The sequence below is a fragment of the Bombina bombina genome, chromosome 6, assembly GCF_027579735.1.
Source record: "Bombina bombina isolate aBomBom1 chromosome 6, aBomBom1.pri, whole genome shotgun sequence".
NCBI classification, from domain to species: Eukaryota; Metazoa; Chordata; class Amphibia; order Anura; family Bombinatoridae; genus Bombina; species Bombina bombina.
Window position 1 is genome coordinate 625,234,214 of NC_069504.1, and position 72,089 is coordinate 625,306,302.

Sequence of the window (72,089 nt, forward strand, 5' to 3'; positions counted from 1 at the left end):
TATTCTACCTACTATATATTTTAATTGGCCATACCGGTAGCTAGTCTTCTGCCGAGTTTCCTTTAGTTCATATGCGGCCACTCCATACGCTAATCCTTCTAAATCTTGTGATTAAGGTTGGTAAGGTCCAAGAGTGGCCTTTGATATCTAAGGAGGAATACACTACAGATGCTAATGTAAAAATGAGGTCCAAGAAACCACCTTATTGCTATGTTTTATATTTCCACTTAAGCCTAAATTGTTATTTGCTCTTCACTTGGCACGCCCCCCTCTTCCTCTTCCCCTTCTTAATCTAGAGCGGCTCTCGCCCGCTGTATTCCCTCTCACCATATAACTATAGAGCTAACTCCTCCCTGGCCTTAAGCTTATTTAAATAGATTCCCCAAGTTACTTTTTATATAGCAAAGGGAGGACCGTTTTTGTTTATATTATATCTTTGATTCTCTATTATAAAACTGAAGTCTCCTTACAGATAGCCCAAACTTCATAATAACTTTTGAGATATATGAGTTCCATTTGCTTGCTCTATACTGTATTTTCTGCTATACCTTTTAATTATACTGTGTACACACGTATCTGTAATTGTTTTTGCTTTAAAAAAAAATAAAAAAATAAAAAATAGGAAGGCGTAGAAGAGAAGGAATATAGGAGATAGGTAAAGTGAGAAAGAAAGGCTATAAGTTAATGAGTAACTTTTGTATAAGTAGAGTTCAAGTAAACAACAAAACAGCAGTACATACAGCAATAACAAGTACTGCCAAACAATGTGATAACAACAAAGGGGGGTAGCATCAGTATAACCCGCTAGAACATTAGATAGTATTGCTTTAAGTGAAAGTAATAAGTGTGAGCACGATAATTTGCTATGAGTAGGTGTGAATGGTTTCCAGTGTAGGTATATGACTTGAATACTTCTAAGCCATGGTGTGATGGTGGGTAGAGCTAAGATAGTGTAGGTCCTGAAGGGTGTATATGGTGGGATATTGTGTTGTGTTGTGAGAGTATTTAAATGAGAGTGGTGATAGTAAGTAATGCGTGTTTGTGTACAAGTGCACAAAAGTATAATTCGACATTGGTGAGCCAGATTGCATCAAAAACATTGCAGAGAGCTTAATAACTTATCTGAGAAAGTCAGTTGACCAGCTTCAGGAGGTGATCAAAGAAAAAGAAGTAATAGGTATATTCATGATGGCTTGTCAACTGAAGGAAATGGGGTTTGACTCGTGTCCTCCAACAAGTAGGATAAAGAAGGAGTAATTCTGATGTTGAGTCCCATGCTGCTGTTAAATGTGGGGATGTCAGAGAGCTTGTGAAAAGTCGCTGAAGTGTTGTCCTTAGTAGCAACTATACAAGTGGGGAAGCCCCATCTGTACAGGATGTTCTGGTCTCTCAGTGTAGTTGTAATAAACTTGAGGTCTTTTCTCTTTTGCAGAGTGGTGGGGCTCAAATCTGAGAAAATTTGGATCTCTATGCCAGCATGTGTTAGTGGTTGCTTAGATTGTGCTCCCCTCAGGATATCCTCTTTGTCCTTAAATGACAAAAACTTGATGATGACATCCCTGGGGGTGCTTTGTTGGGGGGCCTAGGGTGGAGGGCCCTATGAGCGTGTTCAGTTGGTACCTCTGGTGAAGAAGGGGTATTTTTAGTACTGCAAAACAGGTCCTGTAGATACCCCTGAAGGGCAGACGGGGAAACAGATTCAGGAATACCCCTGATCCACCGATTGTTTCTTCTGCTGCGATTCTCTAGGTCCTCAATTCTATCCATTAGGTTCTGAACCACTTCAGTATGTAGTTGCATGTTGTCAGAGTGTTGTTGCAAATCAGCTTGCAGGACCTCTTGTTTTTCTTCAATTTGTGTCACTCTATGCTCTACAGCTGAAACATCTTTACGTAATTCGCCGAACAGGTTTTTGACCTCAAGCTTGACATCCTTTATATCCTCCTTAGAAGATAGTAGTTTAAGATCTTCTTTGGTAACATGGTTAAGAATGATTAGCAGGATCCACACTGTGGATTTGGGCTGAAATAGCTTGAGTACCATTCTGACCGTCCTTTAACGAGGAAGCGGGAAGGTCTACAGGTTTCAAGTACTGAGTAGGTTTCAAGTAATGAGTAGTGACTCATTGTTGAAGATCTCAGCTCCTTAGGATGCTTAGGATGCTTAGGTGTTCTTTTATTTGGCATTATCAGGTGCTCCTCAAGCTGATTTAGGAAAGAGCTGATAACCTCCAGGACACAGTGGTATGAGAGGCCTAAATCATGGTATCTCTAGGGAAGCTGTGAAGAAAGTGGTGGTATGAAGGTGCGGAGAGTGGATCTCAGTGAGGCAAAAGGGAAGCAACCCAAAGGGCCTCAGTAGTGTATAGTTAGCAGCAATGTATGCTGTTTCAGTGAGGAGCTTTTCCGTTGTCCTAATTATGGGCAAGTAAGTGTGCCCTTAACAATGCAGTTTTACTTTTAGGGATAGGATTCTAATCATATTTTTATGATGGGTAAGTGCAAATAAGAATATGCTATTGGGTTTGCACGAGAGTAGGGTGTTTCTTGCCACTTTTTTTTCTTCATTGACTTCTATGGGGGAATGTGTTAATGCGCACGGGATAGTCTAACTTTGGCTTTTTGCACTTGTCGGTTAGCACAATTAACACTCAAGTGGAAGCGTTACTTTGTTCTCCACTCATAATCTGGCCTTTAAAGGGATAGTAAACACCAAAAATGTTATTGTTTAAAAAGATAGATAATCCCTTTATTTACCATTCCCCAGTTTTGCATAACCAACACTGTTATAGAAATACACTTTTACCTCTGTGATTACCTTGTATCTAAGCTTCTGCTGACTGCCTCCCTACCTCAGATCTTTTGGCAGACTTGCATTTCAGGCAATTAGTGCTGACTCTTAAAGGGACAGTTAAGTAAAAAAAACTTTCATGATTTAAATAGGGCATGTCATTTTAAACAACTTTCCATTTTACTTTTATTACCAATTTTGATTTGTTCTCTTGGTATTCTTAGTTGAAAGCTAAATCTAGGAGGTTCATATGCTAATTTCTTAGAACTTGAAGGCCACCTCTAATCTAAAAGCATGTTGACAGTTTTTCACCACTAGAGGACGTTAGTTCATGTGTTTCATATAGATAACATTGAGATCAGGCACGTGAAGCTCCTAGGAGCAAGAACTGATTGGCTAAAAACGCAAGTCTGTCAAAAGAACTGAAATAAGGGGGCAGTTTGCAGAGGCTTAGATACAAGGTAATCACAGAGGTAAAAAGTATATTATTATAACTGTGTTGGTTATGCAAAATTGGAGAATTAGGTAATGTCATGAGATGCAGGACATATGCAGGACACATCAATGATGGTACAACTCTATTTTATTACAGAGCATAGCAATACACATCCAGACAGGTTGATTGTACTAAACTAACTGCGACACAGACACCGGACCTAAGCCCCGCCCACATGCTAGTGACATCACATCCTGCTCTCATCACATCTTCCCCTTTTTCAAAGGCAAAGCATACATTCGCATATATTAAATAACAAGGTACACCAACAGGGTATACAACAACATTTTGTTTTAGAACATTATAAAAACAAATAGATTAGAAAACATGAACAAATAAATTACATCCTGACTTGGACATCGGGGTAGACTACCCTAGTCCACAGTGACCATGGGATTATTCTGCCCATACTTCCGGTCACTGTTCTAGCTAAAGTCAGTCCCTGTATCGGGCCGGAAGCCTCACCACTCTTCCGCTTGATGTAACTTTGCATGAACTGTCCTCTGATACAGAAGATGGTGAACAAGAGTCTGCTGGAAGCAAAGATATATCCCCGCTATGATCTTGCTGAGGGGAAGGCACCTCTCTTAGAACAGGGGATCCCACCGGCGGTGGTACTGAGGTATCCTGTTCCAGACTCTCAGGTACAGGCTGAAGATGTCTTCGGTTACGGCGTGTAACCGTCCCTCCCTCTGTAAGGACTGTGTAAGACCTTGGTTCTGGAGAGCGGCCCACTACCGTAGCAGGTGTCTTCCATTTCTTCTCATCATCCAGTTTAATTCTGACACTTTGGCCCGCTTTCAGTTCCTGTAAAGGCCTGACAGAATGTCTCCTGTCGTAGAAGAAACGATAACCCTTTTTGGCCTCTTCATCCCTCCTAAGGACTTCGTCCCGAGGAACAGGGCCAGGCGGCTTGAAGACACCCACTGAGGGTAAAGTGGTGCGAATCTGGCGTCCTAGCATCAGCTGTGCCGGGCTAAACCCGGTGGCTTGAATGGGCGTCGCCCTGTATGACAAGAGGGCTAGGTACGGTTCAGATTGCTTTAGAATGAATTTTGTTGTTTGAACTGCCCTTTCAGCCATTCCGTTGGCCTGCGGATAATGTGGACTTGATGTGGAATGTACAAAATCATATTCCCTGCTGAAAGCACTGAACTCTGTAGAAGCGAACTGCATGCCATTATCACTCACCAGCTCCATAGGAATGCCCCAGCGGGCGAACAAGCTCTTCAGGCGAATGATAACGGCCTGACTTGTGATATCATTCAGGGGTGCTATTTCCAAATACCTGGAATAGTAGTCGATAACAACAAGAAACTTTTTCCCGTGCAGTTCGCACAAATCAGCAGCTATTTTCTGCCACGGCCCCGCAGGCAGCGGAGTAGACATTAAGGGCTCCCTTCTCTGAGTAGGCCGGCGTTCCCGGCAAAAGGCACATTTAGACACGTGATTTGCAATGTCGGAGCTGATCCCAGGCCACCACACAGCTGTAGCTGCTCTTTCTCTGCACTTGGTAATGCCTAAGTGGCCATCGTGAATCCTGTTTAACATCTCCTTCCTCATGCTGACAGGAATTACAATACGGTCTTGGAACAGCACCAACCCCTCCAGCTCCGTGAGCTGCGACCTCTCTGGCTGGTAAGCATTTAAAGACATCCAGGCTGCCCGGCTCTCGGGCCAGCCATCTCTTATGTACCTTATAACTTCTTGCAGATCTGTGTCCAAATATGTCTCTTTCTTTATCTCTTCCAGTTTCCTTGAAGAAATGGACTTAGAGGCCAGAACTGAATCAACATACACTTTTACATCCGACTCTGTGGAGGATTCTTCAGCAGCAGCCAGCGGGAGCCTGGACAGTGTATCTGCCACAACCAGCTGCTTCCCCGGCACATGCACTGCCTGAACATTGAACCTGAGTAGTCTCATTAAAAGTCTCTGGCATCTCAAGGGTGTTTTGTCGATGTCATAAGAATTGATAAGAGGGACTAGCGGTTTGTGGTCAGTTTCCAGACTAAATTTCTCCAAACCCACTAGATAACGCTGAAAGCGCTCACAGGCCCAAACTGCAGCCAGGCACTCTTTCTCAATTTGAGCGTATTTTGACTCCGCAGCCGTCAGTGTGCGGGAACAGTAGGCGATGGGCTGTAGTTTGTTGTCATTCAGCTGCAGGAGTGCAGCCCCCAACCCATAACTGCTTGCATCAGCACTAACCACAGTCTTTTTTGAAGGGTCGTAGAACCCCAGCACTGGGGCAGACCCCAGCAGGGACTTAGCATGCAAGAACGCTTTTTCTTGTGAGGGTCCCCAGACCCAGGCAACATCTTTCTTAAGCAACTCTGTGATAGGGTGCAAAACTGTAGATAAATCTGGAAGAAACTTGCCCACGTAATTTACAAGGCCCAATATCTGTCTCAGCTCATGTACATCAGAAGGGCTTTTCATCTGTTCGATAGCCCGAATTTTCTCGGGGTCCGGCTTGATGCCATCCCCGTTGATGATATGCCCAAAGTAGCATAATTCAGTTTTCCTAAAATGACATTTTTCTTTATTCAGCTTCAGCCCAGACTCTTTGATAGCCTGCAGCACACAACTCAAATGCTGATCATGCTCCTCCACTGTAGACCCATACACTAGAATGTCGTCCATGACGACTGCTGTGCCCACGTGGCCACTCAGGAGAGAACTCATTTCCCTCTGAAAGATCTCAGGAGCGGAGGATATCCCAAAGGGAAGTCTGCAGAAACAGAACCGACCTACCGGAGTGATAAAGGTAGTCAGTTTGCGGCACTTTGGATCCAGGGGGATCTGCCAAAAGCCGCTAGAAGCGTCTAATGTGGAAAAGAACTTCGCCCCAGCCAACTTCGGGGCTATATCTTCCAGTGTCGGCAGCACAAATCTCTCCCTCTTCACTGCCTCATTCAACCTTTTCAGGTCCACACAGATGCGCACCTTTCCGTTTTTCTTTGCAACTGGAACAATGGGGGCACACCAATCAGTTGCTTCAACAACCTCTTCAATAACCCCCATAGACTTCATGCGCATGAGCTCTTTCTCCACTTGAGGCATGAGCGGGAACGGAATTCTACGAGGAGTAGAAATACTGTACGGGACTGCGTCACTTTTAAGTGCTATACGGACAGGTTTGCAGCTCAGTAGGCCCAACTCGCCAAACATATCTTCAGAGATCTCATTCACTCTGGCCACGAGGCCCAAGTCACAGGCTGCTTTTCTGCTCAATAAACTGTTAACACACTGACCTCGGATCACATGCACCCACATGGTGAACTTCCTTTGTTTGTACTCACAGCTGGCAAGAAATTTCCCCACACAATCAATGCGGCCACCAGGACTATGAACCTTTGTAGTAACCTTCGCCAGCTGGGGCTGTCGAGGCAGTTTCATAAATTCAGCAAAAGACATTACAGTGATATCAGCTCCTGTGTCAATCTTAAAATCAACATTGGCTCCCATTACAGTAAAGGTAACTTTCCAATCTTCCTCTGAGCTTGTCCGTTCCACCACAGACCCCACAAAAGACACTTCCTGACCCTCCTGGTCACTGTCCACCTGCATCTCCTTAATGTATTCAGTTTTACACACCACTTCAAAATGGCCTATTCTGTTACATTTTCTGCATCTTTTATCTCTGGCCGGGCATATAGCACTCTGATCATGAGCCCGGTAGCACCGTGTGCATCGGCCATGTTGCGCCCATCCACTTCTAGGCCTTTCCAGTACTTTAGATCTACCGCTCACACTGTGCCTTTCACTAGTAATTTTCCTAGACTGTTGCACTTCATCCACAATACTCTCAGACCTCAGATCAGCACTTTGCTTTTTCACCAGTTCACTCTGGCGGGCCATCCTAATAGCCCCGTCTAACGTTAAATCAGGCTCTAACTGCAGCTTCAGGGAGACTTCAGCATCTGCAATTCCAATAACTATTCTGTCTCTGATTTGCTCTTCTTTAGCAACACCAAACTCACAGAATTCAGCTAATTCATACAGGCTGCGCACAAATGACTCCACAGATTCTCCCACACGCTGATTACGTTTGTGAAAACAAGCTCTCTCATGAATCACATTTCTTTTGGGCACAAAGTGGGCACTGAGTTTATCCATAACTATATCAAAGTTAACTTCGTCCCCTTCTTGGAAAGTAAAAGCATTGAACACTGGCTCTACATCTTTCCCCATAGAATATAAAAGAGAATTAACTTGTACTTCACCACTCTCCTTGTTCAGTTTGGATGCAATCCTGAAGCGCTGAAACCGCTGACGCCATATGGGCCAAGCTGCAGGCTGAGAAAAGTCAAAAGGCTCAGGTGGGGTAAACTTTGACATTGCAATCGATCAGAAACAGAAGCGCAGTCCAGAACTTCTGACACCATGTCATGAGATGCAGGACATATGCAGGACACAGCAATGATGGTACAACTCTATTTTATTACAGAGCATAGCAATACACATCCAGACAGGTTGATTGTACTAAACTAACTGCGACACAGACACCGGACCTAAGCCCCGCCCACATGCTAGTGACATCACATCCTGCTCTCATCACAGGTAATAAAGGGATTATCTACCTTTTTAAACAACAAAAATTCTGGTGTTTACTGTCCCTTTAAATAACTTCACGTGGGGGAGGATACACGACACAAGGGTAACGCTATGTAATGTATATGCCCCGAATGAACAGCAGCACTCATTCTTTAAACAGATCTCATATTACCTAACTCAATGGTCCCAGACTAGAACAATTTTAGCTTTAGACTTTAATATTTCACTCTCGCCACAGGTTAGAGTCTTGACAAATAAACTCTCAAAGAAACTACTTAGACAAAACTCGATAGCCAAATCAATCAGAGAATCATTATCCTCACACAATCTAGTCGACACTTGGGAGACACTCTATGGGAACACGACTGAACATACATTTTATTTGCATGCACACAAGTAGTATACCAGACTAGATTATATCACACTTAGCCAGATGATGATCCCTAATATAATAAATGCTTCTATATTTCCATGCGTATGGTCAGACCACCCGGTGGTCCAAGTTGAGCTAAGGGGATTACTTAATTTTCAAAGGCAGAGATCTTGGACTTTCGACCCCCATATCCTGAATGATCCACATATACAGGGCCAGATGAACAAATTGCCTAGAGAATATTGGGAGTTCAATAGGGGCACCACTGTAAATCAACTATTCTCCTGGGCGGCACACAAACCTTAATTGAGAGGGTTGTTTATTCAAGAAAAATCCAGGATTAGGAAGCTTTCACACAAAACTATAGATCAACTCCAAGGGCAAATTCAGAAACTAGAAACACTACACAAACAAACCTTGTCGGCAACGACTTTCACACTACTACAGACTAAGAGAAAACTTCTAGCAAAGATTTTAAATGATTCGGCCACTAGGGCTATCCAAAGATTAAAAACCTCCTACTTTGTTTTCTCAAACAAACCTGATAAATATTTAGCCAATAAACTAAAGGAGAGAGTAAAAATGTATTCCATACAGGCCATTCAGAATAATGTGGGTATTAAAACTGCAAATCCACAAGAGATTGCAGAGACGTTTGCATCCTATTATGAATCACTATATGATGGTAAGAAGGTTATTAATTCACCCCAGGTACTAATTAAGACTACAGAGTTTTTAAATCAAGCCCAAGTTAGGGTAATCTCAAGCACAGACAGGGATAGTTTGAATGCGGAAATAACTTCTCAGGAAATCCTTGCGGTTTTGAAGGATCTTAAAATAGGTAAAGCGGCAGGGCCTGACGGCTTGACAAGTGAATATTATAAATCCTTTAAAAAGGAGCTGACCCCGCATTTAAAGAAATTCTGTAACGATATTATGAAAGGAGAGGTGATCCCTTCAGATTTACTGAGAGCTAAGATTATAATTATCCCCAAGCAAGGGAAAGACCCGACACAATGTAAGAACTACAGACCGATATCATTAATTAACCAGGATATAAAGATACTGACAAAAGTTTTAGCCAACAGACTCAGGACAGTTCTCCCAAACATAATTCACCCTGACCAGGTGGGGTTCATTCGGGGACGGGAGGCTCCAGACAATGTTAGGAGAACCATAGACTTGACGGAACATTTAAGAATTAAGGAAACGCCTTCTCTGCTCCTATCGCTGGACGCGGAGAAGGCGTTTGATAGAATTGACTGGTCATATATGTTAGAAGTCCTGAAGAAGTACGGGTTTGAGGGCGAATTCCTGCAGGCGATTAAAGGAATTTACTCATCACCGATGTCAACAATTAGTGCCGCGGGATACCAATCTAGAACTATACCAAATTTTGAATGGTACTAGGCAGGGTTGCCCCCTGTCCCCACTGTTATTTGCCCTTTGTATCGAACCGCTTGCGTCATGTATTAGGAGATCGGATGATATCAGTGGAGTTAAAATAGGGAAAAGAGAATATAAATTATCATTGTTTGCAGACGACATTCTGTTAACGCTCACTAAACTCTTAAAAGACTTTTCGGAAATTTCAGGTTATAAGATTAATGTAGATAAGTGTGAGGCCTTACCAATATCAATCCCCCCACAGACGAAAAAGTTACTAGAAATGAACTTTGATATTTCATGGGCCAAGAAATCCCTCATATATTTAGGTGTTAATCTAGCAGATTCTTACCATAAGATTTATCAATTAAATTATAACCCACTATATCAGAAAATTAGATTTACAAAAATGGAAGAAAGGTAACTTCTCATGGTATGGCCGTTTATCATCTATAAAAATGAACATACTCCCCAGCATATTGTACTTATTTCGTGCCTTACCAATCAAAGTTCCCCATCAAGACCTCCAGAAACTGCAAGCTGATCTCCACTCCTTCTTGAGAGGGGATAGGGGGGCAAGAATCGCGTCACAAATTTTGGCTCAACATAGACAGTAGGGTGGGGTAGGAGTGCCAAATTTAGCAGCTTACTATCAAGCGTCTAGGATTGCCCAAACATCACTCCTTAGTAAGCAGTCGAGTATGGTAGCATGGACTAAAATAGAGAGAGACCTGGCAGGACAGACAAAGTCAGACGGTATACTATGGGATTCGGGTACAGAAGGTAGACCTCAAGTAGGCATACCCCCCACCATTCTAGATTCACAAAGGGGTTGGAAAACAGCCATAAAAATCCCAAAGGCTCTTACCTGTTTACTCATCGGTTAGGCCCATAAGGTATCTTTTGCCGAAAGATTTACATAGCTACATAGATAAATGGGCGAATAAGGGACTTTATAGGGTAGCTGACCTAATGGTACAAGGAAGCATAGCAACATATAATCACTTACAAGACATTCTACTGCCAGAAAAGCTGCACTGGTTTGCATATTTACAGATCTCTTCAGCCCTAAACAATTACACTAAATCTCACAAACAGCAAATTAGCACAAGTTTGGAAAGAGTTTGCAAGGCAGAGAGTAGGGAAAAAGGGACGATCTCTAAGCTGTACATTGACATTCAAGCTGATAAGCGTAATGCCAAATCTAACATTATTCTGAGATGGGAAGAGGACCTGGGCTTTACACTCCCAATAGAGGAATGGTATAAGGTATTCTATGACTCTGGCAGGGGCTTGATCAGCGCTGATTTAAAGGAAAACACCATGAAAACAATTTTTAGGTGGTATTTAACCCCGATCAACACATCTCACTTTTCCAATAGCAAGAGCAATTTATGCTACAGAGGGTACAGAGAGAGAGGTACATATATACATATGTGGTGGGAATGCATGATTATCAGGGACACGTGGGTCAAGCTAAATGACTTACTTAGTTACCTTTTAGAAGAACAAATAACTCTGTCCATGGACCAAGCGCTTTTAAACAGAGACCTACCGAGACGTATACCGTCACTTAATAAATTTTGTAAAATTTTATGCACAATTACTAGAATGTGCTTAGCTAAATACTGGAAAGTGGGTAAACCAGCTTGGAAGGAAGTTACAGATAAAATTCAGGATATATACTCTCTCTCAGAAGGGGATTCACGAATACAAGGTAATGTAGCACAATTTCAGAAAATTTGGTATTACTGGATCTTAAAAGGGAATAGTCTGAAGAGATAGACAAGGGTAGAGGACCATGGTTCACCCAAGATAAGTGATAACATTGTAGTAAAAAGGGACGTTTTTTGAAGTACTGGACTAAGTTTTGCCTTAGCCATGTACTAACCCAGAGCCCAACAGATATTATTAATGAGCTTCTGTAAACGATAAAATAACCACACAGACAGCTATTTTATTTTTCTGTTTATATTTGTTTTTATTAGTTTTGACCATGTTATTGTTACCGTTATTTGTTTATTTAGTTATTATCAGAAAAAAGGGTGTAAAACCACTTCTAGGAAGCCTAAAAGGACAATACTCATTATCAACCTTGCAGTTTTTCCGAGCAAGGTTACTAGTGGGGATAGAGGCCTAGTGGATAGTTAAATCTGTTTGGGCTCACAAAGATGTAACCACTGTCATTGAAATTGGACTTGGATAAACACTTTAAGCTCAGATGGCACATTATGACATGTAATTTGTAAACTGATATGTAACCTGCTTTACTAATGTTTACCTATGCTGACTGTGTAAGGACGAGACGAGGTCTATATGTATTTGCTCCTGGATTTGAAATAAAATTCTTTTAAAATAAATAACTTCACGTGTGTGAGCACAGTGTTATCTATATCAAACACATGAACTAACACCCTCTAGCTGTGAAAAACTGTCAAATGCATTCAGATTAGAGTTGGCCTTCAAGGATTTATAAATTAGCATATGAGCCTACCAAGTTTTAGCTTTCAACTAAGAATATCAAAAGAACAAAGCAAATTTGATGATAAAAGTAATTTAGAAAGTTGCCAGAAGATATCAATAGCAACCGCAATTGGAAGAATGTACTATAGTAGCATTCAACAGCACAAAGTGAAAAGAAATTACCACTGCTACCATAGGACATATAGCCCAAAGAAATGGGGGATTAAAACTTAACATTTAATAGTGATGTTAAAAAGGGGGATATACAAGTTAAAAAAGTCAGTGTGAAAGTGAGTGAGTGGAGAATAGAAAATATTTATATTATAAAAAACCAAAGTATGTTCTCCAGGGGGTACCAAACAAACTAAATAGAGGTAAGATATCAATATATATTGCTAGGGTCATTATCTGACTACAGCCAATGTTAGTATTGTAATAACCCCTATTGGTAGTTTGTGGATAAATGTGGGGTATCCTACAATGGTAGAATGCCCCCGTATTGCGTATATATGATAACTCCTTCAAGGAGATCCGTGCGGGAAAAGTTATCACCTGGTGAATGCCAGGGTTATAAATAGCCCAGGTTTGATACAATTGTATTCAATTATATTGGGGTACTCTTATTGGCTATTGCGTGGTTCACCTCTGGGTACCGTCTTGGAGTGGCCCCAGGTGTTAGATAAAGAATTTTCTACTTGGTCTGAGTCAAATGTTAGTGGTAGTGTTTATACCTTATTTCAGTTTCCTGATGTTGGGCTACTGGTGTACGTCCCACACATCTGCACATATACACTCTATTTAAATAGAGATTAGATTTCAAGACTTTTCAGCTGTTGTGCCCCTTTAAATTGAAATTCGTCCTCTATCTTAAGAGTGACCCTCTATATCAAAATTCCCTTAGTTGGTACCTTGATATATCAGGCACAACATTATCAAATTATGAGGGTCTTAGGGGCCTTACTATAATACCGTTGTATGGCAACTAGGATTAAGTAAACGGGATTATGTTCTTATGAAGTTTGTAGCTATTGTATATTAGGTATCTTATGTGCACTATAAGGACACCGTTTATGAGGTACAATACATTTATTTATAATGGTCTGATTGTTTGTGTAAGATCACATTATATTATACTCGGCAAATAAACAATATAAACATTATCCAGGTACGCGGTCAGCTGACCTGTTATTGAGTTATCACATGCACCCTTAGGTGAATATATATGATCTAACAGTAGTAAGATAAAAGTAAGGTAGTTGTGAGGTAGTTTGTGCTTGTACAAGTTACACTGAAAGTTCCGGTTATACATCTTAATTTGGATTGCACTGATATGTTTCAGACCTGAGTGGTTGAATAAGTAGACTAAACTGACATTCGAGTCTGTCCTAGTTCCCTGCTGTAATACTGGCACATGTATCTGTAATAGGAAAACCACAAAGATACCGTGTCCCCACATTAACTAGAGTACCCGATCAAGTTACTAATAATAGTGAGTAATATTGGTTCAGAGGGCACTCGTATTATAGATAGGAGTAATGAACCGTTGTTGAGGTTACACAGCTGTGCTGGGAATCTAAATAGTAAGTCAATATACTTAATTTAATATTGGTTTCTATCCTAGCTGCAGCTTCACTACTAACAGGCGTGTCCCCAATTGAGTGACCGCTGTTACACCGGGTCCCCACGATAACTTAAATATCTGATCGGATCGAACGCGTATAGGAATAATCAACCTGATTGGAGTATGAATTAGTTAAAAATGTAAAGTGGATCAAAAATAGAGTACGTGGTTATAATAGTGAACTTCTAAGAAGATGCTAGAGGGACAATGTGAGGGACAAGAGGTGTGTAATCAACAGAATTAAGGGACAGGTACATAAATATAGAAAATAAAAAATATAACGCCATTTTCTATTGATTTTTTTGGAATAATTCCAGTGATAAAAGTGAACAGAGTAGTATTGAAAAAAATCACGATCTATTTGTATAAAAGATAATAATACGAGAGGCATATATTCTATAGACCTTATTTGTAGTGTAACCTCAACAACGGTTCATTACTCCTATCTATAATACGAGTGCCCTCTGAACCAATATTACTCACTATTATTAGTAACTTGATCGGGTACTCTAGTTAGTGTGGGGACACGGTATCTTTGTGGTTTTCCTATTACAGATACATGTGCCAGTATTACAGCAGGGAACTAGGACAGACTTGAATGTCAGTTTAGTCTACTTATTTAACCACTCAGGTCTGAAACATATCAGTGCAATCCAAATTAAGGTGCACTCGGTATCCTTGTGGTTTTCTTATTACCGACTTATGTGGTAGTATTACAGCTGGGCTCTAGGACAGACTCGAATGTCAGTTCAGCCTACTTATTTAACTACTCAGGTCTTAAGCATATCAGTGCAATTAAAATAAAGGTTTGTAACTGGAACTTTCAGTGTAACTTGCACAAGCACAAACTACCTCACAACTACCTTACTTTTATCTTACTACTGTTAGATCATATATATTCACCTAAGGGTGCATGTGATAACTCAATAACAGGTCAGCTGACCGCGTACCTGGATAATGTTTATATTGTTTAATTGCCGAGTATAATATAATGTGATCTTACACAAACAATCAGACCATTATAAATAAATTTATTGTACCTCATAAACGTTGTCCTTATAGTGCACATAAGATACCTAATATACAATAGCTACAAACTTCATAAGAACATAATCCCGTTTACTGAATCCTAGTTGCCATACAACGGTATTATAGTAAGGCCCCTAAGACCCTCATAATTTGATAATGTTGTGCCTGATATATCAAGGTACCAACTAAGGGAATTTTAATATAGAGGGTCACTCTTAAGATAGAGGACGAATTTCATTTAAAGGGGCACAACAGCTCAAGTCTAGAAATCTAATCGCTATTTAAATAGAGTGTATATGTGCAGATGTGTGGGACGTACACCAGTAGCCCAACATCAGGAAACTGAAATAAGGAATAAACACTACCACTAACATTTGACTCAGACCAAGTAGAAAATTCTTTATATAACACCTGCGGCCACTCCGAGACGGTACCCAGAGGTGAACCACACAATAGCCAGTAAGAGTACCCCAATATATTTTAATACAATTGTATCAAACCTGGGCTATTTATAACCCTGGCATTCACCAGGTGATAACTTTTCCCGCACGGATCTCTTAGAAGGAGTTACCATATATACGCAATACGGGGGCATTCTACCATTATATACCCCACATTTATCCACAAACTACCAATAGGGGTTATTACAATACTAACGTTGGCTGTAGTCAGATAATGACCCTGGCAATATATATTGATATCTTACCTCTATTTAGTTTGTTTGGTACCCCCTGGAGAACATACTTTGGTTTTTTAGAATATAAATATTTTCTATTCCTGAGACATTTTTTGTCTCAGGTCTCCACTCACTCACTTTCACACTGACTGTGATTTTTTAACTTGTATATCCCCCTTTTTAACATCACTATTAAATGTTAAGTTTTAATCCCCCATTTCTTTGGTCTATATGTCCTATGGTACCAGTGGTAATTTGTTTTCACTTTGTGCTTTTGAGTGCTACTATAGTACATTCTTCCAATTGCATTTGCAATTGATATCTTCTGGTCTGTTTCTTTCAATGTACAGCACCTAAGTCCCATTGTATATCCTCATTTATTTAATTCTCTCTCCTATTATAGAAGAGATAGAAATATAACTAGGGACACCGCACCTGTAGTGCCGTCATGTTTTTCTTTTCTGCTTCACTAAATTAGAAAGTTATTTAACATGACATGACCTATCTAAATCATGACAATTTAATTTGAACTTTACTATCCCTTTGATCAGAATTGCATTAAGCAGATGTATTACCGCTACATAACAATTCGAGCGACATATGGAAACAATACTTTTAATTTTAAATATTCTATTAACAGCAACATTAACAAATTAACTGTAAGAATAAAAACAAACAGGATTTTGATCTCTAATTGTATGTTTCTTCTCCCCATGAGATATTACATGCAAAAGGTTCCTCATAATGAAGCCCAAGTTACCTGCATCCAGGGGAAGAAGAAAAAAGGGTGAGTTTACAAAGAACAGCTTGACTCCTCCCCCCTCCCATAGTTGTATAATTATTATATACAGTACAGGCATACTAAAACAACTCTCAACACGTATGCGTTTTATAACACCTTACAACAATAATATACTGTATATGTTTGAACAGGCTATTTATACTGGTTTGTTTGTAAGATAGAATGTACAACTTGTGCCTTTTCATTTACAATCATTTTATCATCAGACTTAAAGGGACATCAAACCCAACATTTTTATTTCCTGATTCAGATAGAGAACACAATTTTAACTAACTTTCCAATTTACTTCTATTATTTAATTTGCTTCCTACTCTTGTTATCCTTTGCTGAAAGGCTTATCTAGGCAAGCTCAGGAGCAGCAGAGAACCTAGGTTCTAGCTGTTGATTGGTGCCTGCATATATATATTGATTGTGATTGGCTTACCCATGTGTTCAGTTAGAAACCAGTAGTGCATTGCTACTCCTTCAACAAATGAGTCCAAGAGAAAGAAACAGATTAGATAATAGAAGTAAATTAGAAAGTTGTTTGAAATTATTTTCTCTATCTGAATCATGAAAGAAAATGTTTGGGTTTCATGTGCCTTTAAGGAGTTATTTAAACTGAACTGTTTGAAATGATGCGTATACAGTTTCCATATTGCAGCCTGTGACTATTAGGTTTGCATACCAAAAAATAGAAAATAAACACTTATGGCCTGATCAAAAACTTGCCGGAATGGCACGAAATCTCACAAACTCTTAGGGGGCTTTTTATAGTTTATTACAATTAATATGTCTCTCTTTCACATCCAGAACCCTGCATAGCTAGATAAGCAGTTCCTGAGCTAAAATGTGCCTTTATAAAATAGTTTTAGTTACCTCACAATACTGATGGGACATCTTATATCATTTCGCCAGAGCAGAGGGCTTTAGATCCCCCGCCCCTTAGTGAGAGAGTGATAAGAGAAAGGAGCAAACTTGTGAGTATAAGAAATGTGAGTGAGCGAAAACAAGAATGAGTAGCAGGAAAAGAAATCTATACAGAGGGTGGAATAAAAAACTATTGAAACTAGCATAGGTTTACAGATCAGATGAGCAGTTAGACCTAATGCAGCTTCACATTAGGATTGATTACAAGTGACGTGCTAAATATTTTTTCTGCTTGCACATTAACTGCTCACAACGTAACATTTTAATGCGCCTGGGTTAGTGTGGGTATTACGAGTTTAAAGTAAAATGTTAGCGTGAGAGGGAAAGTCTGATGGGTGCTAACTTCAAGACTTTGGATAACGCAACTATGCTAACTTCTTCTCCCTATAGACTTCTGTGGGGCGCTGTTAATAAAAGCGAACAGTTATTGCTCGTGCAATAACATGACACTATGTTAAACCAACTGCACTAGACCTGGAGGTAGTTATGAAAACTTTACATTCCAATGTTCTTCACATAGAAGAAAATGTTCTTCTATATATGCATATATTTTTGTAAAATATATATATCTATAGCTACAGTGGGGCAAAAAAGTTTTTAGTCAGCCACCAATTGTGCAAGTTCTCCCACTTAAGAAGATGAGAGAGGCCTGTAATTTTCATAATAGGTATACCTCAACTATGAGAGACAAAATGTGGAAACAAATCCAGACAATCACATTGTCTGATTTGGAAATAATTTATTTGCATATTATGGTGGAAAATAAGTATTTGGTCACCTACAAACAAGCAAGATTTCTGGCTCTCACAGACCTGTATCTTCTTCTTTAAGGGTCTCCTCTCTCCTCCACTCATTACCTGTATTAATGGCACCTGTTTGAACTTGTTATCAGTATAAAAGACACCTGTCCACAACCTCAAACAGTCACACTCTGAACTCCACTATGGTAAAGACCAAAGAGCTGTCGAAGGACACCAGAAACAAAATTGTAGACCTGCACCAGACTGGGAAGACTGAATCTGCAATAGGCAAGCAGCTTGGTGTGAAGAAATCAACTGTGGGAGCAATAATTAGAAAATGGAAGACATACAAGACCACTGATAATCTCCCTCGATCTGGGGCTCCACGCAAGATCTCACCCCGTGGAGTCAAAATGATCACAAGAACGGTGAGCAAACATCCCAGAACCACACCGGGGGACCTAGTGAATGACCTGTAGAGAGCTGGGACCAATGTTACAAAGGCTACCATCAGTAACACACTACGCCGCCAGGGACTCAGATCCTGCAGTGCCAGACGTGTCCCCCTGCTTAAACCAGTACATGTCCGGGTCCGTCTGAAGTATGCTAGAGAGCATTTGGATGATCCAGAAGCGGATTGGGAGAATGTCATATGGTCAGATGAAACCAAAGTAGAACTGTTTGGTAGAAACACAACTTGTCGTGTTTGGAGGAGAGAGAATGCTGAGTTGCAACCAAAGAACACTATACCTACTGTGCTGTGAAGCATGGGGGTAGCAACATCATGCTTTGGGGCTGTTTCTCTGCAAAGGGAACAGGATGACTGATGCATGTACATGAAAGAATGAATGGGGCCATGTATCGTGAGATTTTGAGTGCAAACCTTCTTCCATCAGCAAGGGCATTGAAGATGAAACATGGCTGAGTCTTTCAGCATGACAATGATCCTAAACACACTGCCGGGCAATGAAGGAGTGGCTTTGTAAGAAGCATTTCAAGGTCCTGGAGTGGCCTAGCCAGTCTCCAGATCTCAACCCCATAGAAAACCTTTGGAGGGAGTTGAAAGTCCGTGTTGCCCAGCGACAGCCCCAAAACATCACTGCTCTAGAGGAGATCTGCATGCAGGAATGGGCCAACATACCAGCAACAGTGTGTGACAACCTTGTGAAGACTTACAGAAAACGTTTGACCTCTGTCATTGCCAACAAAGGATATATAACAAAGTATTGAGATGAACTTTTGATATTGACCAAATACTTATTTTCCACCATCATTTGCAAATAAATTCTTTCCAAATCAGACAATGTGATTGTCTGGATTTGTTTCCACATTTTGTCTCTCATAGTTGAGGTATACCTATGATGAAAATTACAGGCCTCTCTCATCTTCTTAAGTGGGAGAACTTGCACAATTGGTGGCTGACTAAATACTTTTTTGCCCCACTGTATATGTCTATATGAATATATACAAATATAGATACACATATATATTGATATATATTGTGTATATATATAATGCCAAACCCCTTAAGCCTCATCCAATGAATGCGCTCTTCTAGCCGTATTAGTATGCTCAGGTGGTAGAGGTGTTAGGAGTTCATTTCCTGTGTCGGGAGTACGGCTACGCACCGATTGTAGGTAAGAGCTGCAGTTTGCCATTGTGTCCGTTCATTGCCATGTAGCTATATAGTTGTTAAAACTCAAGTTGTTTATGCGATGCATTTTAGATGGTGTTGTTTGGTGGTTCATCAACTCTCATGTGCAGCTCTGGCTAATGTTTAATGTATTCCCTACTATTAAATAAATGGTGCGGCTCTGTCTCTATCATGTAATTTGCACAGTGTCGTATATAACTATTTTACAGATTGGCCCAGTTACTGATATTTAGCTTGTACCTATATCTTCATGGGCTCTGGTTTTCTTTATTTCTTTATTTTATAATAGAGTTTGGTTGTTTCACCTGTTCCCAATGGCTATTAAACTCTACCTGACTCAACATATAAATTATATTCACGCTTTGTATGTAAGGTTACATATTTGCTGGATATGTTGTTTGTTAGGTTTTTCTGATGTTGTACCTTGGATAGTTACTATGGGTCTGTAGCTAATGTCTTTTCATTGTAACATTGATTTGACTTATGGCTGTAAGAGTTACATGGCTATAGTTTGACTTAATACTCTGTTTTAACACATGAACTGTTCCTTTCAAGATCGCTCACATAATAGATCTCACACTTAGTTGTATCTATTAATAATGTGTTATAGACATTGTGTATTGTTGTAATATGGAGTGATCTCGCTTAAGGCACTGAATGGGCACACTATATCATATATATAATTTGTTACTTTAATAATCTTTTGATATGTATTTGCTCCACTGGTAGAACATGTATGATTGATATCCATTATATTGTTTAGTCTTGGACATAGTATTAAGCTTATGCTTGTTGTGCCATGCAATAGGGGCTCTTTTTGACCTATGTGTCATGCATCTGGGTGTTTCTATCTATATTATTTAATTAGCTCCATATGAGTTAGGCTCTATTAGTGTGATATATATCGCTGTGATTGTGTTGGTAGCATGGCCACTCTGTTGTTAGTAAATTTTCTCTTTCTTCTACACATTTTACAGATTCATTTTGTCTTGAAGAAGGCTCAGATGTGAGCCGAAACATCGACCCTCTTTTTGATGATTCAATAAAACATTTTTTTGTGTTTTTCTAAAAATACTTGAGAGTGCCCTTCACTTCCAAATAATGCTATATATGACTCTTTGAGGATTGCACCCAGGTGGTCGAAACAGTACCTAGGATGGAGTGCTGGGACACCTGCTAGCTATACATATATATACATATATATAAATATTTAAAAGAAAAAGAAAATTTTGTGACAGCATAAACTTTGCTAGAAGTAAGCTTTTTTGCATGCATCAGGTTGCGTGCATACTACAAGTTGAAAATAAAAACATTGCACGTGTGCGAAACTCAACGCTAGTGATGTCGCGAATAGTTCGCCGGCGAATAGTTCCCGGCGAACATAGCATGTTCGCGTTTGCCGCAGCGGGCGAACATATGCAATGTTCGATCCGCCCCCTATTCGTCATCATTGAGTAAACTTTGACTCTCTACCTCACAGTCAGCAGACACATTACAGCCAATCAGCAGCAGACACTCCCTCCCAGACTCTCCCACCTCCTGGACAGCATCCATTTTAGATTGATTTGGAAGCTGCATTCTTAGTGAGAGGAGGGACAGTGTAGCTGCTGCTGATTAAAAAGGGAAATTGATAGCTAGGCTAGTGTATTCAGTGTCCACTACAGTCCTGAAGGACTCATCTGATCTCTGCTGTAAGGACAGCACCCCAAAAAGCCCTTTTTAGGGCTAGAACATCAGTCTGTTTTTGGGTTTTTTCCTGTGTAATCTAATTGCAGTTGCCTGCCTGCCAAGCCACTTGCCCAGTCCCACCACTCATATCTGGTGTAACAGTAGTGTCAATTATAAAAAAAAAAACTTTTTTGACTGTGAAACATCAGTCTGCTAGTGTAATCTAATTGCAGTTGCCTGCCTGCCAGTGTGTTTGCCAGGCCCACTTGCCCAGTGCCACCACTTATATCTGGTGTAACAGTAGTGTAAATTTAAAAAAAAACTTTTTTGACTGTGAAACATCAGTCTGCTAGTGTAATCTAATTGCAGTTGCCTGCCTGCCAGCGTGCGTGCCAGGCTCACAGCATATACTGTGCCCACTTGCCCAGTGCCCCCACTTATATCTGGTGTAACAGTAGTGTAAATTTAAAAAAAAAACTTTTTTGACTGTGAAACATCAGTCTGCTTGTGTAATCTAATTGCAGTTGCCTGCCTGCCAGCGTGTGTGCCAGGCTCACAGCGTATACTGTGCCCACTTGCCCAGTGCCACCACTCATATCTTGTTTAATAGTAGTGTAAGTGTATTTTTAAAAAAATTAAAACTTTTTGGACTGTGAAACATCAGTCTGCTTTTTTGTGTCAGGCTCACAGCGTATACTGTGCCCACTTGCCCAATGCCACCACTCATATCTTGTTTAATAGTAGTGTAAGTGTACATTTAAAAAAATAAAAACTTTTTGGACTTTGAAACATCAGTCTGCTTTTTTGTGTCAGGCTCACAGCGTATACTGTGCCCACTTGCCCAGTGGCACCACTGATATCTTGTTTAATAGTAGTGTAAGTGTACATTTAAAAAAAAAAAACGTTTTGGACTGTGAAACATCAGTCTGCTTTTTTGTGTCAGGCTCACATCGTATACTGTGCCCACTTGCCCAGTGCCAAAACTCATATCTTGTTTAATAGTAGTGTAAGTGTACATTTAAAAAAAAAATTTTTGGACTGTGAAACATCAGTCTGCTTTTTTGTGTCAGGCTCACAGCGTATACTGTGCCCACTTGCCCAGTGCCACCACTCATATCTTGTTTAATAGTAGTGTAAGTGTACATTTAAAAAAAAAAAAGTTTTTGGACTGTGAAACATCAGTCTGCTTTTTTGTGTGAGGCTCACAGCGTATACTGTGCCCACTTGCCCAGTGCCACCACTCATATCTTGTTTAATAGTAGTGTAAGTGTACATTTTTAAAAAAAAAAAACTTTTTGGACTGTGAAACTTCAGTCTGCTTTTTTGTGTCAGGCTCACAGCGTATACTGTGCCCACTTGCCCAGTGCTACCACTCATATCTTGTTTAATAGTAGTGTAAGTGTACATTTAAAAATATAAAAACTTTTTGGACTGTGAAACATCAGTCTGCTTTTTTGTGTTAGGCTCACAGCGTATACTGTGCCCACTTGCCCAGTGCCACCACTCATATCTTGTTTAATAGTAGTGTAAGTGTACATTTAAAAAAAATGACAGGCAGAGGCAGGCCACCCCGCAGGTGTCGTCGTGGTCGTGGTGCTGTGATTCCCTTTGGCCCTAGAATAATGCCCAGTGTTCAGAGGCCACGTACCATGAACTCGAAAAGTTCTGAGGACATAGTTGACTTTTTAACTCAGGACACCCAATCTTCTATAGCTTCCGCTCCGAACCTTGATGCAACATCCTCCTCCAGCTTATCTTCGGGCAGCACCTCTCAAGTTACCACTCGCCCGCCTGCCACCACCACCAACACTAGCACCACAGCCGCTTCACTTGATCTGTCAGAGGAGTTATTTACACATCAGTTGGAAGAAATGAGTGATGTGCAACCATTATTGCCAGAGGAAGTAGATAACAGGGATATGTCTCAGTCAGGCAGTATTACAAACATGGACGTACGGTGTGATTATGATGATGTTGTACCCGCTGCGGGAGTTTGGCCTGTCACTGTGAAGCGGGCATAACCCTTACACTACCTGATCGATACAACATCATACCTGATGTTTTAAAGCACGTTATTCCAAACAATTTAGGAATGTTAGGTGATTTATGCCCTTTATGGATTAAAACCAGACTCTGCATCAACTATGTAATTTTCCATGGGAGTTTTGCCATGGATCCCCCTCCGGCACACCACAGTCCAGGTGTTAGTCCCCTTGAAACAACTTTCCCATCACTATTGTGGCCAGAAAGAGTCCCTGTGGGTTTTAAAATTTGCCTGCCCATTGAAGTCAATGGGGGTTCGCCCGGTTCGCCGGTTTGCAAACTTTTGCGGGAGTTCGCGTTCTCAGTTCCCGAACCCAAATTTTTAGGTTTGCGACATCACTACTCAACGCACGCTAACAAAATATTGTCACCACTTTAACATATTGGGGGGTAGTTATCAACGTGTCTACTTTTCCTGCCTTTGCCAGCCGAATACGCCCGCCTAAGCTCGCCTCACATCACCGCCGCGGACCTGCAAAAATTTGCCTAAGTTATCAAAAAAAGCTTTCAAAAACCGCGCACCAAGGACGGGGCGATGAGCAGCGGACTGTGATAGTTATCACTCATCCGATCTCGCTGCTCTTCGGCTTTTTTACAGCTTTCTTGCTAGCCTGTCACTAAGCACCCACACTAACTACACTGTTCTACGCCCTATACCGGCGCCCCCGGAGCCTCCCGCAACTAAATAAAGTTACTAACCCCTAAACCGTCACTCCTAGACCCCGCTGCAACTCTTATAAATGTATTAACCCCTAAACCGCCGCTCCTAGACCCCGCCGCAACTCTTATAAATGTATTAACCCCTAAACCGCCGCTCCCGGACACCGCTGCCACCTACATTATACCTAGTAACCCCTATCCTGCCCCCCCTATACCGTCGCCCTCAATAATAAAGTTATTAACCCCTATCCTGCTGATCCCGCACCTCGCCGCAACTAAATAAATAGTTTAACCCCTAAACCGCCACTCCCTGACCCTGCCGCAACCTATATTAAATTTATTAACCCCTATCCTGCCCCCCCTACACCGTCGCCACCTATAATAAATTTATTAACCCCTATCCTGCCCCACACTACACCGCCGCCACTGTAATAAAATTATTAACCCCTAAACCTAAGTCTAACACTAACCCTAACACCCCCCTAACTTAAATATTAATTAAATAAATCTAAATAATATTTCTATTATGAACTAAATTAATCCTATTTAAAACTAAATACTTACCTTTAAAATAAACCCTAATATAGCTACAATATAAATAATAATTATATTGTAGCTATCTTAGGATTTATTTTTATTTTACAGGCATCTTTCAATTTATTTTAACAAGGTACAATAGCTATTAAATAGTTATTAACTATTTAATAGCTTACCTAGCTAAAATAAAGAGAAATTTACCTGTAAAATAAATCCTAACCTAAGTAACAATTAAACCTAACACTACACTATCATTAAATGAATTAAATAAATTAACTACAAATAACTACAATTAAATACAATTACATAAACTAACTAAAGTACAAAAAAAAAGCTAAGTTACAAAAAATAAAAAAAATAAGTTACAAACATTTTAAAAATATTACAACAATTTTAAGCTAATTACACCTAATCTAAGCCCCCTAATAAAATAACAAAGCCCCCCCTAAAATAAAAAAATGCCCTACCCTATTCTAAATTAAAAAAGTTCAAAGCTCTTTTACCTTACCAGCCCTTAAAAGGGCATTTTGTGGGGGCATGCCCCAAAGAATTCAGCTCTTTTGCCTGTAAAAGAAAAATACAACCCCCCCCAACATTAAAACCCACCACCCACATACCCCTAATCTAACCCAAACCCCCCTTAAAATAACCTAACACTAATCCCCTGAAGATCATCCTACCTTTAGTCGTCTTCACTCAGCCGAGCAGCGATGGAACTGAAGAGGAGATCCGGAGCGGCAGAAGTGATCATCCAAGGGGCGCTGAAGAAGTCTTCCATCCGGGCAATGTCATCTTCCAAGAGGCGCTGAAGAAGTCTTCTATCCGGGCGATGTCATCTTCCAAGCGGGGTCTTCAATCTTCATCCCGCCGACGCGGAACATCCTTCTTTACCGACGGACTAACGACGAATGAAGGCTCCTTTAAGGGACGTCATCCAAGATGTCGTCCCTTCAATTCCGATTGGCTGATAGGATTCTATCAGCCAATCGGAATTAAGGTAGGAAAAATCTGATTGGCTGATTGAATCAGCCAATCAGATTCAAGTTCAATCCGATTGGCTGATCCAATCAGCCAATCAGATTGAGCTTGCATTCTATTGGCTGATCGGTTCCATCGCTGCTCGGCTGAGTGAAGACGACTAAAGGTAGGATGATCTTCAGGGGATTAGTGTTAGGTTATTTTAAGGGGGGTTTGGGTTAGATTAGGGGTATGTAGGTGGTGGGTTTTAATGTTGGGGGGGGTTGTATTTTTCTTTTACAGGCAAAAGAGCTGAATTCTTTGGGGCATGCCCCCACAAAAGGCCCTTTTAAGGGCTGGTACGGTAAAAGAGCTTTGAACTTTTTTAATTTAGACTAGGGTAGGGCATTTTTTTATTTTGGGGGGCTTTGTTATTTTATTAGGGGGCTTAGATTAGATGTAATTAGCTTCAAATTGTTGTAATATTTTTGAAATGTTTGTAACTTATTTTTTTTATTTTTTGTAACTTAGCTTTTTTTTTTTGTACTTTAGTTAGTTTATGTAATTGTATGTAATTGTAGTTATTTGTAGTTAATTTATTTAATTTATTTAATGATAGTGTAGTGTTAGGTTTAATTGTAACTTAGGTTAGGATTTATTTTACAGGTAATTTTGTATTTCTTTTAGCTAGGTAGTTATTAAATAGTTAATAACTATTTAATAACTATTCTAACTAGCTAAAATAAATACAAAGTTACCTGTAAAATAAATATAATTCCTAAAATAGCTACAATGTAATTATTAATTACATTGTAGCTATCTTAGGGTTTATTTTACAGGTAAGTATTTAGTTTTAAATAGAAATAATGTATTAAAGTATAATGTAGTGTTAGGTGTAATTGTAACTTAGGTTAGTTTTTAGTTTACAGGTACATTTCTCTTTATTTTAGCTAGGTAAGCTATTAAATAGTTAATAACTATTTAATAGCTATTGTACCTAGTTAAAATAAATTGAAAGTTACCTGTAAAATAAAAATAAACCCTAAGATAGCTACAATATAATTATTATTTATATTGTAGCTATATTAGGGTTTATTTTAAAGGTAAGTATTTAGTTTTAAATAGGATTAATTTAGTTCATAATAGAAATATTATTTAGATTTATTTAATTAATATTTGTTAGGGGGGTGTTAGGGTTAGTGTTAGACTTAGGTTTAGGGGTTAATAAATTTATTACAGTGGCGGCGGTGTAGTGGGGGGCAGGATAGGGGTTAATAAATGTATTATAGGTGGCGACGGTGTAGGGGGGGCAGATTAGGGGTTAATAAATTTAATATAGGTTGTGGCAGGGTCCGGGAGCGGCGGTTTAGGGGTTAATACATTTATTATAGTTGCGGCGGGGTCAGGGAGTGGCGGTTTAGGGGTTAATATGTATAGAGTAGCTTGCGGTGGACTCCGGGAGCGGCGGTTTAGGGGTTAATACATATATTATAGTTGCGGTGGGCTCCGGAAGCGGCAGTTTAGGGGTTAATATGTATAGAGTAGCTTGCGGTGGGCTCCGGGGTACATGTTAGGGTGTTAGGTATAGACAGCTCCCATAGGAATCAATGGGATGTCTGTCAGCAGCAAACTTGTACTTTCGCTATTGTCAGACTCCCATTGATTCCTATGGGATCCGCCGCCTCCAGGGGATTGAAAACCAGTTACGCTGGGCCGGAAAAGTGCCGAGCGTACCTGCTAGTTTTTTGATAACTAGCAAAAGTAGTCAGATTGTGCCGCACTTGTGTGCGGAACATCTGGAGTGACGTAAGAATCGATCTGTGTCGGACTGAGTCCGGCGGATCGAAGCTTACGTCATAAAATTCTACTTTTGCAGGTCTCTAGCCTTTGATAACTAAGGCGAATAATCCTCGCCACAAATACGCTGCGGAATTCCAGCATATTTGAGGTTGACGGCTTGATAACTAGGCCCCATTCTCTCCATAGAAGTCAATGGAGAATGCAGAAGAAAAAACCTAACACCTATATTTTGTGCGCTAACCTGACCGGAGTAATGAATATTTTGCATTCTATATCTATAAACTGTAGGTATAGATAACAATTTTACATTAACATTATTATATATATATATATATATATATATATATATATATATATATATATATATTTATTTATTTATTTATTTATTTTAATAATAAAAAGTACATTTTTATGTAAAATTTGTGCATCGCATTTTTTAGGTCTAATGCAGTGTAGGGTTAGCGCACATGAAGAATTGCTAACCTCAGCTTGTTTATGAAATATTACATATAAAATATTAAAAAATATTAATAAAAAGTATTACAAATTATTAAGTAAATGTATTAATAGATGTAAATTGTAGAGTTTCATGCTGCTTTAATGGACTGGAATGCTGATTACTATTCAGAATTCTGTAAATATATCTGGAGTATGATTCTAGCATTTGTAGAACATTTTTAATGGGTGGGCTAACTGTCAAACTTGAATATGCCTTATGTTATAATTTATTTATGTTTTCTAATAGAGAAGAGAAACCTTTAGAAAAAGCAGAATACAATGAGAATCAACTTGGCTGGCTTCTTACTTGGCTGGGGAACCCTCAATTAGACTTTAGAAAAGTTAAAGGGACAGTCAACACTAACATTGTTTAAAAATATAGATAATGCCTTTACTACCCATTCCTCAGCTTTGCACAACCAAAATTGTTATATTAAAAAAAAAAAGTCATGTGATCAAGGGGCTGTCAAAAGAGGCTTAGATACAAGGTAATCAAAGAGGTAAAAAAGTAATTAATATAGCAGTATTGGTTATGCAAAACTGGGTAATGGGTAATAAAGGAATTATCTATCTTTTAAAATAATAAAAATTCTGGTGTAGCTTTACGAATGAGTGTTGGCAGGTTGCTAAATGGGAGATAATTGGGTTTTAATGGAGGTTGGTAATGGGTTAAGTACATAGGGAGTTTAAAATTGTGAGTATATGTAGAGTGAGTGATTTTGTTGGGTGAGTTATATGTGGTGGTGGTGGTGAGAGTTGAATGGGTGGGTAAGGTAGTAGTGATAGGGTACAGAGTTAGTGGGGGTTAGGCTCAATGTGTGTTTTTGAGGATTACTTTCAGCTGTCACTACAACAATGGGTCTGCAACTGTAACATATACCACATATACAGTTTAATAATAATAGTCAAATGATCCCATACAAAGTAACAGCTGATAATATTATTTGGTAGATGCCACAGTACTTGACTTGCAGAAATTTTGAGTGACTCACCTGGGGTTGCTGACCCACTGGTGTCCCTGTGTTGAACTTTCTCACTTGTAAGATCATTTAAGTAGTTCCTACTAATATTCTAGTAGGTGTATAATACAAAAATGAGAAAATTACTTCTAACACAAACATAATTTAGAACAAAAAAATAGCATGTGTATAATAACCTACGTTTTCATGTTCTCTGTCTCTCTTCAGTCCATTATTGCATGTTATAAATCAAGTAACAGAAATGTCTTGCATATTTATGGACTGTTCATTTTAAAAGGATAGAAACCTTTTTATGAACTGCATTTTCTCAATTCCATGTATACCTGCCCTTGGACTTCCTTGACATTCAAAGTAATGGCTGCAAATACTAATATTTTATGGAGTTGATTACTGTTTCAGTTTATATTTTTTAACATACCATATACATTGATTATCTTGCACAAAACAGCTTTGGGTGGCCCGGAGCGATGCTGTTCATGAATTTTAATAACAGGGAAATGGAAGACTTAATCAAATAGCTCTTTGTGATTATATTTTCTAACTGCTGCCATCTAAAAGCACTTTAAAAGCCTTATCTCTGCCATGCAGCCCACAGCTTTGCTTTTGTAGAGAGAGAACAGGCTGTATTCATACTCTCTGAGAAAACTCATTTAAGAAAGCAAAATCTCCAGTTTTCAGTCTTTGAGGCTGGTGAAATATTTCATGGAAGTGGCTGTCTGTTTACTTTGTTACACAGCTTTTTCATATTTATGAAAAAAAACAACAAAACATGAGTGTGGCTATTTCAGCTTTGTCTTCTTGGTTTTGAGCAGAGTTCGTATATTTCCTAAACCACAAAACAATCTAAGTATATACACATTAATATAATACTACATCTTTTATTACTGCAATAATAAGTAATAGAAATATGTAAATATTTTGCATTATGAGTCATAAATACAATTGTGATGCTTCTCATCAAAGCAGGTATGAATTACATTTTCTCGTGTGAGCAATCACATGCCTATACACACACAATATCAATTTGCATTGTAGAACATGATGATCACTTTGGATATTTTTGTAATTATAGATATATGCCATTGGCATTATCCTCACATATGCTGGTACTGCAAATGCTTAGTGAAATATTTTTTTTTTCTCAGTAAACTATGGGCTCATTTCTACTGAGGCGTAATTAGGTTTGTACATTGGTTATAAACCAATAAATATGCTGTCGGAAGCAATTTCATGTATTCACTGCTTCCAATGAGACCTTCTGAAATCCTATTGGCTGTTTAAAACAGCCAATAGGATGAGAGCTACTGAAATCCTATTGGCTGGTTTGAAGAATAAAATGAAACGGCTACCTTGCATTCAACTTCAGTGTGGATGAAGATATCGCCGCCTGGATGAAGACTTCTCGCTGCCTGGATGGAGATGGATGGAGATGGATGTCCGGACTTCAGGAACCGTTAGTAGATTTTATGAGGTTGGTGTTAAGTTTTTTTTTCATTTTTCGGGTGTTTTTTTTTTTTAGATTAGGGCTTTGGGCTTTTGGAAAAGAGCAGAATTCCCTTTTAAGGGCTATGCTCATACAAATGCCCCTTTAGGGGCAATAGGTAGCTTAGGGTTTTTTTAGAATTAGTTTTTTATTTTGGGGGGTTGTTTGGGTGGTGGGTTTTACTGTTGGGGGGACTTTGTATTTTTTTTTTTACAGATAAACGAGCTGTTTAACTTAGGGCAATGCCCTACAAAAGGCCCTTTGAAGGGCTATTGGTAGTTTATTGTAGGCTAGGGGGTGTTTTTATTTTGGGTGGCTTTTTTATTTTTATAGGGCTATTAGATTAGGTGTAATTGTTTTTATTTTTTGTAATCTTAGTGTTTTTTATTTTTCGTAATTTAGTGTTTATTATTTTTTGTAATTTTAGATTTTTTTATTTTTTTCGTAGTGTTAGGTTTTTTTAAATTTGTAATTTAGATTTTTTTATTGGTAGTATTTTTTTATTTTATTTGAATAGTAATGTTAGGTTAATTTATAGTTTAATGTTAAGTTTATTTTTATTTCACAGGTAAGTTTTTATTTATTTTAAGAGAATTATATTGTAATTTTAATTTTAAGTTAGGGGGTGTTAGGTTTAGGGGTTAATAGTTTAATTTAGTGTTTTGCGATGTGGGGGGCTGGCAGTTTAGGGGTTAATTGCTTTATTTAGTAGCGATGATGTGGGTTGCCGGAGGTTTAGCGGTTAATAGGTTTATTTAGTAGCGGCGATGTGGGAGGCCGGAGGTTTTGGGGTTGATAGCTTTATTATAGTGTTGGTAACATCTTGGGAGCGGCAGAGTAGGGGTTAATAGCTTTATTATAGTGTTAGCAATGCGGAAGGGGGCAGTTTAAGGGTTAATAGGTAGTTTATGGGTGTTAGTGTACTTTGTAACATTTTAGTTATGAGTTTTGTGAAACATTTTTATTTTGCAAAATCCATAACTACTGGTCTCAGATGGCGGTATGGATTGTGTCGGTATAGGCTGTTATGCAAGCATTTTAGCCGGACTGCACAACCTGTGATAAAGGCGCTATGAAAATCCCACACAAAAACTTAATTTTTTTGAGTGCAGAATGGACATTGAGTTACAGGCTAAAATGCTTGCGTTACAGCTATATGCGTTCCTGGCCATTACGCTGGAATTGCCATTTTGTCAGCGTTAAAAGCCATACCACAACACTTGTTATGTTATTTCATTTCATTTGCTTACAGCTCTTTTCAAATGAGTTCTGATATTTTAATAGCTTAAAGGTACCAGAAACTGAAGCTCCGCCTCTTCATACTCGGTGCTGTCATCTTCGAGTGCAAGTATTCTCACACCCTGATACAGAAGCAGTGTGTCTTTACACATGAATGAGGTTGTCAACTTTTTGACAACTGTATAAAGTGCTTGAGGTTAGGGTGCATGAAACAAGCATGAGCTGTACATTGTTGCAGTGGCTGCATTGCTATATATTATTGTTGAGTGCTTTTTTAAACATATTTTGTGTAACTGTAACACTGTGTAAAAAAATTGCAAAAATGTAAAGCTCACATGATGGGGCATATTTATCAATGTGCATGCGGACATGTTACGGATTTGTGTATCATGTCCGCCGCACATCGATAAACTGCTGGTGCAATGCCGCCACCTGCAGATAGCAGGGGTGTCAATCAACCCAATCGTATTCAATCAGACGGCCTCAGAGCAGGCAGACAAGTTATGAAGTTATGGAGTCTTTAGGGGCATCAAGCTTCATATGGAGCTTGATAAATATGCCCCGATGTATTATGCACACGAACTCCAAGCAAATAACACAGGAGTCAAAAAGCAGACAGTGTTACTAATCTGTGAGTGTGCATTGCTTCTGTCCCATCCTGGTACAATAATTGAGCTCTAAGATGGCGGCACCCAGTATGTAGAGAAGGAGCTTCAGAATCTGACACCTTTAAAAGGACAGTCAACACAAAAATTGTTATTGTTTAAACATATATAATGCCTTTACTACCCATTCCCCAGCTTTGCACAAACAACAATGTTATAGTAATATACTTTATAACATTTAAATACTCTAAATGTCTCCCTGTTCCTACGCTATTAAAGACAGCCTCTTATTACATGATTTTTTATTAGCTTTTCACAACAGGGGAGTGCTAGTTCATGTGAGCCATATAGTTAACATATATATATATATATATATATATATATATATATATTTATATTTATATTTAGATATAGTATATATGTACATATATTAATTTATTTATATGTGTAAATATGTATTTACAGTCATATACAGTATACACATATAAAAACATTACTATATATGTACACACATATAGACATATATATATATATATATATATATATATATATATATACGTGCATTATAGACCTTTGTCATTAAGTAGATGAAACCATGATAAAATATTTTTATGCAATATTCATATTTAATAAAGATTGTAACTGTGTACTTACTGTAAATATTTCACTTGTGTTAATGCGAATATGCTATGTTGTTTGCGTAATGGGTGTTAGGCATTTTTAAATTTAATTTCTCCATTGACTTCTATGGGGTATGCGAAAATGCGATGGAGTTTGCGTGATCTCGGGTGTTTTTTTCTCCACTTTTTTTCACCATTGAATACATGCATGCACATGTGGAAATTTTGTTTGCACTATTCGGGTTAATGCTAGCACAAAAAAATTATTTGGAAATTTGTAATACTAAGGCAACCCAACTTGCGCAAAAAGCTCAACACTAGAGCAGTTAATACTGCGCCACTTGTAATCTAGCCCTGTGTCATTACTATTATTTTGTAGTTGTGCACAAGAGTTTAATGTCCCTTTAAGTAATGCAAATGCATCTTAGATTAATTCTACATGTCCACTTATAAAAGAAGAAAATATGGAGTGCTGAATTGATCCCTAAGTTTAATTCTTGTGATCTGACTTATTCCAGATGGAGAGCTTGTGAAATTGTAAATTGTTTGCAATCCCTCTAAAGAATATCATGATTGCAAAAAAATAATAATTGATCATCAAACAAGCTTTGGAGTGGTTACAGGCTCAAATACTTGGCATAAAGCAAGATTAAGTGTAATGCTTTTAATTACTGTGCTGTGTTTTCTGGCATATTGCCATGTCTGAAGGTTCTTTGTTTTACACAATCTGTACAGTTTTAATAGAATGTAGGAAAATCATTTTTGCATGTAAAGCATGAAAATATTTAAATCTCAAATAATCTTTAATACTATATATAGAACAAAAATGCATTAACAGCCTCCCAAGCAGGGACTAAGATTGTGTAACTGCAGATTCATAGATTCAAAGTACCTTATGAGGTATAAAAATACAATAGGGAGTGAGAAATGACCGTTACGCTTTCTTGGATGCATTAAACAGACACGTTTCAGTTGTGAAACTGAAAACATTATGAAATGTTCTATAGGATCTTTTTTAAGATTTGATTTTTTTTTTTACGAGTAATAATTGACAGAGAAAAGGGTTCTCATCGTTGCAATAAAGGATTTTTTTTGCACAGAAAATGTACCCAATGATCATTTAAGCCTAAATTTAAAGGTGAAATGAAAACTTGCCATGTTAAAAAGGAAAAGTTGAAGCCATGGGGAAATACATACAATTGCAATACTAAGCAACAGTATTATTCAGTGACAATGAATCTTTATTTAATGTAAATGTACAAGCTATTATTTACTCACAGGTAGATTACGAGTTATGCGCGTTAGAGGGCTTTTAACGAACGCAACAAGTTGCGTTATTTCACCCTCCATAGCGCTACCATTACAAGTTTTGAAACAGCCGCCTTGTGCATGCGATATGGTTGCGTTGAGCTCCTTACCGCACAAAATACAAGCGCTGTTTAGACGTGCTCATGCACGCTTTCCCCGTAGACATCAATGGGGAGAACGGATTGGAAAAAAAACACCTGCGATCGCGGAATGAAAATTTCCGTAACACAGCTCCATTGATGTCTATGGGGGGAAAAAAAGTAACGTTTAGACCTAACACCCTAACATAAACCCCAAGTCTAAACACCCCTAATCTGCTGCCCCCGACATCGCCGACACCAACATAATGTTATTAACCCCGAATCTGCCGCTCCCGATATGGCCACCGCCTAAATAAATCTATTAGCCCCTAATCTGCCGCTCCCGATTTTGCCGCCACTATACTAAAGTTATTAACCCCTATTCCCCTGCACCCCAACATCACCCACGCTATAATAAATCTGTTAATCCCTATTCCTCCACTCCCCAACATCGACACCACTAAATAAAGCTATTAACCCCTAAACCTCTGGCCTCCTGAATCACTACCACTAAATAAAGCTATTAACCCCTATGCCACCAGCCCCCCACATCACAACAACCTAAATTAAACTATATTAACCCCTAAACCTAACCCTAAACCTAACCCTAACCGTAACCCTAACCCTAAACATAACCCTAAGACCCCCTAACTTTAACATAATTAAAATAGGGCTAAATTAAAGTTACAATTATTAACTAAATAATACCTATTTATAACTAAATACATACTTACCTGTGAAATAATACCTAAGCTAGCTACAATATAACTTATAGCTTAGGTTTTATTTATTTTTCACAGGTAAGTTTGTATTTATTTTAACTAGGTATTAACTATTTACTAACTACCAAGTTAAAATAAATACAAACTTACCTGTGAAATAAAACCTAAGCTGCCTTACACTTAAACCTAGCATTACAAAAAAACACTAAAATTACAAAAAATAAAAAACCCTAAAATTACAAAAAATAAAAAAACCTACCATTACAAAAAATAACAAACAAAATTATCCAAAACAATAAAAAGTATTTCTATTCTAATACCCTGTTTAAAAAAAACAAACAAAAAACAAACAAAATAAAAAGCCTAATCTATAATAAATTACCAAGGGCCCTTAAAGGACCTTTTGTAGGGCATTGCCCTAAAGAGAACAGCTTTTTTTCATACAAAAGAAGAACAAACACCCCCTAACAGTAAAGTAAAACCTTAGCTACCCATTGCCCGGAAAAGAGCATTTGTATGGGCATTGCCCTGAAAAGGGCATTCAGCTCTTTTTCCTGCCCTTAAAAGGGCATTCAGCTCTTTTATGAAATGCCCAGCCCCTAATCTAAAAATAAAAACCCACCAAAAAACGAAAAAAAAAATTTTTTAATCAAAATAACAAACAAATTATCCAAAACAATAAAAATTATTCCTATTCATTTTAAAAAAAAACACCCCAAAATAAAAGAAACCTAATTTAGAATAAACTACCAATAGCCCTTAAAAGGGCCTTTTGTAGGGCATTGCCCTAAAGATATCAGCTCTTTTTCTAAAAAAAATACAAAGACCCACTAACATTACAACCCACCCCCCCCCCCAAACCCACAAAATAAAAAAAAAACTATCTAAAAAAAACCTAATCTACCCATTGCCCTGAAAAGGCATTTGTATGGGCATTGCCCTGAAAAGGGCATTCAGTTCTTTTGCTGCCCTTAAAAAGGCATTCAGCTCTTTTAAGAGTGCCCACCGTAATCTAAAAAAAACACCCCAAAAAAACTTAAAAAATACCTAACACTAACCCCTCTTTAGGTGCTAACAGTTGTTGTAGTCCCACTTGAATGATCTTCATCCTGACAGCTCCATCTTCATCCAGGCGGCATCTTCATCCAGACGGCTCTATCTTCATCCATCGCGGGACCAGCATCTTCTTCTTCCCTGCGTAGATGGAGCCGGTGATGCGCGGAGGTGTAGTTCCACGTGAAGGTCCAAGACGGAGGTCTAGGCGAAAGTCCAAAGCGGAGGCCCATGCGGAGGTCCATCGATCCGACGTGGAGGTCCTCTTCATGTGATCGTCCGCCGCCGCACACTGAGGATTGAAATGCAAGGTACCCCTTTTATATTGGCTAAAAAAAAATAATCCGCCAATATGAATTAGGGCTGCTAAAATCCTATTGTCTGTTCGAATCAGCCAATAGGATTTAAGCAGCTGAGCAGCTCTCATTCTATTGGAAAGTTTAGGGTTTGGGTTTTTCTTAAAAGAGCTAAATGCCCTTTTCAGGGCAATGCAAAATAGCTAAATTACCTTTTAAGGGCAATGCCCATACAAATGCCCTTTTCAGGGCAATGGGTAGCTTAGGTTTTTGTTAGAGTTAAGTTTTTTTAATTTTGGGGGGTTGGTTGGGTGGTGGGTTTTACTGTTGGAGGAGTCTTTGTATTTTTACAGGTAAAAGAACTGTTTAACTTAGGGCAATGCCTTACAAAAGGCCCTTTTAAGGGCTATGGTAGTTTATTGAAGATTTTTTTTATTTTGGGTGGGCTTTTTTATTTTTATAGGGCTATTAGATTAGGTGTAATTCTTTTTAATTTTTCTTAATTGTATTTGTTATTTTTTGTAATTTAGTGTTTGTTATTTTTTGTAAAGTAGTATTTTTAATTTTTGTAATTAGATAGTAGTGTTATGATTTTTTTAATGTGTATTTTAGTTTTCTTTAATTGGTAGTTAGCTTAATTTTAGTTTAATAGTTATATTAATTTAATTATTAGCTTAAACTTAGTTTTTTTAATTTGACAGGTAAGTTTTAATTTAAGATAAGGAAATTCTAATTTTAATATAAAGTTAGGAGGCGTTAGGTTTAGTAGTTACTAGTTTAAAGGAGTTTATTGCGATGTGGGGGGCTTTCGGTTTAGGGGTTAATAGTTTAATTTAGTATAATTTTGTTGTGGGGGGCTACTTGTTTAGGGATTAATAGTTTAATGGCAGCGATGTCGGGGAGCGGCGGAATAGGGGTTAATACATTTTATTAGTGGCGGCGATGTCAGGAGTGGCAGATTAGGGGTTAATAAGCTTAATATAGTATTTGTGATGCAGGAGGACCTTGGTTTAGTGGTTAATAGGTAGTTTATGGGTGTTTAGTGTACTTTGTAACAGTTTAGTTATGAGTTTTATGCAACAGTTTTGTTGCGTAAAACTCATAACTGCTGCTCTCAGATGGCGGTACTGATCTTGTCGGTATAGGCTGGAATGCAAGCTTTTTAGCCTCACTGCAAAACTCGTAATGGCTACGCTATGGAAGTCCCATGAAAAAACGTAATTTTTACGAGTGCGGGACTGACGTAGCGTTACAGGCTAAAAGGCTTGCGGTACAGCTATACCAACAAGACTTGTAATGGCTGCGTTGCTGTTTTAACACTGAAATTACCATTTTTTCAGCGTTAAAACATGAACGCACAACTCATAATCTACCTGTGAGTTAAGATGCAGAGGTTTTAGTTATACTTCACATATACGCCCATAATTCTGGCACCGTTTTAGTTCCTTTTTTATACCGCTGGAATCTTCAGACGCATGTGACATTATTAACATCATTAAGGTTAACAACTCATTGATACTTTTGTAACTTATGTTGGTGCATTTCTCAGTTAATTCTGTTCTGAATATCATAAGCATTACTATGTAGCAATGATTTTCTTTATCTTCTAAATAAAAGATTAATTGCACAGGATTCTAAGTCAAATCCTAAAATGTTTATTTAAGTTTGTCAATGGCAAAATATCTAAGAAAGAAAATATATGTACATTAAAATGTGAGAAGGGTACCATGATTAACAGTGGTTAGGAAGAAGGCTGAGGTACTAAACCTGTTATTTTCTTCAGTATACACAAGAGGGAAACCAATAGGAGATAAATTGAAATAAACTAAAACATACAAGCCCATACCAATAACTGGGTTAGCTCTAGATGATATCAGGAAAAAACTGGGTAATATTAAGGTAAATAAAACTCCAGGTCCAAATGGAAATACCTAAGGGTTTTAAGGGAACTTAGCACTGTTATAGCCAAACTTCTACTCTTTTCTAATTTTTCATAATAAAAGGACTGTGAATAACTGAAAATGTTAGCTCATGGATAAATAAATGGATAACAGATAGGAGCAATGAGTAGTAGTAAATGGGTCATACTCATCTTGAACAAAGGTAATTAGTAGATTGCCCAAGGGATCAGTACTGGGCCTCACTCTTTTTAATCTTTTATAAATGACTTGGAGCAAGAATTAAAAAGCAACATCTCTATTTTTGCTGATGATACAAAATTGTGTAAGGTCATAAGGTTAGTGCAGGATAAAATTGCAGTACAAGGGAATTTACAAAAATTGTAAGAATGGGCTGGTAAATGGAAAATGAGATTCAATACTGAAAATTGTAAGTTTCTACATTGTTGAAGTAAATATAATCAGGTATCCTATTAGTTAAATTACACTAGGCTTAGCAAAACAGAGGAAGAAAGAGATTTGTGCATAAAAATGCATGCACGGTGCAGAGCAGTGTCCTATAAGGCTAATAAGATTCTATATGTATTAAAAGTGGTAATGGTGCAAGGGGGAAAGCATAATTCTGACACTGTATGAATCCCTGGTAAGACCTCCATTTGAGTATGGAGTGCAGTTCTGAAGACCAATCTGAAAAAACTATGATATAAAAAAGTACAATGATCACTTGTGCACCAAAAACGTATTACATAAAAAGTGACAACTATATAACAAATAAATAACAATGTGGTACAAATATGTCTATCATGCACTAATTAAGGATATGTATATAAATTGGTCTACATTCCCACTTGTGTGACAACCCTCAATGGTTACAATATATTCTTATTGCCTCAAAAAACAAAAGTACATATAAAAGTGAAGTACAATTAAAACTCGATGAACACACCCCACAAAACTGCCTAGGGGCTACTCACATGTTGCAAAGCCTTAGCCAGCTCTGGAGATAATGCACACCTAATGTATACCATTATACATACTGTCCAACTCTGGAATTAGTATAAAATTGAATTTATTAAAACACTTTAGATACATAAAAAGCCACAAATTGTTCCCAACTGGTAGTCACTATGGTATGTTACCACTATATGTCATTAGTAGGCAATATTTGCCAGTATCTAGATCGGATGGAAGCGGATTAGGTCAAATTCCTATTCGGAGCTTCACCGTTAGATAACTGCAACACTCGCACTACCTTTCCTGGTGACGTTTTCCGATGTACGTTTTGAGATTTACGTATGGCTTTTTCAAGAAACTCAACAATCCAATGATTTTAATCTACCCTCATCTTATTTGGGTTTATTATCCTCCTTTTTGTAGCCTTCCCCTAAACCATAATGTTGAACAATCTTTGTTTTCAGGTCATTTGAGAGTTGTTTTGAGGACCCCATGTTGCCACTCTTCAGAGGAGAGTCAAAGAGAACAACAACTTGCAATTGGCCACCTTAAATACCTTTTCTCATGATTGGATGCACCTGTCTATGAAGTTCAAGGCTTAATTGGCTCACCAAACCTATTGGCCACCTTAAATACCTTATTGCACATTTTCTGTTAATCCAATAAACCTCATTTCACTACAGAAATATTACTGTGTCCTTCAGTTATTTGATAGATCAAAATGAAATTGCTGATCCAAACACCCAATTATTTATAAATGAAAATCATGGAAATTGTCAGGGGTGCCTAAACATTTGCATACCACTGTATATATATATATATATATATATATATATATATATATATATACAGTATATATATATATATATATATATATATATATATATATATATATATATATTAGGTACAGACAAGGGCACTCACAGGACTTCATGCAATCCAAAAGGTGTCTTTATTAGACAAACATCATCATACAAGAGTCGGCATTTCGGCTATTTCAGTTAGACTTCCGCAAGACAATCTACAACTACAATATCAATAATTAATCATATGTACACTCCCTATATACACACAAAATCATTGAACACAACTTCACAAATAATTCATACCTTATCCCAAAAACAAATCCCATTGGGTATTTACAAAATATAAACATATATAAAGCAATACAAAACTGCCCTGGTTCCAGGTGATAACATATAAAAAAGTTTTATTAACATATCTCTATGAGGGGCGACATTATGATGTTTCATAGGAGGAAGTGTTTCCATTTGAGAAGTGATTGTTAGGCAGCAGTAAGGCTGACCTTCATATACTTACACCAATTAAATGTATATATTAAATGTGCAAATGTATTACAATGATTCAGCAGGCATATATATTTGATAACTAAACCCCAAGATAGCTGTCCATATTCACAAACATAGAACCCAATGCTCACCCGATATTAAAAGTATACACACTTTGAACTGTGTGTCAAACAACGCTCTCACCCCAACTAAAACACCCGCAATGATTTGACAGGCCATGACGTCACATACGTCACTGGAAGGGGAGCTTCTCAGATCTCTGTTGATCTTATAGGCAGCTCCTATGTCTTTTCGTTCGGAACAAGCAGCCTATTATAACATTGTACCAATTTTAACTTTCATTGCAATAATGTTGCACAAACAACACTTATTGGTGAGCCCATGAGTCTTTCACTATATTAACTCAATAACGGACTGTATAAAGAGCAGAGGGAGTGAATACGACTGGAGCGGCCTAAGGGCTGGGCTCCTAGCCTGGAATGGTGAGGGGGAGTGAAAAGGGGGACGGGGGTTAGGAGTTAGAAAAGAATAGAGAAGTAGGAGATAAGGGTGAGAGGAGGGATTGAAGGGATAGCAGATAAGAAAGGGTGTGGAAAGGGTATATATAGGTAGGACAGCAGGAAGGCATTTAAGTCCAGGGGGGACAATGGTAGAGGGAGGAAGGCAAGGCAAACATTTCCAGAATGGGTAAAAGGAATGACTATATATGCAGAATGCTTTATAGCGGCTAACCCGGATAAGGTGAAAGGGGTACTGCGATACATTCATTTAATAGCGGAGGGCTATCCGACATACGGTGGGTTCGCCTGGAAAGATTACAATAGGGAATTTAGGAAGGGGAATTTAAAATTGGGAGGGAAGGGGAGAAAGGATTTTGGAGTTAAAATACTGGATATGTGGACGAGGTTAATGAAGGTCCCAGAAGGGCAAGGTGGCAAGTCTATAGGGCAGGCAAAAGCATTTAGGGCAGAGATAAAGGAGTGCTGGGCGTTCAATGACAAAAGGTGTGATGGGGGAATTCCTGTAAATGTAAGCATGCATGCAGATACTGCGGGGGAGCTCACCCGAGGTGTAGAATGCAGAAGGGGTGCAGCAGTAATGGGGCAGGAATGGCAGTAAATGGACAAAACACCGCTGAGAACCGATAGAATTATTAAGGAATTAGCGGCATACCCGCCGAGAGAGGAAAGAAATTTATTAAAGGGTTTGCGCAAAGGTTTTGTTGTTCCAGTTAAAACAGAAGTTAAAGTGACAATGCAGGCGAGAAACCTGAAATCAGCAGCAGAATTTCCAGTGGTGTTGGCAGAGAAGTTGGAGAAGGAGGTTAAATTGGGTAGAATGGCAGGGCCATTTAAGGAGAGGCCGTGTGTTGATTTGATTGTGTCTCCCCTTGGGGTGGTACCTAAAAAAGAGAAAGGAAAATACAGGATGATTCAGCCCCTGTCCTACCCTAGGGGGAATTCAGTCAATGATGCAATTGATAAACTGGATTCTTCAGTGCAATATCAATCCTCTGTGCGGTGAATATAGTGAAACGGCTAAGGAAAGGAGCACTGATGGCAAAAATTGATGTGGAGTCTGTGTTTAGGTTGTTGCCTTTGAATCCGGGTAGTTTTAATCTGATGGGTTGTGTAGTTTTTTTACAGAGAAGACGGGATGTGAGAGTATGGCTCACTACTTAGATGATTTTCTGGTTGTGGGCAGGAAGGAAACAGATGAATGTGGAATATGGAAGAGGGAGCTAGAAGACATGTTCAAAGAATTGGGGATGCCAGTTGCAGCAGAAAAGTCGGAAGGGCCGGGTACAAGGCTGGTTTTTCTAGGAATCATGATATATTCGGTGTGGGGACAATGCGAGCTTCCCGTGGATAAGATTGATAAGGCGAGGCATATGATTAAAATAATGTTGAAAAGAAGTAAAGTAACGCTTAGGGAGATGCAGAGATTGCTGGGGGTCTTAAACTTTGTGTGCAGAGTGATACCAGTAGGTAGACTATTTAAAAGAAGGTTGGAGATGGGAACAAAAGGGGCCAAGCTGCCCGAGCATATGGTACGCGTGAATAGGGAAATGAAAGAGGACCTCAGAGTGTGGGAGTCATTTTTAGACGAATTTAATGGAGTCAGGATATGGGAGGAGGTAAAGCCCGTGGAGGAATTGGAGTTGTTCATGGATGCAGCAGGCAGTGCAGGTTTTGGAGCATTCTTGCAGGGTAGATGGAGCGCAGGCGAATGGCCTCCTGACTGGAAGGAGAAGGGATGGGTAAGGAACATGACTTTGCTAAAATTATTTCCCATTATAGTGGCAATAGAGCTATGGGGCCATATATTGGAGAACAAAAGAATAATATGCTGGTCTGATAACAAGGCGGTAGTTGACATAATGAATAATTTGTCATCATCATCTGGTCTGGTAATAAAATATTTGAGGTATTTTGTCTTGAAGCATAATATCTGTTTCAAGGCGCAGCATATACCAGGGTATAGAAATATCGTAGCGGACGCACTTTCACGTTTTAAATGGGAAATATTTAGAAAAGTTGCTCCCAGAGCAAGAAAGGAAGGGGATTCCTGCCCTGTTCTTCTTTTGCAGATTGGCAGCAAATAGACGGAATAAGGGAAATGGTAGAAAAGTCCGTCGCGCCAAAAACGTGGGCCATATACAAGAAATATTGGGAGCGATGGTGCATATTAAAAAAAAATGGGTAGGTGGAAATCAGCGGCATTCGAGTCTTATGTTAGGCCATACGGGGGCTATAATTGCGAGTAGTAGAAAGGAATAATTTCATAATAATGAACCAACCTAAATGAAATTGTTTTTTCTCCATCTTGTTGCAGGAGGAGCTTTGAGGATATGGGTATTGGGACACTCATATGTATACTGGGCACAAGTTAGAGCCATTTCATTGGCTAAGGGGGCGTACTTAGGTTTTAAGCACACTGAGGCCAGTGTTAGATGAATAGGTAAGAGGGGAATGAAGTGGGAAGAGTTGGTAGGCACCATACAGCAGGCAAGGCAAAGATGGGGTGCCCTGACGTATTGATTATACACCTGGGTGGGAACGATATTGGAGCATACCCACTGAGAGAATTGGAGGAGAGAATAAAAGGTGTAATGGGTTGGCTGGCAATAGCATGGCGAGGAGTAAGGATATTATGGTCGAACATAGTATCAAGATTGTTTTGGAGAAACACTGACACACAAAGAGCAGGCTACAGAGCCAGGAGAAAGATTAATCTGGTAGCAGCCAAAGCAGTGAGGGAAATAGGAGGGCTTGTGCTGGAGCATTCCTTAAAAGCATTGAAAAGGGAGGAGATATTCAGGCAAGATGGAGTTCACCTGAACGAGGCAGGTAATGACCAGTTCCTGGAGGACATCAGGAGGATGTTGGAGGAAATTATAAAGGTAAGGAAAGGTCACGGGAAAGGCTAAGTGGTGATTGGCGGAAAGAGTATTTCTTTGTTGGCTGTGAAATTGGGATCTGGCACGTAGGCGGGGCATGCGAGGGGCGGAGGGGATCCTGTAGCATACCCAGCCTAAGTCGTGATTCAGTGGTCTAGCTAATGGCTGGTATATGCTGCAGGTTCTCTCCTCCCCTTCGGCTCTGCCACAGGTGGGGGTTTCTGGTCTCCCCCCCTGACACGTGGGATCCAAGTTCAGGTTGTGCAAATGCTGGTGCATTTTGAGTTGTTGTGTTGAATTTGGGGTATGTTATTACCCAATGAGAAATGTAATGAAATTATAAAATGTGACCTTTCCATATTTAGCCAAACTCCTGTGTTGCATCATTATTTCAGGTCGCCATATAGGCAAGGGTGGTAAATGGTGGTGTCAAAGAGAGTGTCATAATTAAAGGTATATGGAAGGTAAATGGAGCCTCTAAGACCTTAAAAGAGCAGAGGGAGTGAATACGACTGGAGCGGCCTAAGGGCTGGGCTCCTAGCCCGGAAGGGTGAGGGGGAGTGAAAAGGGGGAGGGGGGTTAGGAGTTAGAAAAGAATAAGTTGGATTAGTACTAACCTATTTTATTTCCCTCCCACCCTCCCTAGATTCAAACAAGCAAGTAGAGACAACTACGTGGAGAGGTCACAACCAGAGATGTGGAAGGAATTTGGCACGGTTATGGGCACGATGTCAGCTTTAGTTGGATCGCAGTAAGACCACCCGTGCACCCTAATAAGGGGAATTAAGAAAGCTGCAGCTGGAAACTAGTGGGTGACTCGAGCAGTCTAAGCTAGCTGAAGGCGTTAAGATAAGCAAGCAGCCATAAATAAGGAAAATGTTATATAGATGTTGCGGTGAAATTGGGATCTGGCACGTATACGAGGGGCGGGGGGATCCTATAGCATACCCAGCCTAAGTCGGAATTCAGTGGTCTAGTTAATGGCTGGTATATGCTGCAGGTTCTCTCCTCCCCTTCGGCTCTGCCTGCATTAACCCTAATTAAATAATTGCCCTTCTACGTCCTAGGATAAATATGAATCCTTTACCTTTATATACTATGCAAGAATTTTGAAGAGCCTGAAATGTCTAGTCTCATTCATTCCGTGTGCTTGACAATACCCAAATCCCAAACATTGATACACAGGGTTTTTTTATGTCCCTACACCATGGACCCTGGTCCTACAAGGATCCACACGGGTAGTTGGAAAAACTTCTGACCCTTAATATATAATTTTTTGGCAGACAACTCAACCAACCATCAAAAGAACAGGGAAAAATCTAGATGAGTGTTTAACCCCTTAGGACTCATAGTGTCTAACCTGTGGATCCACTGAGTTTCTCTTTTTAATAGTTCCTGATCCCTATTACCCCCCTTCCTCAAAGGGGGAATCCTATCAATTAACATTGTTCTGAGCATGGCCACAGTATGCCCATTATCCAAACAAATGTTAAGTCACAGGTTGGTCACTACATCCATCCATACAAACTGCCCTGATGGCACTTTTATGATTCACCAGACGTTCCCTGAACGATGTACAGGTTTTTCCTACATAAAATTTCCTGCACAGGTAAATAATAATATAAATAACATAGTCAGAGGTGCAAGTTAGTCTGTGTCTAATTGTATAGTTTTTAGACTTAAAGGGGTGGCTAAAAGTGTTGCCAGACAGTATCGTATAACAAGTGACACAGTTGCCACAGGGTAAAGTGGCTACTATAAAGAATAAGATGCATGGATACTGATCTAAAAATCCTGTATAAAACTGTTTAAAAACTTAATTAGAAGCTCTCCATTTTAGTTTTGTTGAAAAGGTAGCTAGAAAGCCCACTGCAAGTAAGAAGTAAGAAACTCCCCCCCTTCCCCTTCTTTTGCATATGAAAAGAGCCTTTACACAAAAAGGAGCAAGTTGGAGTAGGTAGCTGACGGTTTTCTCTTAAAACTTTAGGGCTTGGTTAGAAGTCTGAAAATCAGAGTGATGTTATTTAAAAATAAGCAAAATTATACATTTTTTTAAAAAAAAAGAACCTTTATTGGCTATTTAAATAGATCATCTACAAAACATTTATATAAAGAAAAAATGAAATGTATAATGTTCCTTTAAGGGCAGCACCTATGTCTTTTCGATCGGAACAAGCATTTGTATTGCATTAAATACACAATGTGATTTTTTTGGGGAGGATAAGGTATAAACTATTTGTGAAGTTATGTTCAATGATTTTGTGTGTACATAGGGGGTGTAAATATGATTAATTATTGATATAGTATTTGTAGATTGTCTTAAGAAAGGATACTGAAATAGCCGAAACGCTGACTCTTGTATGATGATATTTGTCTAATAAAGAAACCTTTTGTATTACATAAAGTCCTATGAGTGCCCTCGTCTGTAGCTACTTTTTGTGAATATTTATGAGGTGACACCAGGACTATGTTTACTCCTTAAGAGAGTGGGTGCATGGAATCGATGCAATTAATATCCTATATAATAAAAGGTCAGGTATGTTTGTCAGATGCAGTCATGCGCAGTATAGACTGCAGAGGAAAAACATACCTGGCCTTGAGAAGCAGAGGATTGCGCACTGCGGAAGCTGCCTGGTGGGGACGTGGCCGGGCATGCCGTGATGGGGGCGTGGCCGGGCGTGCCGTGATGGGTGCATCGCCGGCAGGCGTGACAAGGGGGCATGGCCTTATGGGAGCACAGAGGTGTGTGGCCAATGGGAGAGAGGTGGGAGAGACCAAAAGAGAGGAGGGAAAGCGAGCAAAAGAGGGGGGGAGAGAGAGAGAGAGCAAAAGAGGGGAGAGAGAGTAAAAGAGGAGGGAGAGAGGGAGAAAAAGAGAGGAGGGAGAGAGAGCAAAAGAGGGGGGAGAGAGCAAAAGAGGGGGAGAGAGAGCACAAAAGAGGGAGAGAGAGAGAGCGCAAAAGAGGGGGAGAGAGAGCGCAAAAGAGGGGGAGAGAGAAAGCACAAAAGAGGGGGAGAGAGCTCAAAAGAGAGGGGGGAGAGAGAGAATGCAAAACAGATTGAGAGAGAGAGCTCAAAAGAGAGGGGGAGAGAGTGAGCTCAAAAGAGAGTGGGGAAAGAGAGAGTGCGAAAGAGGGAGAGAGAGAGCACAAAAGAGGGAGAGAGAGAGCACAAAAGAGGGAGAGAGAGAGCGCAAAAGAGAGGGAGAGAGTGCAAAAGAGAGGGGGAGAGAGAGCGCAAAAGAGAGGGTGTAGAGAGCGCAAAAGAGAGGGGTGAGAGAGCAAAAGAGAGGGGGAGAATGAGCAAAAGAGAGGGGGAGAGAGAAAGCGCAAAAGAGGGGGAGAGAGAGAGCAAAAGAGGGGGAGAGAGAGTAAAAGAGGGGGGAGAGAGAGTAAAAGAAGGGGGAGAGAGAGCAAAAGAGGGAAGAGAGATTAAAATAGGGGAGAGAGAGAGCAAAATAGGGGAGAGAGAGCAAAAGAGGGCAAGAGAGAGCAAAAGAGGGGGGAGCGAGCAGAAGAGGGGGAAGAGAGAAAGCGAGCAAAAGAGGGAAGAGAGAGCAAACGAGGGAAGAGAGAGCAAACGAGGGAAGAGAGAGCAAAAGAGGGGGGGAGAGAGAGAGAGCAAAAGAGGGGGGAGAGAACAAAAGAGGGGGAGAGAGAGAGCACAAGAGGGGAGAGAGAGAGCAAAAGAGGGGGGAGAGAGAGCACAAAATAGGGGGAGAGAGAGAGCTCAAAAGAGAGGGGGGAGAGAGAGCGCAAAAGAGAGGGAGCAAGGGTTGGAACCGCGGTACTTAAAAAATTGGCCCGTGTACACGGGCTTTAGGACTATTTATTATATATATATATATATATATATATATATATATATATACACACACATTTTAGAAAAATTTGGTTACATTTCTAAGATAATGATTCAATTGTCTACTTATTTCTTAAAATTTCTGGACTTCTTTACATTTACATGATTTTATTGTTATTGTTTTTGTCAATCAGAAATTTCCAGCACTCAGCATTGTACTAATATTTGATTTGCATGTTGTTCAATTTTTCTTCAAATGAAGTCTCTTGTTTATCTAAGATGCAGGGGATTACCATAAAAAAACCACTAATTTAAAGCAGCAGCCAAAATGCTGATTTTGAAGAGGGGTCTAAAATGAAGCGCCCGCTATCATCATCGGTGAGTACAAACTTTGGGGTTAGTGTCTGGTTTTTATTACATTTTTAGATTATTTTTTTATTTAGATTAGGGTTTTGGGTTTTTTGGGCAGCAAAAGAGCTGAATGCCCTTTTAAGGGCAATGCCCATCCAAATGCCCTTTTGGGGGAAAGGGTAGTTTAGGATTTTTTTAGTTAGGTTTTTTTATTTTAGGGGGTGGTAATGTTTTTTTTTTAAAAAACAGAAATGCTGATCACTTTAGGGCAATGCCCTACAAAAAGCCCTTTAAGGGCTATTGGTAGGTTATTTTTAGAATCAGGTTTTTTTTTATTTTGGGGTGTTTTTTAAGGGTTATAAAATATATATATATATATATATATATATATATATATATATATATATATAAAAATAAAAATAAAATTTTCTTGTAAGTGAAGAACATAGCTATTTAAAGTATTCTTAACTCACCTTTGGCTTGAGTGCAGTTAGTCTAGCACACCTTAGAGTTAGCGTTTAAGCGATAAAAAGAAAAGGCTTTTTTAGCACGCCCCATAGAAGACAGTGGGAAAAGAGAGTTAGAGTATTTACAATATCTGACCTCCAGATGTTATTGTGTCTGAGTCTTTAACTCGCATTAACACATTTTTTACTTTAAACTTGTAATACCAGCGCCTATATCGGACCACTATTAATTTACATTGAGCCCAGTTAGGGCTCAAAAGTGATAAAAATGTATTGCTCCACATGTAATTTAGCCCTTAATATATAAATAATATAAATTATGATGTTTTTACTTTTCAGAGTTGTGAACCAATATAAAAAGGACTAAGACTGGGGGGGCGGAGCCAGCGCTCAACGATGGCGGCTGCACTTTAAGTGAGCTCTCGCTTCTGAGCCATGTGATTACAAAATAAAAAGGATTTGTACCCTCTTCCAGCTCTCACAACTACCGTGGGCTGTGTGTTAGTTGCGGTCACAACCTCACCACAAAAGAAGAACGATCTCAGTGACCCCAGATTGACGGCATCTCTAAAACAGGGATTAGGCCGCATAACAGCATCGCAAAGTTTCAGAGCAGCGGGAACACAAAGCAAAAGAGACGGAGCACAGTTTAACTGACCTGACCGCTCTCTGCTGCACTATAGGGTTAGACCGGGATATCAGAGCTTCTGGAACTTGGACTCGGCTGAATCCGGACATGCTCCAGGGGAACATAGGTGAGGCCGCGCTTCAAACAAACTGTACAACAAGTTCACTCACACACCTCAACAGCGTTCTGCTGCATATCTCAGAGCTGGAGGGGCAATAAATCAAACAATAGCAATATCTATATGCCCACAATTATAACAAAATATATTCAAGTGCAGGCAATATAAAATAAGAGACTGTAAACTTTCTGACTGCATAAGTAAAAGCTCCAGGGGAGGAAGGGACACAAAATGTCGCCAAATAAAGGGAAAATAAAGGAAATACAGGGGAAAGCTGTCCCTACCAAAACACCTTCAGTCAATAATTTTTTTAAATCTCTTGATCAGCCCAATCCCTCTAATAAACAACCGGTTGCAATAAATCTGCAAGACACAGTGATCTCCTCAGAGTCTGAAGAGGACAGTGCCCCAGAGGTAATCACCATCCAAAAAGCCATTTTTAACTCTTTGCCATCAAAAAAAGATTTCTCATCTTTAATTTCCCAAGTGAAACAGTGCATAAGGGATGAATTACTGGAAATAAAAAAAGATCTCAATGATCTGGGACACAGGATAGAAAAAATAGAGACTGACCAAGATGCACAGGCAACAACTATTTCAGAAGTACACATCCAAATGCTGAAACAAGGGGATTACATTCAAGACCTTGAAAACCACATTGATGACATTGAAAACCACAACAGGAGGCAAAATATCAGATTTAGAGGGATCCCTGAAAACATTGAAGCAGAGGACCTAGAAAGATACATGCAGGGCTTATTCACCTTTCTTAGGGGAGAGGAAACAGCGGACATAGTGGAGTTTGACAGGGTTCATAGAGCTCTGCGCCCTAAACCACTTGACACTCAACCACCAAGAGATGTTATAGCTAAAATTACAAAATATACAGTTAAGGAAGAAATCATGAGATTGGCGAGGGCAAAACAACCAATTAAATATGACAACTCCAACTTGCAATTGTTCCCAGACCTTTCGGTGAGAACATTACAAAAAAGAAAAGAATTAGCCCCTCTTACAAGCATGCTCATAAAGCAGAACATAGTATATAGGTGGGGATTTCCATTTCACTTGCTGATCAGCTGGAAAGGAACCAGGATATCCTGCAGGTCATGGGAGGAAATTCCAGAAATCTGCAAGACCCTAGAATTACCAACACCTCAACCTCCTGATATCCCTCCACAGGCGGATCACCGAACAGCTCAGCGACTCATGGATCCTCTTTCACAGAGACTGGAATGGCAGAGATCTCAACCAACCAACCCCTCCGGTGAAAGTATAAGGGGGAAGTACCTATTTCTAGTTAAAATTACAAATATTGCTATTGTGGTATTACAAGTTTTTGCATGGCAAAGAGGAAACGTTTCCTCAGTTACATAATGTTTCTATCTTTTACTGTTCATACTAATATATTTTTTAATAGTTATGATGTGTTTAGTTTTGAAGGTATGTTTTTTTGTTTAGGTTGCAGTTACAGGACTCGTCTAAATAAGCAGGTCTTACAAATGCTATTTTATTTATACCCAAATGCATGATACACAAGGGAAAACAATAACTATAATCTCACAAAATACAAAAGGCCTTAACTGTCTGGCTAAGAGGAGGGCGGCTATGAGGGACATTTAGAATAGAGGGGGAAATATAGTAATGCTGCAGGAGACTCATTTCAAGCTAGGAAAAGTCCCTAAATATTTTTCCTCACATTTCACCCAACACTTCCACTGCCCTAACACACTCAAGAAGACTAACGGTGTGGGCATACTCCTTAGTAAATCTCTACCATTCACATTACTGCACTCTGACAAAGATAAAGAGGGTAGATATCTATGTTTAGTGGGCCTTCTATTCGGTAAGCCAATCACTTTGGTAAATTTATATGTACCTAATAAAAACCAAGACTCCTTTATACAAAAAAATCACCTCCAAACTAATCCCTTTGGTAAAAGGACCTCTCATAATCGCTGGGGACCTTAATGTTACCCTTAATCAGCAAATAGATTGTTCCACCTCTATCTCTAGGGTACCTCAAACAACTCTCGCCTCTATCTGGCAAAACCTCAAGTTATTTACATTACATTATTCTTGGAGATATCTACATCCGGGGAAAAGGGACTTCACCTTTTTCTCCCATCCCCAAAAAACATACTCCAGTTTAGATTACATACTAGTAGATCACTTGGCACTCACTTGGGTGGCAGGTGCAGATATCAAACACACTACCTGGTCAGATCATTCCATGACGACTTGTAACTTGTACTGGCCATCAGCGCCCCCTAAAGCTTTCATTTGGAAACTAGACAAATCTATTCTAGTTGACGCTGACTCTAAAGACAAATTATTACAGCTCCTGGATACTTATTTCACAATAAATGACAATAAAGAAGTAGATCTGGGTACGATATGGGAAGCTCACAAGAGTTACACTAGGGGGGAATTAATAAAGTTAAAAGCTCAAAAAATATATACAAGAATATAACTCCATAGCCCAAAGAGTATTAGAATTGGACTACCTCCACAAAACACAGCCGACTAATGAGACTATTTTAAGTCAACTTAATGAATATAGATCCAAGCTAAACAAACTCCTCCATATGAGGGCACAAAAAAAACACCTCCACTCCCAACAAAGATTATATAGTGAAGGGAACAAAGCAGGTAAGTTGTTAGCAAAGGCATTGAAAAAACAAAAGCCTAAATCATATGTACATTCCCTCACTAGTGACACTGGAAGACATATTGAGGACACGACCGGTATAGCGGATTTATTTAAACAATTCTATCATCACCTATATAACCTATTCCCAGATAGGGATCCAACAACTCATAAGAAAGCATGTGAGGACTTCTTGCAGGATATTCCGGTGCCCAAGATACCAGAGGACCTGCTGGAACCACTTTCTCTTCCAATTTCAGAATTAGAGGTTAGGGAAGCTATCAATAACCTGAAGATAAATAAGGCCCAGGGCCCTGATGGTTTCTCGGGTCTATATTACAAGGTCTTCTCTGATCTTCTCTCCCCATATCTTACACACCTGTTCAATCTCATCCCAGACCAAATCCACTTCCCAAATTCAATGCTACAGGCACATATCTCAGTATTACCCAAGCCGGGGAAAAAAAGACAAGTTACTGCCCTATACCAATCCCCGACAGCCCAGATTAAAGTCAATGGTTCCCTTTCAGAGTCGTTTGAAATACGGAATGGCTCTAGACAGGGCTGCCCTTTATCCCCCCTATTGTTTATACTCTCTCTAGAACCACTGGCCATTAATCCAGATGTTCCTGAAAACCTCAGGCCGATTTCCTTACTGAATGTCGACCTGAAGTTATATGCAAAGATTCTGGCGACCAGGATGAACCGTATTCTCCCTATAATAATAAATCAGGACCAAGTAGGTTTTGTACCACAGAGAGAGGCAAAAGACAACACCATTAAAGTACTAGCCCTTTTAGACCACATACAGACTAACAATATCCCAGCTATTTACTTATCTACGGACGCCGAAAAGGCTTTTGACTGTTTAGACTGGACATTCCTACAATCCACACTACACCATTTTGGCCTTCCTGACAAATTTATAAGACAAGTTACTGCCCTATACCAATCCCCGACAGCCCAGATTTAAGTCAATGGTTCCCTTTCAGAGTCGTTTGAAATACGGAATGGCTCTAGACAGGGCTGCCCTTTATCCCCCTATTGTTTATACTCTCTCTAGAACCACTGGCCATTAATATACGACTAAACCCCAAAATTAGTGGAATACAATATAAATTGGCAATATTTGCGGACGATATCCTAATGACCCGACTATATTTCTCTCTGTGGTACTGGGGGAATTATCCAGATTTGGGCGGGTATCTAATTTTTTGGTAAATCTTAAAAAATCAGAATTACTCACCCTGAATGTACCCCATAAAACCATAACCAAAATCTTACAAATTTGTCCATTTAGACTGCAAAAAGAATCCTTAAAATATTTAGGCCTTCACCTTTCCCCAGACCCTACCACATTATGGAAACTAAACTATGGCAAACTGATAGGAGAATTCAAACAACTCACTTCAAACTGGCTACCTAAACATTTATCCTGGCTGGGGAGATTACAAGCGGTAAAAATGACACTCCTACCAAAAGCACTGTACTTGTTACAAACCTTGCCACTGAAAGGGGCAATACACAACATTCATATTCTACAAGCCATTATCAATTACTATATTTGGAGACGTAGACCTCCCAGGATAAACAAACAAACTTTATATACACCAACCAAAGAAGGGGGATTGGGGGTCCCAGACTTGATAACCTATAAGCAATCAATATCCTTGCAAAAAGTGGTCGAACTGACCTCCTCTAGGGCAGTTAATTGTAAGAAATGGACACAGCTGGCAAATGACTTGACAAACACAAATAATTTGGGAGTATTATTTTGGAACCCAGAGGTAGCTCATTAATCTACAATTTCACTATCTTCTACCATAAACATGACATGGTTAGACTGGACTTACTTGCGCAAAAAATACCCCACACTGTCATCCAGATATTCTCCCCTATGCACCCTGCTTAACCTTCAGGAATTTCCTGTAGGTGGGGAATCCCAAAAACCAACTAAAACCGAATTTTCTAATGCACTCCCCATGTATCTTTTAACACATAATGGGAAACCCCTGTCCAAGGCTCAGATAGAACACTTAGGTGATGGATTTTTTAAAACCATGGATAAGATATCATCAAATGTACCATTTCATACTTAGACATAAACATAATAGCAGTTTGACACGTGAGCTCACTAAGTTTGAAAAAATCTGTGTCAGCGACATAGTCCCCAAGAGACTCATATCCGTTATATATAAATTGCTCTTGAGTTGTAAAAATTCCACACTACCTAGTTATGTCACAGGCTGGGATAGGGAACTGGGTTCCCAAACATCAAGTAAAACCTGGAAGACAAGATTTAAAGTCTTGGCAAAATCAGCCCACTCCTACAAAGCTCTAGAAACGAACATCAAGATCATGATGCATTGGTATTTAACCCCTACAAGAATTCAATACATGTTTAGTAAGGCAAATGACAAATGCTGGAGGGGATGTGGGCAGAAAGGGACTTTCTCACATATCTGGTGGCAGTGCAGCAAGTTAGTGCCCTTCTGGGAAAAGATAGGAAATAATATCAATTCCATTTTAGGCTTACAACTGTCTCTTAATACAGACATAACATAACTTAATGAAAGGCCTCTGATAACCTGTAAGATAAGGAAACACCTCTTCCAAATCTTACTTAACTCAGCAAAACAGCTGATTCCAAGAAAGTGGAAAACGCCCAATATCCCCTCAGAATAAGAGTGGAGAACATTGGTAGATCACTGCTTGTTGATGGAACGTTTTTACTATCTTAGGACAGGGAATTTAAATCTTTTTCATGATATGTTGTTTCTGTGGGAGTCTTATACACAGAGGGTAACTGGTACGTGAAATATACCATGCATAGTTTTTGATCATCCCAATAACTTTCGTGACCTTTACTATTAGATATGTAAAATATGTCTTGTGACCTGTATCCTGAATTACTGTAACCGGTATTTGTATTATTTGTTTCTTTCATGTAATTAGCAAGAGTCCATGAGCTAGTGACATATGGGATATACATTCCTACCAGGAGGGGCAAAGTTTCCCAAACCTCAAAATGCCTATAAATACACCCCTCACCACACCCACAATTCAGTTTTACAAACTTTGCCTCCCATGGAGGTGGTGAAGTAAGTTTGTGCTAGATTCTACGTTGATATGCGCTTCGCAGCAGGCTGAAGCACGGTTTTCCTCTCAGAGTGCAGTGAATGTCAGAGGGATGTGAAGAGAGTATTGCCTATTTGAATACAATGGTCTTCCTCTAGGGGATCTATTTCATAGGTTCTCTGTTATCGGTCGTAGAGATTTCTTCTCCTACCTCCCTTTTCAGATCGACGATATACTCTTATATACCATTACCTCTACTGATTCTCGTTTCAGTACTGGTTTGGCTATCTACTATATGTAGATGAGTGTCTTAGGGTAAGTAAGTCTTATTTTATTTATGACACTCTAAGCTATGGTTGGGCACTTTATATGTAAAGTTCTAAATATATGTGTTTAAACTTATATTTGCCATGATTCAGGATAATCACTATTCCTTCATTCAGACTGTCAGTTTCATTATTTGGGATAATGCATATGAATAAATAATTTTTTTCTTACCTTAAAAATTTTCAATTGACTTTTTTCCCTGCGGGCTGTTAGGCTCGCGGGGGCAGAAAATGCTTCAATTTATTGCGTCATTCTTGGCGCAAACTTTTTTGGCGCAAAATTCTGTCATTTCCGGCGCCATAGTTGACGCCGGAAGTTTGTTCGTGGTTGCGTCATTTTTTGACGTATGTGTGTTACAGACGTTTTTTTGCTCCAAAAAAGAAAAAAAAACAAAAAAAAAGAGACATTTTACTGATTATTATGGGGTCAATGACCAATGAAGACATGGACATTACCTGTGATAACATTATCAGAAAACGAGAGAATGAGTTATTATCTAAATACAGACCTGGCCGGTATATTGTTGGGATTGTATATTTGATTGGGCAGGATGCAACTTGCTGTTTTCATTTTTAATGTACAAATGCTGTTCATGTCTTCTTATTGATAATTGTCTCAATAAAAAAAAAAAAAAAAAAAAGGACTAAGACTATAAAGCTATGGTAGTATGTAAAGGTATGTATGTAAGGTATGTAAAGGTTTATATGACTCAACAAATGTACCAGCAGGGGTGAAACAGACATCCGTTGTGGGGCTGTATTGTGACTTCATATGATCCTATATTGTTTCCGAGTGTCAGGAGTTTTGTATGTATGTTCCTGTACCTTTAATTACCTGGACAGTGCTTCCCTATTTAAGGCCCCTCCTTGTTTTGCACTTTGCTTGGTAATTTGTCAGTGCTCCAGTATATGCTGAGCTCTTAAGAAGATACCTAGCCACTTCCTGCTGTCACGCTGTGACCCCAGCTACTGTACTACTCGTACAATCAGCAATCCAGAACAACCCAGGCTCCCTGCTGCATCTAACTACGTCTCTCCATATCTCTGTGTTACCTGCTTCTCTGCATCCTACTCAGCTGTACTGATCAGCTGTCACGACTGCTTCATCCTGAGTGTGTGACGTCACACCCGGCTTTCTTCCGTCCACAACGGTTGCTGCCGCTCACACACGCTCTCTGCTTAGCGTGTCACCTCTGCAGCACCGCCGGTCTCCCTCTCCACACACTCACTGCACTTGCTGGATTGAAGTCTACAGATACCGGACTGGGTAACACTTTGATTACTTATCCTACATGCTTGTTTTCACAATGTGTTAGCTTAGAGCATACTGAACTCTGCCTCCTATTGAATCATGTCTGTGATGCATATATTCAAGTCTGCTCAACTGTGTTACCACTGCTACCAATGCTGAAATAATAATAGACTTAACCCTGCATACTACTAACTATCTTAAGTGCATAAGAGGCTCCTATTCTAACTAAGCCAGAGCAGTCTGCTCCTGAAGTCTGAATGTTTGTGTGAGTGGTGATCTGTACATATTTTACTTGAATGGAATGGAAGCTTGTACATCTCTGTGGAAAATACATTTAACTATTTAGCCTAAAATACTTCCAGGACTCTTCCGGACAGTACATACTAATATAGTGCTATTAGTGTCACCCCACATATGAGTTACTTGGGTTAAATCTTTCACTCTGTATCCCTACAGTAGTGACCCTCATTTTGATGAGCATAACAGGGTTCCCAAAAGTTAAATCTGAGTGAACCCGAGGTAAGGTGTGAGGCTGAGTGGTCCTGCAACAATCAGGATACTAGTTTATTACCTTCTGTTACAAGTCGTTACATATTACCAAGCCTGAAAACCAATACACTAGTATCCTGCAATATGGATATTACTGAACTCTCTAACAGGGTTGGCTCTCTTGCTCAGAGCATGGATCACATGATACAGGGTCTCAGGGAGATTTAATTGGAAAATGAAAACATTAGAAAGATTATTAATGAACATCTCGTCAATAAACCACCCCTAGTATGAGAACAAACATCTGAACCAATGGTTAGCCCCCCAAAAAATTCTATGGGGACAGATCTTTGTTCAGGGAGTTTAAGAATTCTTGTACCCTATTGTTTACTCTTAAACCCAAATCTTACCCAACAGATAGGGTCAGGGTGTTGTCTGTCATTTCTTATTTAAGGGGTGAGGCTACATCCTGGGCAAACGCCTTTTACGAGAACAACGACCCCATTTTGAACTCTTTGGATGCATTTTGTGGTGACATATCTCTCCTGTCTGAGGACCACAACAAACAGAACACAGAATTTGCAGATATTTTTGATAAAGTAGAGGCTGAAATGTTTCCTCCACATAGGACCTATGACTGCCATATTGATCTGATACCCAGCAGTAGTATTCTTTACGGCCATATTTATCAACTATCCGAGCCAGAGTTAGTCCATTTAAAAGAATATTTAGATGACAACTTGAAGAAAGGCTTTATTAGACCTTCCACTTCTTCAGCTGCAGCGGCCATGTTTTTCGTTAAAAATAAAGATGGATCTCTCCGTCCAATAATTGATTATAGACAACTTAACAAATGCACTAAAAAGAACAGATACCCCCTCCCTCTTATTCCAGAACTAATAGAACGTTTACAAGGTGCTGATAAAGATCATGGCGTCAAAGATTGTCCATCACTTCTTCGGCAAAAGAAGGGTAAGACACCTTACTTTGAACATACTATGAATGTGGTAAACAGTTTAGATTCTCATTTATCACTTCCTCTCTCCCTACAGTGGCATCATCGGAAGATAGACGTGCAGGCCGTAGTTGACTCTGGTGCATCTGGGAATTTTGTGGATATTTCTTTTGATGTTAAAAATTAAATTACGTTAATAAAGAAGCGTGTTTCACTAGCAATACGTCTGGTTGATGGTTCTTTCTTCAGTTCAGGTCCCATAACTCACCACACCATACCCATTACAGTTACTTCAGTCTCTGGGCACAATGAGTTATTATCCTTTGACGTACTTCCATCATCTGTTTACCTGATGATACTTGATTTGAAGTGGTTGATTAAACACAACTCCACTATATCCTGGAAGGATGGGTCAGTAATGTCTGATTCTGTACATTGTAGACATTCCTGTTTCAGTATGCATACCCTTAATCAGATAACTGAACATACTTTACCTGAGTGCTACGGTCTTTATGAGTACACGGTTGTGCCGTTTGGAATATGTAATGCTCCGACGACATTTCAGTGTTTCATAAATGATGTTTTTCATGATCTGCTTGATGTCTGTATAGTCATTTATCTGGATGACATCCTGATATACTCTGATACTTACGAAAACCATTTGTCCCATGTAAAACAGGTCTTGTTACGTTTAAGAGCTCATCATCTGTACGCTAAGCTGGAAAAATGTATATTTAACACCAACGTTATATCATTTTTAGGGTATCATATATCACCTTCTGGTATATCCATGGAGAACAGTAAGGTGGAAGCCGTCACTAAATAGCCTGTTCCATGTAATAAAAAAGAGGTGCAGAGGTTTTTAGGTTTTGCGAATTTTTACAGAAAATTCATTAAAAGTTTTTCACACATTGTTCGACCCTTGACTTACTTAACACGTAAAAATGTCAGATATATCTGGAATCTAGCAGCTGATGATTCCTTCAAAACGCTCAAAGATAAATTCATTTCAGCTCCTATTCTGCAGTTCCCAGATCCTAGTCGTCAATATACGCTTGAGGTCGACGCTTCCGAATATGCTTTAGGAGCTGTCCTTTCTCAAAGGAACTCCCCAAAAGAACCCCTCCATCCAGTCTCCTACTACTCAAGAGTCATGAGTTCTGCAGAACCTAACTATGGTATCTGGTGAGATGGAAGGGCTTCGGACCTGAGGAGGATTCCTGGGAGCCCTGTACCAATTTCTCTGCCACTCGTCTTCTCTCACTGTTTCATCGGAGGAATCCGGAGCGCCCTGGCCCTTGATCCGCTGAGCGGCTCCTTGAGGGGGGAGTTCTGTCAGGGGTTTTGTATGTATGTTCCTGTACCTTTAATTACCTGGACTGCGCTTCCCTATTTAAGGCCCCTCCTTGTTTTGCACTTTGCTTGGTAATTTGTCAGTGCTCCAGTATATGCTGAGCTCTTAAGAAGATACCTAGCCACTTCCTGCTGTCACGCTGTGACCCCAGCTACTTACTACTAGTACTATCAGCAATCCAGAACAACCCAGGCTCCCTGCTGCATCTAACTACGTCCCTCCATATTTCTGTGTTACCTGCTTCTCTGCATCCTACTCAGCTGTACTGATCAGCTGTCACGACTGCTTCATCCTGAGCGTGTGACGTCACACCCGGCTTTCTTCTGTCCACAACGGTTGCTGCCGCTCACACACGCTCTCTGCTTAGTGTGTCACCTCTGCAGCACTGCCGGTCTCCCGCTCAGGTATCCCGCTCCACACACTCACTGCACTTGCTGGATTGAAGTCTACAGATACCGGACTGGGTAACACTTTGACTACTTATCCTACATGCTTGTTTTCACAATGTGTTAGCTTAGAGCATACTGAACTCTGCTTCCTATTGAATCCTGTCTTTGATGCATATATTCATGTCTGCTCAACTGTGTTACCACTGCTACCAATGCTTAAATAATAATAGACTTAACCCTGCATACTACTAACTATCTTAAGTGCATAAGAGGCTCCTATACTAACTAAGCCAGAGCAATCTGCTCCAGAAGTCTGAGTGTTTTTGTGAGTGGTGATCTGTACATATTTTACTTGAATGGAATGGAAGCATGTACAAGCTTCCATTCCATTCAAGTAAAATATGTATGGAAAATACATTTAACTATTTAGCCTCAAATACTTCAAGGACTCTTCTGGACAGCACATACTAATATAGTGCTATTAGTGTCACACCACATATGAGTTACGTGGGTTAAATCTTGCACTCTATATCCCTACAGTAGTGACCCTCAGTCTTTGTGATTAGTTTTATTTATTTAGTTTTATGCTTTTATGAAATTTAAACTGTGCTAAACAAACTGGTTCAAGGTAACTATTGGGATACTGTTGCCTAACAGTATTATCTGGCAAGAGAGCAAAACAGAGCTATGACATTTTTCTAATCTGTGTAAATAATCAATTTGCATATATTGCACCATTATTGATGAAAATGATAATGTTAAATTATATCACTTTTTCTTTCTTTGAAGCTTTCACATAGAACTTTTTACAAGGCCTTGTGTATGATTTTACAATCTGTAACTTGTGAACTGCTGGTGCAATGCTGCCCCCTGCAGATTTGTAGCTATTCGGCCGCTAGCAAGGGGCTGTCAATCAACCTGATCATATTCGATCGGGTTTATTTCTGTCTGCGGCCTCTGAGCAGGCAGACAAGTTATGGAGCAGCGGTCTTTAGACCACTGATTCATAACTTTTGTTTCCGGAACAAGGGGGATCAAGCTCCATACGGAGCTTGATAAATTAGCCCCATGTCTAAAAGAGTTTGATTTGAGATTAGGTTCCAGACTTAATAACTTAGACCACATTTACATTGTTGCCAATAATTAATTATCGTCCTCTGTAAGGCATTATTTTTTCTTAACACCTTTACATTGACCAGTTTTTCTCTTTTTGTGCTTCCTAAATATTGCTACTTTGTTTTTCCCATTTAAATGAATAAGAATCACTAAACCTTAAAAGTAGCACAGCAAAAAGTATAATTTTAAACAAAAGCAAAAATATAGATAAAGAAATGGAAAAAAAAATAGAAATTAAAACTTTTCTTTGGGAGGATGCTGCCTGCCTCAGTCTCTATTGCAACTCATGTGTGAATAGATGTGTACTTATAAATATTAATACATTTATTAAAATTAAGATTTTAAAAATATGTTTATAATATATTTTGATTACAAAGCCCTGGTTTTAACTGTTTTCAGTCTTTTTTAGTTATGTTTAATATAATCTCTATGTTTCACATTTTGTGGATTAATACTCAGACTTGATTGAGAACTGGTACTATGACTACTCAGTTGGGGATTATGTTCTGGATGTAACCTTTAAAATAAATGGACCTGACTGAAGCCGCATTAGTATGGACTTCTTATTTGGGAACTACAACTTGTTTACACCCCTCCTCATACAAGTGTGTACTGATTGAACAAAAAAGTAATAATGTATGAAGTTATTATCAATGACTGACATTTTAGATTCATGTGCCTGATTGAGAACTAGAGGGCCGGTATAGAAGTGGGATCATATTGGATAATTTAAAACTGATATAGGTTATTGAGTGGATAAAAGGCTTCAACATATTATGATTATTCACTTTTATATTAAAGTATATTTTTTTATTGAAATTCATTGTAGAGTTTGTTTACCTCTGTGTAGGGAAGCGATCAGAGTATGCTCTGCTCCTTGGCATGCCTGGTGTTGAACCTGGAACCCCCAGTCTCTGGCTGTTTGCCTTACACCTTTAGCTTCTGGAGGACTCTGGTTCTGTGAGTGAATTATTGAATCATACGGCCTGCACTTGCTTACTCTCTTGCTTCACCTGCCTGTCAGTTGCAGGCAGTTAACTAATCTACAGCCTATAAAAGGCTTCTTCCTGCTTCCTGTCCTTGATCGTGTATGGTTCTCTGTATACTGGATGTGCTACTTTTGGTAATCTAGTGTTTGCTGCTGATCTCTGCTGGGATATTTGACTACTCAATGCTTGCCTCCTGCCCTGACCCTTTGGACAGTCTGTCAGGGTTTTACCCTACTTTCATTTTCTATTTGCTGCTGGCTGCCATTTTTACTCACTTGTCTCTCTCTGAATCTGCTGCAAAATGTGTAACGCTGCTCACTCACCTAGGCGCCCTCTTATGGCCAAACTGGAGAACATCATCAGTGAGAGATATGCCTGATGAAACAGTTGTAACTGAGAAATGCGTCGCATGTATTCCTGATGTATCAACTGTTTTTAACACTGTGAGGAGTGGAATAATTTTTTTATATGTTTTAAATAAATCCATTTTTTATTACATATCCACTCTCAGTGTTATGTTCGGTACTGCCTTGCTATGCTACTATAGAGTTCCTGTACTCTGACACCCACGAACCAGCCATTCCACCCGGTTACAGCCAGCTGGATTGCTGCTAAAATCCAGCCTGCCTCTATAGGCACAAGTGAGTGCCTTCAATAAATGTGAGTACATTGTGTAGAGTGGGCTATTAGTACTTATTGTACCACCATTTACCTGCACCATAGGCGCCTCTATCCTTGCTTACACTTTTCAGTGAGAGATATGTTGCAGTTCCAGAATTATGATGTCATCATTCCCTATTTAAGTGCCTGAGTTCAGTTTGCCTTTGCCCTTGCGTTGTCTCAGACTTTTTTGTAAGTTCCTGTGTTCAAATTCCTGTGTATTACCTGGCTTGTTTGACATCCCTTCTGGTTCCTGATCCCTGGCTTGTTCCTGACTCTGCTGTTCTCTTAGTTCCTGACCCCGGCTTGCCTGACTACTCGCTTTGGCTCCTGACCCGACTTGTCTGACTTCAAGCTCTGGCTTTGACTCCTGGCTTGTTGTTTGGCTTTTGGACTCTATACTATTTGTTGTTATTATTAATAAAGTTGTGATTATTTTTGCATTTCATGTCTCAGTCTGATTCCTGGTACCCTGACACTGTCCTGAATACTCTTTTGACCCTTCCTTTTGATACCTTTGCTGACCGTCCGGCATACTGATCATTGGCCTGTCTCTGGCTCTCCTTCTTCCGCCTGTTGCTGATTCAGACTGCTGACTACTCCTTTGTGTTTGTGCCCTCTTCTGCCAACTTGCTGTAATTTTTCCTGGGAACCTCCTTGCCTCTGGGTCCCTTACTCATTACCTCCGGCTGCCGGACTTTAGCTCTGACAACAATAGTCCAAAACTAAAAATGTGTGAAAATAGCTGAAACCAAATCCCTTTGTAGTGTCTAAGGAAAACAAAAATGTTCTTGTTTAAAATTAAACTTTTGTATTTCAAATAGAAATACTTAGAAGTGTAAAACAATCTGAATGCTACTTGTACATTGGCATGATGGGGATAATGGGCATCTTTGACCAATGATTATATTTTTTATATTTAAAAGTATTTTTTTTAATGTTTTCCATCATTGATTGAGAAAACTACTTTTCCCAGATGACAATACTCCACTTTACAATCATGTAAATATGAGTATGAAAAAAATTAAAGATTGTAATAATAGATTAGCTAAATGCCATTTCTCAAAGTTACGCTCAGGATTTCCATTTTCTCACATTTTCTAGAGATCATGTTAGCTGTAAAGGATATAACTCACATGTTTGTTAAATATATATATGTAAATATTAGTTATACACACTACTGATGGACTATACAAAAGCGATATAACGTCTTGCATAGTTTCAAATATGGGGGAAATGGACGATTTGTGCTTACCACCTGCAAGTTTTTCACAAGCTGGTAAAAATTAAAGCAAAAGTATGTAAACAGGGTGTAAAATGTAAAACAATGTGGGATTTGAGACCCCAAATTATTAGCATTTTACAATTGCTGAGTATAAAGTAATTTAAATATTTTAATTTAAAGGAACATGACAGATTTTGAGATTGTGATATAAATCATTATTTATTATGCCTCTCTTGTAAATTAACTCTGAAGTGCACAATGTGGGAACTGGAAGTGCACAATGTGTACCAGTGGTTCTCAACCCAAGTGATCTAAAGGTTCTGGTAGTCATCGGAAGTGGGGAGTAGGTAATATATATATCAGTTGACATATCAGTTGGAGGCTGGTAGTACTAAAGGTACTTACATATGTGTTGTCCATGGCTGGATCTGTCTGTTCCTTGTTCCGTGCTGTCTTCACAAATGGCCATTATGTGCACACTGCATGCATGAACACTCTGATACGCCCACAGCTCCTTGCATGTGGAATTCTGGGTGGTGATCAGTTCACAGCAAAGGGGCAGCAAAATGTATGTTGAATTGTGGCCCACCAGCAGGGCCACCAAGGACCAGTACTGTGCCGTGGCCTGGCTCCTGGGAAACCCTGCTTCCCTACCTTAAGCCCTACTACATATATCTCCCTAATTATTCTCAGCAGGGTTGATAAAATAAGATACAGCAAAACAATGCAAGTTTTTCTAACAAAAGTATAGTGGCAACTATCCATCTGTGTCTACTACAGCAATACGTTGATAATGGCTGTTCCAGGTTATGTAAGTGAACAGTTTCAGCAAACAAATTTGAATGTGTTTACAGAGAATGTTTTCAACTAATTTACAAGGAAATTGTCAAGTCCTGTAATTACAAGGGGTTTATGCCTATTTAAAGGGACATTGTGCTTAAATGTATCTATCATGTAAATAATAAAGCAGCAGTTTATTTAAAATAAAAGCTGTGTACATTTAAAACTAAACTAACAAGAAGTGTAATTAATACCTGGGTATCTACTGCAAAATACCACAATAAAGTTAAAACCCAATTCTACATATTCTATTACAAGTTATCCCCCAAATGCAAACCCTTTGGAACAATGTTTTTTTCAGAAAAACAAATGAGAAAATCAGGCAAATTGTATTCTCAATTTTCTGCTGTAAACTGAAGCTTCACAAATAGTAGCCACTACTAAGACAATGCTCATATAACTACATGCAAGAAGACAAGGAATTACAGTAGATTTGAGATCCTTAGGTATACTGGGACAGACAAGTTTCCAAAACTGAACTCTATAGGTGTTTCTAATATACAAGCAAAACTCTGAAACCAAGTAACATGTTTTATTGCTGTTGGAAATATGTCTGTGACCATACATTGGTTTTGTTGCATAGAAATGGATGTTTCATATTTCAGCAATTTATTTATTTTTCATAAGTTTTTCTTTCAATTGTTTTCATTTCTTGCTAGTTTCACACCTAGAAATATCTTAAAATGTAAATAGAACATGTTTGTACCTATATTGTTAGATTAGCTCTGCAGCTGTTTGAGTAGGAATTTCCTGCTGGGCAATTGAATGCCAGGTGGCTTTTGTCACCAGTCATCTGAACAAATGGCTCAAGAGGGAAATTAATAATCCACTTTACCCTTGGTTAGGTAAAACATAGTTTTATATTGTACACCATATTTCAGATGTCTTGTAGCTGATAGGTGCTGACAAATAGGTTCTACAAGTGTTAATCATAATTTCTCCGTCCACTGTGCAGCTTTGCAAAACAATGGGGTTTCCCACTAAGGAATTTAATGTCAAAGGAACAGAATGCATAGCCATCCTATTAATCAAATAACTGGCTTGTGGGAAGAAAAACTAATTGTATTGCTTTTCCACATAGGATAATTTTACTATGGTGTCTAGAATTATAACCCTTCAGATTTTGTAGGATATACATTTATTTTGGAGAACACATTTAGGAGACTAAACATTTGAAAGTAAATATTTTACCTCATTCATTTGTTTTATTTTTTTAATCTTTCTATTGCATTTTCTGACATGGCCTATATTTCTTAGAGGGTTCAAAATGACCTTATATATAGCACAGTATTCTTTAACGTTACTCAACTCTACAGTGAGGATAAGTAGCAAGCACTAAACCAACACAGAAATATAGGATTTAATTAACATTTAAAATGCTTAAGCATAACATTTTTCCAGGCATAATATATTTTCAACATATGTGAATATTGCTCCTTGATATGCATATGTGGTTAGTTTTATAACAAAACATACCTTGCAATGGGCACTAAGTGGCCCCCATTTGTCAAAGGGCAGGTGAACTAGTTTTCCAGCCAGATAACGTATCCACCTGTATTTGGGGCAAACAAAGCAACATTTACCTCCTGCATTTATGCTTTAGAACCTTTGGTCTTAGCCCAATTTCTCCTAAGCCATCATTTTGTTAAGGGCTACAGGAGTGTTATATGATGGCACAGTACAAGATATGTATAGAGAACAAAAAAACATTCATTTTAAATATAAATCATTTTCAATACAATTAAAGAATGTATAAAGTAATATTTATTTACACCCTTACATGTATTTATAATTATCACAACAGTATGTCTCTGACCTGGCTGGCATCTACTCTTGGCATCTACTCTTGGATTCCTGTTCTTTCACATCCTAAAACTGATCCGAGGAGAGCGATATATTCCCTATGTTGGATACCCATCTTTGTAATATTTTGCAGACTTCAACAAGCAATGGTGATGTGAATGTACATATTATTATGTTCTATCTTTTATTAGAAATATCAAGAAACTACAGTTTCTGAACTGCCATGTGAAAACAATGTAAGCACTAGTGATTTTGCTTTATTTACTAAGCCATTCTAATCCATTAGAAGAGGTACAATTTGAATTAGTAAAACCTCTCAAATTTTACGTAACATGAAAATTTTGTTAAAATTATGAAAAATCTATAAGAAACATAATTTTCGCAATACTTTTCGGTGGGTTTTTACAAACCTTCACAAAAGCAAAAACAGAGCCAAAAAGTAAGACATGAAGGTTGGGTAATTCAGTGTTGATGATAACTGTCTAATGTGTTTGAACACAATTTTTTTTTTCAGTTTAACAATTTCAATTAATATCTAACACTTCACTGCAATCACAAATTACAATTCTGTTGTATATATTGAAATTGTTGAAATATTTCATAAGGAATGGTGATGCAGTTTTATTTCTAGATTAATACAAAAAATATTTGCATAGATTAGTATGCAAACAGGCAACAAATGCCCTTTGAAATAGACTGAAAGGGTTTTCAAAACATCAAAGTTCTTGCATTAGAAAACTCCAAAAGTGATGAATATCTTCTAGAAAAGAGTTTTCTGATAAATTACAATGCATCTGTCAATTGTTTCCATGCAAGGTGCTGTATATGGGATGTTAACATGGCCCAAGAACTTTTAAGAGCAGTTGAAATCAATATTTCCAATTTGAATATTAACAATGTATATTTTAAATAGCTGTTCTTGTTCAGTGTTTTTTGTGTCTTAAAAAAGGAACAGTGCCATAGTGCTGGGATAGCCAATGTAGGCAAAGTCCCCAAGTCAGAAATTAACTCCTCTAGTAGTCCTCATACATAATTTTCGGCTTATTAAGCAATTTTAACATTAAGTTAATTACATTAAACATTTTAGAATTGGCAAAAAGACTAAAATGTGTATCATTTTGAGTTTGTTGCACCTAAAAGTCTGGCATTTTCTGTGCCCATATGTCTTGTTGGAATATTTTATTGTGAAATATTTAATGGCAATTGATTGCCCATGTGTGTTGTTGGAATATTGTATTGTGGAATATTTGATGGTAATTGATTGATATTAAAGGTCATTTGTGTACGCTAAACAACATTAAGCAGACCCAAAAATGCACTTAATGAGATTTATTTACAGTGTGGTAATCCAAAACTCATGAAACATCTAGAACAGGCTTGGACTTTGATAAAATGTGCCCGTGCAAAGTGTTGTGGCAATTGATTGTTTGTAAGGCATTTTTGGCTCATTAAGCACTTTTCACTTTAAGCAAATTACATTAAAGGGATAGGAAAGTCAAAATTAAACTTTCATTATTCAGATAGAACATGTAATTTTAAGACACTTTTAAATTCACTTTTATTTCCAAATGTGCTTCGTTCTCTTGTTATCCCTTGTTGAAAAAGAATATGCACATATCCTACACTAGTGGGAATTAGTTGCTGATTGGTGCTTGCACACATTTGTCTCTTGTGATTGGCTATCGGCCAGATTACGAGTTTTGCGTTAGGAGCTATGCGGTGCTAACAAGCAGTTTTTTTTCAATGCTCACTTACCTACAGCGCTGGTATTACAGGTTTTTCTAAACCCGGTGTTAAAAGGCAAGAAGTGAGCGTTGAGCAAAATTGTGCTCCATACCGCATTTCAATACCAGCGCTGCTTAAGTAAGTGGTGAGCTAGTCGTACGTGCTTGTGCACGATTTTCCCATAGACATCAATGGGGAGAGCCGGCTGACAAAAAGTCTAACACCTGCAAAAAAGCAGCATAAAACTCAGTAACGCAGCCCCATTAATTCCTATGGGGAAACACATTTTATGTTTACACCTAACACCCTAACATGAACCCTGAGTCTAAACACCCCTAATCTTACATTTATTAACCCCTAATCTGCTGCCCCCGACATCGCCGACACCTACATTATTCTTATTAACCCCTAATCTGCCGCTCTGGACACTGCCGACACCTACATTATATTTATTAACCCCTAATCTGCCTCCCCCAATGTCGCCGCAACCTACCTACATTTATTAACCCTTAATTTGCCGCCCCCAACATCGCCGCCACTATAATAAATGTATTAACCCCTAAACCTAAGTCTAAACCTAACCCTAACACCCCCTAATTGAAATATAATTAAAATAAATCTAAATAAAATTTCTATCATTAACTAAATTATTCCTATTTAAAACTAAATTCTTACCTATAAAATAAACCCTAAGCTAGCTACAATATAACTAATAGTTACATTGTAGCTAGCTTAGGGTTTATTTTTATTTTACAGGCAAGTTTGTATTTATTTTAACTAGGTAGAATAGTTATTAAATAGTTATTAACTATTTAATAACTACCTTGCTAAAATAAATGCAAATTTACCTGTAAATTAAAACCTAACCTAAGTTACACTAACACCTATCACTACACTACAATTAAATATATTACCTAAATTAAATACAATTAAATAAATTAACTAAATAAAATACAATTAAATAAATTAACTAAATTAAATACAATTAAATAAATTAAATTAGCTAAATCACAAAAAAAACACTAAATTACAGAAAATAAAAAACAAATTACAGATCTTTAAACTAATTACACCTAATCTAATAGCCCTATCAAAATAAAAAAAGCCCACCCAAAATAAAAAAAACCCTAGCCTAAATTAAACTATCAATAGCCCTTAAAAGGGCCTTTTGCGGGGCATTGCCCCAAAGTAATCAGCTCTTTTACCTGTAAAAAAAAAATACAGACAAACCCCCCCCAACAGTAAAACCCACCACCCACACAACCAACCCCCCAAATAAAATACTAACTAAGAAAACTAAGCACCCCATTGCCCTGAAAAGGGCATTGGGATGGGCATTAACTCCAATTGGCTGATAAAAGTCTATCAGCCAATTGGAATTAAGGTAGAAAAAATTCTATTGGCTGATACAATCAGCCAATAGTATTCAGCTTGCATTCTATTGGCAGATTGGAACAATTATTTAAAGATCTGTAATTTGTTTTTTTATTTTCTGTAATTTAGTGTTTGTTTTTTTGTGATTTTTTTTTTAAAAAAAAAAAAGCTTTATTGCGTGAACAGTTATAGTTTTACAACGTGAGTACAGTACATTGATATAATATGGTTACATCTTACATTGCTTTCATATATATTATTTATTGTAACATTTCAAATGGTAGTTAGGTATTTGAGATTATAACCCATTATACTTCAGTAAGCATCCATGTACTGTGCAAAACTTGCAACATCTTGGACAAACAACTATAGATCCAGATTCACTCCATCTCAGGTTTCAAATAAAAATAGTTTGAATGTTCACGTGTTTTTCTGACAAGTGCATTACAAGTAAGAAGGAAGGAAGATAAGAAAGAGAAGAAAGAAGGAGGGAAAAGTGACCATAGACTGTAAAGGAGAGAGGTGGAGGGGGAAAAAAAAAAAAAAAAAAAAAAGGGGGGGGGGGGAAATGTGTAAGGAGGAGGGGGGGAGACCCCCAATGCAGGAAGGGAGAGGGATGACGACAAATCTGACACCATCTCCAGGCCATCACAAGATCCAATAGGCTCCTCAATTATTATCTTATATGCCTCTGCCTTCCCAGATTAATATCATATACTCATACGTTTCCATTCTACCAGACTTCATATAATGGAACTGTTCTAAGCTTAGTAGGTCCCTGACCCCAATCCTCCACTCCCCCAGGGTCGGGGCCTGTAGGGACTTCCAGTGTTTCGGGATAAGTCCCTTTGCACAATTAAAAAACAGGAGGAACAAATGTCGTTTCGCTTCTTCGACTATCTTTGGAATTTCGTGATAAATGAGGTACTTAGGATTGGGAAGCAAAATCATTTTCAGGAGCCTACTGGCCTCCCCAAACACTCCTTCCCAAAAGGGCCACACAAGAGGGCACTGCCACCATAAGTGCAACAGCGAACCTTCCTCTCCACAGCCCCTCCAACACTCCCCGTTCAGATGATGGTATATCTTTCTCAGCCTCTGCGGGGTCATGTACCACCTACTTAGGAATTTGAAATGCATTTCTTGTAATCGCATCGATACCGAGGCTTTTTTCGCTTTACTGAAAATTGCTCTCCAAGCCAAAGAATCAAGCTCAACACCCAATTCTCTGTGCCATGCCGTCACATATGTAGGCTTAGCTTCTCCGTCTCCCTCTATTAGCATTTTATATAATATGGAGATTAAGTGGCGCGGAAAGATTAGTGAGGTACACAGTCCCTCAAAAGGAGTTTTCTGTCTGTACAGGAGTACTCTGTTTCACGTATTGTTGACAAAGTGTGTCAACTGTGCAACCCGAAACCATGAGGAAAACATCCGAGGATTCCAGTCCGCCAGTTCAGCCTGTGGCTTGAGATGATCTTGATTGAGGACATTTGATATGGCCACTGCGGAAAGTGCATAGGCTGCCCCCGGGGAGTATATCCTATCTGCCATACCAGTATCGGGATTTTCACATACCGGAATAACCGGTGCGGTGGCTGAGGAGACATAGCTTTTGGTTTTAATCAGTTTATCCCATTCGCGGAACACATCGTCAATAAGCGGATACAGGGAGATGCATTTAGGACGGTTTCCCGCGCTTATCCAAGCCAAGGAGCCGACATTGCCTCTCTGTAGAATCTCTCTATCCAATCCTATCCAGGCCTTATCTATTGATCCATGGCACCATTCTACAATTCGCTGGAGAATCATTGCTCTATGGTATTCAGCCAGCAATGGCACTCCCGCACCCCCCCCCCAACCCCTGGACAAGTACATAGTTTTTTTGCTAATCCTAGGTCTCAGGTCCTTCCAGATATAGGATTCAATTATCATTTGAATTTGATTAATCAAGTGCTCGGCTGCTGCCAGGGGAATCGTTTGCATAATATAGAGTACTCTGGGCAACACATTCATTTTTGCCACATGGATTCTTCCCATCCATGAGATGGATTTATTTTTCCATGATGCCAAATCTTTTGCAATGGCGTCTCTGATATTTTTGTAGTTGATGTTCACTATTTCCCTAAGTGAGGGAGCAAGCTAGATACCAAGATAGCCCAATTGTTTCTCAGCAACTCTCAGAGGACATCCATGGATCTGCCTCTCAAAAATCTCACATGGCATGATGATATTCAAAATCTCTGATTTTGAGAGATTGAGTGAGAAGTCCGAGACTCGGCCGTATGCCTCAAACTCTTTCAGGGCCGCCTGCAAAGAGGCACAATTATCAGACAGGGTCATCAGCACGTCATCTGCGTACATAATTAATTTATGTTCTGTCTCCCCAACTCGTATGCCACAAACAGCGGTATTAGCTCTTATCTTGCTGGCCAGGGTCTCCATCACTAGAGCAAACAACAGGGGAGAGAGCGGGCATCCCTGTCTCGTTCCGTTGGAGATCGTGAAGGGCCTAGATAGCATCCCATTCACTGTAACTCGCGCACTTGGGTTTGAGTACAAAGAAAGCGCGCTTCTCTAGCAGGAATAAAGCCTGCTTGGTCCGTAGAAATCAACTGAGATAAATATTTTTGGAGACGGTTTGCCATGACCTTTGCTAAAATCTTAACATCAACGTTAAGGAGAGAGATTGGTCTATAGCTGCCTGGTTGACTCACTGATTTATTTGGTTTGGGAATGACCGAAATGAAGGCCTCCAGCATCGGACGGGGCAGGACCAGGTCACCTGAAAGGCGATTAAACAAGTGAAGCAAACGAGGCACAAGGATGTCTGCAAAGATTTTGTAGTAACGTGACCCGATCCCATCTGGGCCCGGGCTTTTACCAATTT

The 72,089-nt window shown here is 39.0% G+C and overlaps 1 long non-coding RNA gene across 1 annotated transcript; it reads left to right on the forward strand.

The window, feature by feature from the left end:
- The first annotated feature begins 16,053 nt into the window (after nt 1-16,053).
- On the forward strand, nt 16,054-39,586 carry LOC128665198 (uncharacterized). The gene is made up of 2 exons (XR_008403031.1): nt 16,054-16,181; nt 39,365-39,586. It is a non-coding gene; the product is annotated as an uncharacterized LOC128665198 (long non-coding RNA).
- The last annotated feature ends 32,503 nt before the right edge of the window (nt 39,587-72,089 follow it).